General features: G+C 38.7%; 1 protein-coding gene and 1 long non-coding RNA gene across 3 annotated transcripts; one reads left to right on the top strand and one right to left on the bottom strand.

Moving 5' to 3' along the window:
• Positions 1-14,473: 14,473 nt before the first annotated feature.
• pax2b (paired box 2b) lies at positions 14,474-45,291 on the bottom strand. Of its 2 annotated transcripts, none has more exons than XM_026178483.2 (10): positions 43,686-45,291; positions 41,952-42,117; positions 41,276-41,473; positions 38,332-38,411; positions 38,121-38,240; positions 29,532-29,707; positions 26,667-26,781; positions 19,650-19,751; positions 17,644-17,730; positions 14,474-16,357 (listed from the first exon to the last, which is right to left on the bottom strand). In XM_026178483.2, exons 1-10 carry the CDS (start codon positions 43,726-43,728, stop codon positions 16,281-16,283), a joined length of 1,164 nt encoding a protein of 387 aa, XP_026034268.1. In that variant the 5' UTR covers positions 43,729-45,291; the 3' UTR covers positions 14,474-16,280. The 2 variants fall into 2 exon arrangements, with proteins under 2 accessions (XP_026034268.1, XP_026034265.1); XM_026178480.2 differs by having other exon boundaries at positions 14,474-16,338.
• Positions 45,292-46,706: 1,415 nt separating this feature from the next.
• Positions 46,707-49,439, top strand: LOC145430388 (uncharacterized). Its single transcript, XR_013910953.1, has 2 exons — positions 46,707-46,909; positions 48,649-49,439. It is a non-coding gene; the product is annotated as an uncharacterized LOC145430388 (long non-coding RNA).
• Positions 49,440-72,089: the final 22,650 nt, after the last annotated feature.

The following is a 72,089-nucleotide window of genomic DNA, read 5'->3' as shown; positions in this document are numbered from 1 at the left end:
CTGTTCTAACCTCTGTCCACTCTCATTACAGGAAGGCAGTGGTGAATTTCCTAAGCAATCAGGACTAACGCTTCCTGGCAGGTATAGACTACCACACTCTAACAAGTAAAAATGCAAAGCCAAGTAGAATATTAAATAAGAGTGATATCAGTAGTGACATCGCTGTATATGCATACAATAGGGGAGTGAATGCAGCACAATTCTAAATTGTCCATGAACATCTGATCCACATTGCTTGAAATTCAACTAATCAAATCAATATATTTTTCATGACCACTGTATTTCTCTCAGCCCAATCGACTTTAAACTTACAATTTAGTAAAATATCCTTCTTACAGTGTACGTCTGCATATCTATCAAACATATATCTGCCAGTTATTATGTTTTTACATTTATTAGTTGCTACTGTGTATAGTACTTTATATAGTGTGGTGGGGTCTGCTATTTCCATGCTGATTCAAAAGGCTTTCCCATGCACAAATACTTCAATGAATGATACATTCATGTACTGGACAAAATAAGGAAAAACACTAATTAGTGCACGTGTGCTTTACATGTAACTTGAGCATACGCATATGCCCTATAATCATGTCACTCTTAAGTGCAAAATAGCTGGCGCCAAGCATTTTGAGGAGGAAACGTATAAGTACAGTGCAAGTACGGCTACAGCCATTTGTAAAGAAGATATCTCGTTTTCATCATGAAAATGTGTATCCTGCATTTATGTAATAATAAAGCTGAGTACAGCTCTGACACTCGGCCTTTCAATAAAAAAGTCCTTGGGAGCGAACAGCATTTCCCCCTTAGTTACCATAAGAGAGAACTGTTCAACACTTCAACAAGAAACCTCGAAGCATTTCTGCTCAAATCAAGCTCTTTTAGCCTAGATCTGAATTTTCTTTGAACGATTGTTCAAAGCACGTAAACATCTTTACATTCATCTTTAAAACTGATATTTTATTTTTTTTATTTTTCTTTGATCATTGTTTTTTTAATCTCTACTTTGACACAGAGCAGCGTTTGTAATCGGTGTTTCTACAGACTTTAAAGTGATTAAATTAAATTTTATTTATATGATCACAACAGCAGTCACCTTAAAGCTTTATATTGTAAGGTAGAGACAAAGACGCTACAGTAATGCAAGTTTGTGGAGGCTACAATGTTATAAGCCTGACTGCTCATCTTATCTTTGCTGAAAATTTAAGCTCAGGGCCTGTCTGCTCGGCTGGGATCAGCATGCACTCAGATTTAACATCAATTTGAGTTCGTGGCTGGTTTTGTGTTAGCATACTGTTAGTGGATGTTGTGATGTGTACTGGACACAACCTACATTTCACCATGGCACTCTTGTTCTTTCATGCAACAAAACAAAAGTAATGTCCTTATCTCCACTCCCCAAAAGCTGTAGACCACTCCACCGTTTCCCTCCTCCCAGCACATAAACTAAAATCAGGTGATAGCAGCAAATGCACAGAAAGAAAAAAAACATGCTTCTTTCATTTTCTTCTTTTGCTTTTTCCCAGCATGCAGGCAACTGAAGAACCCTTGTTAATGATTGGAGCACTTGAAAAACTGTACTGTAATTAGTGAATTTAGCACAGTAACACATTGCATTAATAGGTTACTAAAAATATAATGTGATTGCAGCAACACATTATTTTGGCACATCTTACACCCAACACTGGTCACAGGTTTTAAAATCAAGCATGCAGCCATGCAGTCTGGCTTTGCAAACATTTATGAAATAGCAGCTCCTCCTCCTCTGGCATTAACACCGTCACAGTAATTGGCATAGGTATGGCACAGGTTTCAGTGGGACCTGCAGTTACAATAGATTTCACGGACTTTTTATCTTATATATCGCCTTTTAATTTTTTTTTTTAAATATATTTTGGGTTTTTAGTTTCAATTTGCTTCAGTTTAAGAACTAAAGCTTCATATGTTTTCAAAAAGTTCATGGTTTGGAAAGGTCATGAAAAATAGTTGCTTCACAATATTAACAGTGTAAGAAAAAAACATAAGGGCTTCTGCACACAGGTAATGTTTTTTGAGGCATTTGGTGCTCCATGTGTCTGGTTCTTATACATTCACTGCTTCTGCCTAACAATGACAAATAAAACTCTTGTTCTGAACTACAGGTGTTGTTTACTTTTCTAAACTCTGATATTTAACATTTTGTATGTATGAAATTAAGAAAATACACTGAAGCAGTGTGTTTATTGTTGTGACTAAAGTGTAATTCTAATAGAAATAAAAAAGAAAATCAGGTGAGGCAAGTTAAAAGTGTCAGGTTTAAAGTTTAAAAGCACGATCATGATCATTCTTGCACAAAAACCAGATGTTTTATATTGATGCCATGACATTGACCACCTAACCTCAACAAAATATTACTCCAGAGTTCTTGTACTTAGTTGACATCAACACTTTTCTTGCATGCACCTTTGTTAAAAAAAAGAAGAAGAAAAAACTAGCAACATGAATCTAGGTTATGTGTGGTATTTCTTGTGTTGGGGTGAGGTGCGAGGTGAGGGTAGATGTAAGGGTTTTGATGCTGAGACGCACCAGCTGTGTTTATAGATTCCCACTGCACCTGCTGGGGTTACAGAGCAAGTGCACTGAGGGATTAAGCACTGGGGCACTGGGAGAAGTAGAACAAGAAACAACATATTCATAGTAAGGGAGCATGTCAACACTTCTCTGGTGGGTGTCCGTACTTAAGCTATTCATTGTTGTTGGTTGCTATGTAGGTTTCAGACTAATCTGTGCTTCTTCTTTTTCTTTTAGCTCTTAATCAAATATGCCCAGCTGAACAGGAAATGTGCCAATTTGCTAAGACAAAAACATATTTAAAAAAAAGATAGATCTAAGAAGAAGAACGCTGTCGGACATTAACATTTAGCATCTGTAGACATTTACATTTTGCTGGAGTGTGCTAGTTCTTGATTACAATGTTGACATTTTACTTTGAATTAACCTGATTAATGTCATTGAGCATAAAAGCCCATAGCTCAGCATTTCTCATGATCACAGGAGATGGATTAAGAAAGAAGGCTTTCAAATTGAATATACCTCTCCCTGCTCAGCCTGCTAATTGTGCCATTTACCACTACTTGAGTCACTGACCGATGCTACTTAGTCAAACTAATGATGATGCACACTCCAAGCCATCCCTTGATAATTTAACGAAAGCTCTGCATCTTTTTTAGCAGCTGTTTTTTTTTTTTGTCTTTTGTGAATTAGCCAGTCTACACAAAAACATATCGAGCTGTGGTTGCTTTGTATTTTTATATAATTTGTGGCATTTTTAGATGGGAAATTACTTTTCTTTTCAAAATCCATTTCATGTCACCGGTTATTGATTACGCAAAGTAAGAACTGTTAACACAAAAATTGAGTCAGGTGAGGCTGTTTATTGACTGCACAGCAATATCTCCCAAATCCTTTACTTTTCAAGAGTTACATTTCTTTTTAAAAGATTGTCTTAATAATTAATTGTTCTTATTTCTTTTCATCGACAAGTTTTACATGTCTAAACCAATCAAACACTTTTCAGATATTAACCAGAAAGGTGATTAATCTGAAAAGACCCATATTTATTCAGACAACGTACACACATTTAAATATATTAAGTGGCCTTTCCCAATTAATTTGACCTGTTACAATTTTAGAGTATATATTGTAGCAAGTCTTCAACATTTCTGCCACATTCCAGTACAGAAGTTTCCCTCCTGGGCAGACATGCTGTCTGCACTTGCAGGTTTTATTTACGCTTTATGGATATGTAAAAATGCGGGCTCCATCCAGATTGGGTGAAGAAAATTCAGCTGTAATGCTTTTCCCTTTCTGGCCTGATTGACTCTGATATCACCAGTGCTTCTAAAATGAAATACCCATGTGTCTCTAAACACACAGCATTTGTTCTGAGGCAGAGTGGCACTACAGAGAGGAGCAGAGCTCCTCTCCTCCAGCAGCACTGAGCCTGACCGAGCCAGGGAATAAGTAAATGAATAAATAGGCTGATGTTGAATTTTCCCCTCACTTGCCTCCACTGACACAAATAGGATCTACAGTAATTTATAATGCTGTTAGAGAGGCGGCTCTCTCTCTAACCGAGGTGTCTGTCACCTCGTGTGTAGAAGGCCTCTCAGTGCCAGAGAGGAGGACCTGCAGCACCCTGACATCCTGCTTTACTATTCCACACACACACGGCCCAAAGGCTAAGTGACATCAAGCCTCATTATTGTCATCACATGCCACATTTGTAACTGGTTAGTGAGCAAATTGTGATAAAATAGGCTGATGCCCCTTCTGAGTGTCTCTGACTGAACAGGCTGGACTTTCCATAATGTTTAGAACCAAATGGTAGAGCAGAAAAAGAGGATGTGGGGTTTTTTGTGCGGCAAAAATACTGTTGTTTCTTCCATCTATTGCACTATTTAAGTAACAGAATGATCCATCAATAATGTGATGTTTTCGTTCTGTCTGAAACTGTGGTTAATATGCAATCATTACTTTTATAATCCAAGAATGACCAAAAATTGCATTTAGCTGTACAGGTACTCTGTTGCTTGAATTCTAAATCACCAGCTGGTGTGCACCGAGTAATACAAACCCATTTTTTTCATGCATAACATTCTAAATGTGTGACATCTCTATGGTATCTCTGGTGAGCCACTGCACACATTCATATGTGAGTGTCTCAGTTGCACCGTCTTTCTTTTTTATATATTATTTTAATCCACATGCAGGAATAATGAGGAGGAAAATCTCTTGCTTGCATCAACCCCAAATTGGTGAAATGAAAATCTGTCTTAAACAAAGGGAGAGACCCCCATGGTGTCTGGGTCTACAATTTCTGTCACATATATTCCTTGGAGGTTTCATGTGACAAAACACAGAAAGTTGCTTTGTCCCTCCTCTTGTCACGTTACACCCCTTACCCATAGGTTTTTTTCCCCCCTTCTTGTTGTCTAGCTGTCTTTGCTGTCAGCCCATAGCCTGGCACCTGCTCTCATGTTCCTAATTAGTCTCATTTAATTAATTATATACTGCAGCACATCTCCTTATTCCTGGCTTCCTCAGAATTTCATCGGCTTTGTTTCAAACTTGCAGAAAAGAGCAGTCCTCAGGTGCCGCTGCTCAGTTAGTTTTGTGACTTTAATGCCATTGTGGATTAAAACCACCTTCTTTGAATGCATAAATTAACTCACTGCAAGGAGTTTGTAGGACTTGCAACTCCCACAACGTACCACTGAATGTTTTACTGGATGTAATTTCTCTGTATTTCCCATTTCATAAAAGTGCTTTGTAATGCTGTTTGGTACATTATTGACATTATTCATGCTTTCAGCTGTTGTTTGATCTCAGTAGGGCATACCTGATAGCAAAAACAGCTTTCCAGCTGCCTCGTCATGCTCCCGTTACACCGAGATGCTTGATGTGCTAAAGAAAAGGTTCCATCAAATATTTACCAGCTGATCAACACAACACAATAGGGAAAGATCAAACCTTTGACTGAAAAGGTCAGCCACAGGCTCATTGAGTTTCCAGCAGGGAAAACAGAATTCTATCTGCTTGGCAAACGACAACATAGGATGTTATTATTTTTTAGTCTTCAAGAAAATTTTTGTTATTGATTGCTTTCCTTTCGGAAACGGTTTCTTCCTTAGAGCAATTTCTTTTATACTAAGTGACAAATTTGATGCAAATATAGAATAAGTTGCAAGGAGATGTAGCTGAAATAAGCTTAATATAATAGTACATTACGCAATAATGATTATGATCTATTTTTCTGCAATATACGTGTGAATTCTTAAATAGCTGCTTGTGTTGCTTTGTATCAAGTGGCTGTAAGACGGACCTGACTCTTTGTCCTTTCGCTACTGACAGACGATCAGCTGTCAAAACTCAGGGCAAGATATAGTTTCCTCCATCATGATTAGAATCACACTTCTGAAAAAGTCCAAGCACCAAAATAGATTTTTTTTTGTAATGTAACAGCTGCTGCAATAAAAATATTTATCTGCTCTGTGAGTAATTACATTTTCTCCTCCTTTGATTCGGGTTTGTTTCTAAAGGACCTGTTTGTGGAAGGGAAATGACAAGAAGTCGAGTTGACAGGCCTGGAGTGAGACAGTTAAATGCCCCTTGCTGCTCTGGATAATTAATAAATAAAGTACCAGGGGAGTCCTGTCATGGCTTCCTCTATGACAGGGGCTGTCTCCAGTGCGCTAAAGCATTAAATGACCAATTCCTGTCAGGCTAACTTCCACTGCACTCCCCTGGCACCCTCTCCTTCATTCTCCCTCTCTCTCTTCCCCTCTCACACACACTGTCTCTCTTTCTTCCAAAGAGAGCTACTTTGCTCTCTTTGCTCTGAGTTTTTCAGCGACTGATGGCTCTAGTTCATTTCTGCTGAATTAATTGGTCCCTGAATGAATTCTGTTGACAGGGCAATTCATCATGTGTTTGGCCTGACAGTGACTGGGGTGTTGGGAGTGTGGTGGTGGTGGTGGTGAAGGAGGAGGAGGAGGAGGGGAGCTGCAAGAGAAGCTGGGGTTATAGGGGAGAAAGGATGGGGGTTGATGATTCTGCCCTCTCTTCCATTATATCCTCTTCTGCTAACTGGAATAGCTTGCATCAAATTCTGCTTTCCCTCCTCGGTTCTCTCTGAATATTTCCCAGTTCCCTGGTTGCAGGCAAACAAACACACCTGGGTGACAGATCCAGCTGATTAGGAGAGCTCTTCTGTCTGCTTTGGAGGACATCCCCTTTACTGGGCAGTCAGGTAGCTAGCCCTGTTAGCTCAGGACCACCGCTGCCTGTTGTGTGGGACCTGACACGTTCGCTAAGTGAGGTGCATTGCATTAGGCTTTAATTGCATCATGTATCACACAATAGCCATTAGGGTAATTATTTACTGGTGAAGGGTAAATGAGGTTTGGCGCTGGGCTGAGACAGCCTGGTTTTGGCAGTGGTGTGGGGCTCACCTATACGCTAACCGATCTAATAACTGGTCAATTGGAAATATGCTTTCATCCAAACCCCACTACTCACCCCCCAGTCTCCTTTCCTCCCCCCCTTTTCTCACTCGCTTTCAGTCAAGCAGGGCACTTATTATGTCCAATCAATCAATGCTCACTCATTAGGAACCTCCCCTCAAGTATCCTCTAGATGGCCTCACACAGCAAGAGTCAAAAATTACCTCATAATTGCTGCTCAGGCATCATAACAAGCTAGGCTGCCCCACTGACACGGCCATACAAACAGGTCTAACACAGGAATTGATGGATACTGGAGAATCATATTATATATTGCCATATCCAATTAGATACAGCACATAAAGCAGCAGATCCATTCCCTCTTTTCATAACGTCCAAACCACTGCTCGGATATGAAGACGTGAAAAGCATTTTCATATTTTCTCTACAGCTCCCCCTCCCCTCATCTTCTTCTTCATGTGTCACTGCAAATGATAACATCCTGAGGATTTATTGTACATTTGACACACCAGTAACCAAATTATAATTCAGTTGCTGCAGCATATTCATGGTACGGCTGTACAAATCACACAGAAAGGGTGTTCAGTCAGCAAGTATTAGCGTGGAGCAGCTCAAAAGGTCAACAGTTAGATTTGACACTGTGGTTTGGAGGTATATGAGCAATACGGTTCACTGTTATGATACCCTGGGAGGGTATCTTGTTACTGTCAAAGCTACATTTTAACACATAGTCTACCACGTGTAAAAGTCCAGCTTGTTTCCTTGAAACAGATCGTACATTTCTGAGATCATTCCAAATAGAAATATTTTTCTCTTGACTTGTACAATTTAGACATGCTGATCAAGGAGCAATCTGTAGAATGAGTTCTATGCATTTAAGTTATTACAGCTTATTGAAGTGAGGAGTAATTGCATTAATGTCGCTGTTAGATAAGGAATAAAAAGTAGATTATAAAAAGCTTTTCTCTCTCTCGCTCAAGTAAATTGAAGTTTCATGTATATAATTAATCAAACTTTCAGCACTTGTGCACTAAATTGATTACTGACCTCGTTTTCTTCTTCTTTTTTGAGTACAAGTAAGAACATTTTTGTTCAAACTTTGCCTTACTGGACTTTTTTCCCCCCAAGATCAAATACTCAATTTTATTTATACCCGCAAACTTGCATTGGCTGAGAATATATGAGGAAATGTCTGCACTTGTGTTTTCAAACCTATTAACTGAATGTTTGATGCGCAAAAAGCGTGACAGGTGCTGATTACAGCCAATCAGATCACCCCAACATTTTTATATATACAGTAAATAATATATATATTTATATTCAAGAGGATGGTGTTGTCATCTGGCATGCTGCAGTCAATTTGAGCTTGATTGACAGATTCGTCCAGGTTCACAGTTTATTGGTTTCAGAAGAGAGAGCCAGATATGCCAATTTAGACAGGAGAGTGACAAAAAAGTTTCCATCTAAATAGAACAATTCTGCTTCTGGGAATTCTCAGCTGGGAAGAGAAAAAGAGTCAAGCTCTCCTTTTTCCCTTCTTCCTCTAACAAGGGCTGTGAATGACAAACATGTACGACAGTTAGGGGCTGACAGAACATCAGCTTCTGATGCTTCACAGGGGAGCTATGAAATAAACAACAGCCAGAGAAATTGAATTACAAAGTAAAAAAAGAGTCTCTGCTCCAGAACCCAGAGGTATCAGGGCGCACCAGAGAACAGCTCAGCTCAGTATGTTTTAGAGAAGTGTGTTTTTCGGAGTCGATAGCTATAGTAAAATTGTCATTATATCACTCCTATCCAGAAGGTTAAACTCACTTTGTGCAATTAAAAGGAGTTTGAAAAAAGCATTTTGACTAAGAAACGGATGTTTGAATTATTGTATTACACTTGCACATTCTGGCTCCTGTGCTTCTGGAGCCCAAATCCTTTGCAAATCGCACAACGTTAATCAGGACAGTGTCCACTTGTTGTAAATCAATAATGATATAAGTAAGTCATACGAAGCGGCAGCGGTGGAGGGATTACGGAGCGAAGAAAGAGTGAAAATAAGCTCTAAGAGGGATTTCATGCATAAATCTCTCGCTGCAACTTAGCACAAATTGAATTCAGGCACACTGCTAGAAAAATTAATTCAGCTTTACAAAGCGAGGAGAGGTTAAACACTTTATGTGCTGCTCAGTGATCCAAATCATGGAGAAAACATTCAGAGGCATTCTCACTGTAGTCTCTTTGTACTATGTGATCTTTATACCTGAAAAGTAAATACATTTATCTGAAAACAGCCTCATTAAGAGCTTGAATTCACTGATGCGTTCAGCTTTCTTTTTACCCATCAGCACCCAGACCTATGTTATTTGTCATCTCCACAAAAAAATAGAAATCAAATATATACTTAACATGGTAATGCTGTATTCTAACCTTCTATCTAGGATTTAAATTCACTGTACAAACGTACTAAACATTTTACTCACACAAAGTAGTTATAGGCATAAAAAAGAGGACATTCTGAATTAAATGTATTGTCAACTGTCAAATGAACTGGAATTCTACACATTTTATATTTTGCATTAGCATTAGAGAAACCATTCTTGGGCTGGGCTGTTTGAGGTATTGTTTGTCAAGCAATCTCTCTGACTGCTTTTATTAATGTAAAGGAGAGATCCAAAACACAAAATAAATATAAATTGGTATTTTGAGTTGGAGGCAAAAACAACTAATAATTTAAGCTTGAGATCTAAAACATTGAAATATATGCCACGTTCAAAACTCTCTCAAATTGTTAGATTCAGAAGAAATACAGAAGATAACCCTTTATAGACTGTTGACAGACAGACAGTATAATATTTTAATTCTTACCTAAATTAATGTGACTTATCAGCACAGTATGGCAGCTAAGCTATTAGCTGTAGTGTTTTGTTTGTCTAGTCTTTATAAGGTCAAAGGATTCATTCAATTTCCAAACATTCCCTAAGAAGCTAACAGGTTTTTTTTATATAGCAATGTAAAGCTTTCTTGTATAGATATGTGTAATGTCAGATATTTATATAAGTCTTTTTATTTCTGTCCTCACAAACCACTCTTTAATTGTTTATCTGCCAGGTCATTAGGCTAGAATTTCTTGAAAAATATGTAATAAATACATAAAATGTCCTTACACATTAGATCTCATGTAAGTAAAGATCGGGACATCTAATAAAAAAGAATCAGTCACAAGAAAATATGCTATCCAGGCAAATTATCCAATATATAACAATGGTATTCTGAATTTCATGCCATCAGCCTGTTTAGAAAATTTGGGAAAGTGTTACCAAAGTGTTACATCCTCAATAATTAAAGATTGTTGATGTTGATTGAATCTTTATGTTGAACATGTTGAAAAAGTACAACAAAATAGAATTAAAAGAGACAAATGAACAAAGCAAAAATATCTTTATTATCCCCAAGGGACACCATTAAGAAAAATGAAATAAATCAATCAATCAGTCAATCAATCTTTATTTATAAAGCACTTTTCATACAGAGAAAATGTAGCACAAAGTGCTTTACATAGTTAAAAGCAGCCCACCCCACCCTCCAACTCACTCCCCACACTCTCAATACACATATATCCCCCCACCCACACACACATACACACACGCGCACACTTAAAGAGTAAAAATTGGGCTGGGCTCGCATGAGCCAAGTGAGGAAACACTATAACAGGGAGCCGTCTGCACCGGGAGCCGGTCACAGACCGCAGCCTCCAGGCTGGGCACACAGCAGGATATATAGACAATAGATATGCACAAGTAAACACAAAATGTAGTTTGTAAATTAATGTATTTGTTGCTAAGTGGAAAAGGGGGAAAAGGGTCCTATATAAAAACGAGATTGCCCCCTAAACTGAAAAACTTGTTGGGCCACCCTTAGCAACAAAAACTGCTAAGGGTGGCATTTGCAGTTACTGGCAATGAGTCTTTTGCAGTGTTGTGGAAGAATTTCAACCTACTCATCTTTGCAGAATTGTTGTAATTCAGTCACATTTGAGGGTTTCGAGCATGAACTGCCTTTTTAAAGTCATGTCACAGCATCTCAATCGGATTCAGGTTAGGACATTGATTAGGCCACTCTGAAGTCTTCATTTTGTTTTTCTTAAGCCATTCAGAAGTGGACTTGCTGGTGTGTTTTGGATCATTGTCCTGTTGCAGAACCTAAGTGCAATTCAGTTTTATGGCCAGACTTTCTCCTTTAGGATGTTTTAGTAGACACCAGAATTCATGGTTTCACAAGTCTTCCAGGTCCCAAGGCAGCAAAATAGCCCCAGACCATTACACTACTGCCACCATATTTTATTATTTGTATGATGTTTCTTTTCTGAAATGCTGTGTTAGTTTTATTCCTGATTCCTCAAACCTTCTAAAAAGTTCAAGTTTTTGTCTTGTGAGTCTATAGAATATTTTTCCAGATGTCTTGGGGATCATCAGGCAAATGTGAGATGAACCTTTATGTTCATTTTGGTGGTTTTCTCCTTGTGCCCTCCCACGGATGCCATTTTTGCCCAGCCTCTTTCTTATTGTTGAATCGTGAACTCTGACCTTAAATGAGACATGTGATGCCTGCAGTTCTTTACTGTTTTCTGGGTTCTTCTGTGACCTCCTGGATGTGTCATTAATGTGCTCTTAAAGCACCTTTTGTAGGCTGGTCACTCCTGGAAAGGTTCACCACTGTTCCATGTTTTCTCCCTTTGTGTATGATGGCTCTGACTGTGGTTAACTGGAGTCCCAAGCCTTAAAATGTTTTTTTTAACCCTTTCCAGACAGATAGATGTAAGTGACTTTATTTCTCAGGTGTTTCTTTAAATCATGGCATGATGTGTTGCTTTTTGAGATCTTTTAGCCCGCTTCTTTTGTCAGGCAGCTTCTATGTAAGTGATTTCTTGATTCAACAGGTCTGCCAGTAATCAGGCTCGAGTGTGTTTAGTGAAACTGAACTCAGCTTTCCAAAAAATGTGGTTAATCACAGTCAATTCATGATTTAACAAGAGGGACAATTACTTTTCACATAGGACCAGGTAAGTTTAGATAACTCCCCGAATCAATAAAATCATCATTTAAAAATGTCATTTTGTGTTTACTCGGGTTATCTTTGTCTAATATTGCATTTTTATGACGATCTGAAACATGTATGTGGGACAAATATGCAAAACAGGAAGGGGCAAAAACTTTTTCACAACACCGTTTAAAGCATATATGTGGCATAGAGTATTTGCAGGCAAATGGATGTAATTTAAACTCCTTTAATGAGTGTGGCTAGGATCAGCCAGAAAGGGCGGCACCTTCTTCAAAGTTCTCACTTGATACAGGTGAGTACAATCATTCAGGGTCACACAGATGGCCGCTCCTCCCTGACTTAAGAATATGGTGGTTTGTGTAATGGCTTTGGCATTATACAGCAAAATAATGCACCCCTGTGACCTTCCAGATAAAAACAATCCATCAGACTACATCAGAAGACATCAAGCCAGGATCAGTGTTGTGAAATTCTCAAACCTTCCTGCTAAAATGTGAAGTTGAATACAAAAATGAATAAAAACAAGCTGCGCAAAAGTTTTTGCATCCTCTAAATGTGGGAAAAACATATTTGGTAATGTGCCTACTGTATTATCATAACTCCTCTGTTTAGCCACTGAGGGGACCAGTTGCTGCAGTTTTGAAAGCCAAATGTTTCCTCATTTTGCATCTCAAGGTTCTAGATGTCCGTGCTCTATATTTTGTCTCATAATGTGACAAATGTTTTTAATGGATGACTCGTTCGGATAGCAGGAAGACCAGTCATCCACCTTTCTGCCGAGCAGTCGTGCTGTTGCACATGCAACATGCTTGGAATTGTTATCCTGAATTGAGAAAGGCTTTCTCTGACGAAAGTCCTTGTGTGTATAGAGCAGCACATGTTGGTCCTAAACCTGTATATATCATTCAGTATTATTGTGGATTTCTCATATATTCTGCACATTGTTTGTGTTCCTTTCCTTTCCTGTAAGACTTTGTGTTACACTATCTCATACCGTACATTACCAAATCTCCATTTGCACTATTTGCCTATTTGCACTACTCTGCCTGGTTTGCACTCAATGTCATTTACCCTTATATTGTATGTTGTATAGCTTTCTTGTTATATGTAAAATTGTATTATATTATTTAATTTTTTTTACTTTAAAATATTTTACTTGCATTTTTAATCACTCTTATATTTAAATGTTCATTTTCTATTTTATCTAGGGATTGAGAGTAACGAAGTTTCTATTCTCTGTATGTCCTGTACATGTGGCAGAATTGACAATAAAGTTGACTTTGACTTTGACTTTGACTTAATCAAACATTCATGATTTAGATTTTTAAATATTTATTTGCCATATCATTCTGCCTGCATCCTAAATGATCTCATGCTCCTATATGTTTACTTCTTTGTGTGGTCAACTACAGACTTAAAATGAATTATTTTTTCGTAAGTAATAAAATTTCTCAATTTCAACTTTTGATATATTGTGATTTTGAATTTAATAAAGGGGTAAAATTAGCTGCAAATAAACACACTTTGACAGTGAGTCTGACAATACATAATGTTTAAACACTCATAAATATATTCAGTTTTCTTTTTCTTATTTCATGGCTTTTTTCAGTATTTCTATAAAAAACGTTGGAGTTTACCAACTTTGAATTCAACTTTACTTACTTAATATGTTTTGGGACACCTGTATATAATGGTAGATTAAATTTATCTATACATTCAGTCTCATAGACCTTTTTAATAATTCATCATATACATATATATTTACATATATATGTTATAATTTTAACAAAGAACTGCAATAGTATATAGAGCTTTAAGGATTCTTGTACAACTTATATTTTTGTAGATAGATAGTAATTAGGTATAGTCTATTTGATACTTCATATTTATTTTCACATCTGTATGCCTTATTCTTATAGCTTTCTATTTTATTTTATTTGTTATACTTTATTGTAGTTGCACACCAGGGGTCAGGGGTAATTTTGATTGTCATTTTGATCCTGTTTATGTACATGCAGAATTGACAATAAAGCTGACTTTGACTTTGACTTAGACGTTGACCATAATTTCACAAAATTTATATGAATGGACTGAAATGCAGCCCTAAAATAATTAAGTAAAGAGAAGCTATACTTAATTGCTTACTTTTGAAATGTATCAAATAAATTTAAAATGATCTTGTCATTTTTCATTAAATTTAGCTTGTACAAATGAGGATTTTAATCACTTTGTTTTGTTCTAGTAAATGCACAAATATAAAAACAAACAGTGAAAAACTTTCAAACATGATTTTCTTTTTTGCGTGAAGTGATAAAAAATAGAAAAATATGAAATCCTCCCATTTAAGAAGATCTAACCAGTCAATTTTTTGTCTTTTGTCTTTATGTGTAAATGCAATGATTATACGAGACAACCCGCAGGTATTTTTGCGTAAAAGATTTCAGACACTTTTATTATTGTACAAGTGATATCAGCATAATGAAAGTGATAATACCCATGAACATGAAAGACATTTTTTCTTACTGTATTTACAGAGAAGTGTCTTCACATCACACACAAAGAATGCTTCTACAAAATGAACAATTTGTAAATAACATAACATTAAATAAACTCCACCTACCTTTAGGTTTACAGCTGAATATGCATATGATGACCATCTCTGCACTGCATAGAATTTATACATATACTTTTCCTCATGAACAATGCGGGTTTTTTTCTAATAATAATAACAATAATAACAATAATACTGCTCTCGTGATGCATATAGGCGGCCTGTAAATAAACATTAATGAGAACTAAGTCTTTGGCAAATGCAAATACATTCACTTGACAGATGAAGAAACCATCATTCCAGCTTGATTCAAACAAATGACTTGGCCTGAAACATGTTGGAGGGGGAGGAGGGGGCTAAAGTTAGGAAGGAGCATGTTTAAGGCATTTAGCTGAAAACGTCGCCCTGCTTTTTGATTTTATTGGAGTCATCAGAATCATCTTATCAGCGTGAATCTGAACGCTTCAGTTATCAGACTAGACAAATGATGATAGTGTTTTTACTTGGGATGGCTGTTATATCCTTTTTTTGTGGTTGAATGCCAAAGACTTAATCAACTTAAATAGAAATGTAAGCTGTGAGAACATAGTATAGTGCACGCCAAGGCAGTGACATGATGGGCCTTGAAATACAAGATTAACTGTAAGTGCCTTTTGGACTTACAGCCGGTTTTGTGAAATAAAGCAAAGATGCATGTCAGTTTTCTGCATAATAACGCTCCAGTGTTGCAAACCTCCAAAATAGTGCAAAATTAACAACAAAAAAAAAACCACAACAAAAGTTTTGCCTGATGACCTCTTGAATCCTGACAAATAAGACATAGTGAAACACTAGCCAAGCAGTCTGCAGTTGAGTCATTACGAATTATAAAAATGAAATAAAAAAATCATTTTAAGAATATATTTACTAGTTTCTCGAAGTCTTGCAAATAGCGGGCCATGGTGCTATATAGTCATGGCTCCATCTATTTTCAAACGGATGTTTCTTTATTTATTTCATTTTCATTTTTACATCTTGATTGTGTATCACAGAGAACATGTCCTAATCTTCTCATGGCATCAAAAGCGATCGATTTACTCATGCTGGATGTTCAGTCGGTGACTGTTCAAATGGATAAAATCAACATTAGGCTGCCACAGCCTGCACGTGTTGCTGCTAATCTCCTCTGATCTCTCTGCACTGCCGTTTGAATCGAGAGGGAGACAAATTGGAAAAGTGGGGAAAAAAGGCTGCTGCTACATTTTAAGCTCTGGACAGTGTCCCTGCTGAGAGCCATCAAGAAAAAGGAATGTACAGTATTGATCCATGATGGGATGAAACTGTGGTACTGCTAAAGGGGGAAAGAATTCTTGACTTTTCTTTTCTTTTTTAGAGTCTTTTTCCTTTTATTTTATTTGTTAAATCACTGCATTTAGCCACAAGTTTTATCATGTGTGTAGCAACTTTCCCTGTCCGTGATGATGTCTTGGAGATTAAGTTTGGCTTTGATGGTCCAACAAAGCTGTGATGAGAGAGGACTGAAGTTGTCACAAATCCCAAAAACCGTTTAGTTTCTTTTTGTGTGAGCCAGGAATATTTTATGCGCAGTTGCTCAGTGTCCAGTGGACCATGCCGCTCACACCGGGGCAATATGGAGGCTGAGGCCATGGTCCTGCAGGTTGATTTGGTTTCCATGGTAACTAGTGACGGTCATAGGCAGTGGCAGCAGTGGGAGGGGCGGAGCCTCTCGATGCGGCACTATAATAATAAGGGGAACCTGAAAGTTAACAGAAGAACGAACCATTTGAAACAACAAATACAGTTTTCACTGCCATTTACCAAATATGTTAATATTCATATTATAATGTGTAATAATAGGTTTCATCATTCAAGTCACATCACACTAACCATTTACTAAGACCTGTCCCCCACATTTATTGTTTTTACCACCTGCCAATGTTTCCATACTGAAACTTTTGCATCAATCCTTGATGTTAGACCAGCAAAATTAGGATTTTCCTTTAAAGTTTACTTAAATGTTGTTTACTTAACTAGCTATAAACAACTAAGAAAGGTTGCATCTTATGCATTTCACATTTTTTATGCTTTCTAAATTTTTAATTTGATTTAAATTTGAATCTGCAAATGCTGTAATCAAAAAAGAGACCCACTAAAGCTACATGTCACAGACAAAAGGTCACCTATTGGATGTAGAAGACATGACAGGAAGAATTTTTTTTGTTTTTAGTATAGCAATATCAGCAAAATGATTACTCAACTGTTGTCCTAACATAATTTTTCAAATATAACACTTTAACATTTAGGATCGTAGAAGGATGTTCAAGGGGACCTATTGTGCTCATTTCTAGCTCTTTAATTTCTATTATTGCACTCTACTAGAGTAGTTTTGCATGATTCTCTGTTCAAATTAGTCTTTATTTCTCTGCTACTGGGCCTTAATTCATCTACAGTCTGAAACAAGATTTTTAACTCCTGTCCCTTTAAGACCACCATCCCGATAAGACAGCTGTCTCCTGATTGGCTGCAACTTGCAAACAGAAGGTTTGAAGAGCAGGTGGGTGGGGCTCGTGTGTTGACAACCAGGGACAGGATCATCATATTAGGAATATCCTGGTTGTACATATCCAAAACTGCCTTAAACTCAGGATTTAGAGCAGTGTAGTCTGAGCTATTAAACATACTCTAACCTTGTTATTGGAAACATATAAGAATCCGTCATTGGAATAATGTAGAAATGACAGAAAATAGTAGGTCAGTTTTAAGGATTAGCTCAAGCTTTACTTGGGCAAGATAATACAAAATAACACTTGCAATACATATCTATTTTATTACAGGTGGTGCTTAAATATAACACAAATCACCACCTCAAATGCACTAAAGCACTAAAAAGAAAGTATTGCTCTTGTTAGCGCTCCAGCTGTAATGCTTTGGGATGTATAAATATCCTAAGACTTCCATGTCTGCAAGGCTACAACTGGACTATCGCTGATCTAGTAAATGGTCAATTAATCATTCTCATCAAGTTTCTCACTCTCTGCTCACTTAGTAATGCTGGGTTGCTGAATCGCCAGGCTTCATTGTAGGTTGTGTACTGTGGATGACTGTAGGGGTTCCCCGAAAACTCACTCCCTGCAAAACAAAAACAACAAATCAATTAGCATTTCAATGCATCAAACCATTACCCCCTTCACATGCAGTCATTTCTCGTCATTCAAAACAGGATGCAATTTGTGGGTGGAAATGATAGTCATCGATGTGAGACCAGTCAAGCAAGTAATTTATTTCTTTTTCATTTCACTTAAGTTATGCAACACTGAACAATACAGGATGTGACACTGAAGGCGGCTTTTCCCTGTCCCATTTATGGATATCAACCCATTCTTCTTCCTCCAGTATATTCCAAAGCAGTCTAATAAATACAGAGTGGTAATAAACAGTTTCATGCATACGTTTTTGATATGCTGCAATAAATCCTGCAGCCTTTCTTGGAGGAGTTTTAACATCTCCAGTCTCAAAGCCCTCTGGTCTAAACTCTGATGTTTCTTGCAACAGAAGTACCTTGGAGCATGTCAGTGAGCACTGCTGCTGGTTCAACACGTTTCTTTCTTTTACGAGATAATAAAGGCCAGATTTTATATGGAGCTGGTGAGAAATGGCTTTGCTTTAACAGTGTTTTGTGCCTGTCACTAAATCTTAGTGGTTGTGTATAGGATGAATCAGTTGTAACACAAAACCACAAGCCATGGGATTAAGGTCCTCATCTTTTGCTTGGTGCCACATAGGAACAAATGGAAAGTAAAAGTATGTTTGACTTGTCTCTTTTCCACCCACATGATTTAACAGTTTTATTAGCTGAAATCAAAAAAGTAAATCTGGGCTGCGCTATCGCCCAGGGCTCCCACATCACCCTTTGTTTTTACTGCTGCTTTGGCTATTATGACATCAAGCTTTTGAAGAAGAATATGGAAAAATGTATACAATATATGTATTTTTATTGTCTCTATATTTTCAATATTTTCAAAAATAAACTACTATTTTAAAAATAATGTGCTAAATAATATAATAAATAATTTATAAATAAATAATAAATAATCTAGCAACATAGCATTACATGTAAGCCATTCAGTTCTAAGAATACCACAAACATTAAAGCAGGGCTAGATATGGATGATGCGATGTAATTTGGGTGTACCTACCCTTTAAGAAATACCCTTACCCTTTACAAAAGCATTTGTTTAGTGCTTTGAGGACTAAGTTACCACTAGGTTTTATGAAATGCTCCTTTTTAGTCTACCTTCAAATCACAAAACAACAACAAATGGAAAATAAATGCAACCTCCTTGGCTGAGAATATACTAAAAAATGTCATTTTATAATGGAAGAAAAAGGAACAGCCAGAGTCTGTGATGGGGTGCCTGATTGGTAAATGATATGCTAACACAATGCACACTTGACTGATTTCCTTGTCCATGTGGTTTAATCACGTCAAAGCAAAATGCTGGCTGTGCTTTGCTGAAAACGTGTGCCTCGATGCTGGAGCTGGAGAAGCGTATAAAGCCCTGCACCAAAACTGCATCTTTGCCCTGTTCCTGGCAGTGAAACACAAACCTGACCTCCTCAGAGAGACAATGATTTGAATATTTACCGGGCTCTCATGCCTCTGCCTTTTGACCCTTAACTGTTTGCTGTGAACCTGAACTGCAGGTTAAGTAGAGGAGAGTAAAGGATATGCTCTGGAGCTCAGAGGCTGGGGAGGGCTGCTGGTGCTGTTTATCGAGGCCGCTGAGAACGGCCACCAGAGGAGATGATGAGCCAACAGAACCGGGAAGATGAGAAGAAAGAGAGTTTGACCATGCTCTACCCTTTCTTTGATCACCTACTCAGCTTGTCTGACCCAATCATATGCACACATAATATAAGAATATGTGAATCCCTTATTCTACAGGTCAATATTCATTTAAATATTATACAGCTTCTACAAATGTTTTGAGGGCAACGCCAACTGTTAAATAACCCCTAATGAAAATATAAAACACTTCATCTCTTACCAGGAACCATTCCAGCGAGTGTGGAGGTTGGGTAGCTGCCCTGGCCTGTAGGGGGAACGTGAGGGGGATACCCAGGTAAGGTTGTGTTGGCCATATCCCGACCTGCAGAGAGAAAACAAAACAAACAGAAAGAAAACTCAGGTGTGATTTAGAAAATCTTCTGTTTAAGATTGGTGACGCTGTAACTTACAAATGAATCCTTAACACTTGAGTGAAAAGAAACATTTCTATCTTTAAAGCAAGAAGCAAAGTATTCTTTTTTTAGGCTTGGAGAATTTAAAATCTGAACTTTTTTATATTCTGCTTGAGTTTCTGCTTTCAGAGTCTGATATTATCAAACAAAATATGTAGAATCTGAATCTGCTGAGCAAATAAGTAGCTGTTCCTGCAAAATAAAGGTTGGTAAAAGCAAACTCAAGTGCGGTTAGCCACTTTCACCTCTGCTTTCAGCCTCCCATCCTCAAAAATGCAAATGTGCAATTACACAAAACAACCATTACCCCCTGTTTCTGTGGACGTCATGACTCACCACCATCACCACAAGTCAGTCAGTACAAAACTCCAAATTTCAGTTACCAGAAAGCATCAGCCTGCCTCTAATAGGTGAACTAAAAACAAACTAACAGCTGCTGCTTCCAATCAACCGAATCCTAGTCACGTATATATGTCTCCTCATTAAACAATTCAAACTTGTCTAAATATGGCAGCCTTTAGTAAACCCCAGAAGTCTCCTCTCTTTTCTGTAGTGGCTGTAAAGGCAGAGCACGCAGGCCCCTCCGCAGAGCGTCACCCGTCTGGCTGCAGATATTCAGCTCTGTAATTGAGAGTGACGGTTGGGCTGTCCTCGTTGGCCACAGGGACATTCGGACTACGGCACGTAACTCCATTTACCACAGTGGCTGGGGTAAGAGAGGCCCCTGCTATATTGTCAACTGTGAGGGTCACTTAGACTCAAAGGGAAAAATCATTTCCCACTGGAGCTTTAATGAGGAAGTACAGGATAAAATGCACCGTAACACCAGAGGACAACAGTTGTTCGTGTTGTTGGTGTTACAAAAAAAAAAGAAAAGAAAATTATAGTCTGGCACCAGATTCAAATCCAAGTTTACTTTTTCATCTTATGAGGCAAAAAGTGTTTACTGGTAAATGCTGTTTTCCCTCAAACAATGTTTTTGACTCTGCAGCGCCGCTATGCATGATTTGTCTCACTTTTAATGTCTGTGACTCTGTACCTCTAACAAAATAAGAGGATATGCAAAGCAATAACTATATAATAGAATAAAACAACAACAACAACAACAACAAAGTACTGCCAGTAAGCATAAGACACAGAAAACATATATATACTGGATTAAAAGAATAATGGAACAAACACATTATTTGTTTATTTTGAGGATGTGGGAATGATACTTTTGGCTAATGATGTACCACTACTACAAGCTGGCAGCAATACTGGCTATGCCGAGGGATGTGGGGGCCAGGGACTGAAAAGGTTGGTGGTAAAACTGGCAGAAACATGGTGGCAGGCCCACAAGGCCAAGATCTGCCAGAGAGGACCAGGAGGACGAGGGTTAGGAGTAAAAGAAGCCATGGAAGCTTTGAATGGCTTCTATTTAACGCAAAGAGTGCATGGAGAGTTGAGGCTCTCTTTGTTTGTTTTTTGGTAAAATAGGAACCAATACAAAGGATTAACAGCAGCTGACACTGCTTTCATTGTTTTCTCACTCAACTACAGTGCTGCACTTGAATATGATGTATACAACAGTATTTATTCAGTGATTAAAATCATCTCCAGGCTGACCTGCTGGCCTGCTTTACTTAAAATATACTGTAACTCATATAATCCATGCTAACTCCCGAAAAAGACTCTTATGTATAATATTAATGTTATGATACATTTTTGTGTTGTTATTGTGAACACCAGTGGAAATTCTAACTGCAAAAAACAAACAAACAACAAAACCCCCAAAACAAAACAAAAATACCAATCTTAATCAAGGTTTTCAGCTCCATCATCAATTGAACCCTTAAAATGCGAATATTAATTTAAAAAAACCATTTTTTTTTGTCTGAAATTGTCACTCGATGACACAAATTTGCCACTCTGTTGTTCAGCAGAAAAAAGATTTATTCACAGGTTTGTTCAAAGGTACAATGTAAACCACAACGCTGTAAAATAGTACATGAAAGGCAAATATCAACTTACTTGTGAAGCGAATTTGCTCTAAAAACACTTTCCCCCCCAAAAAAGAACTTTTTCATTTGTGATCACAAATTGTCTGATAAAGAAACGATTAAATCTTATGTCCAACAACTGTTCCCTATTGTTTGCAAATCTCCACACTGATCGTTGTATTGTACGAGGGTCTGCTGAGATTTATCTTCTGCTTAAAGCGCTGAAACTCAAGGGCTGCAGAGTTAAAGAGCTTTATAGAAAAGAGTGAGGTCATGCTGGACCTTTCATTTATAATAAGAATTAGTTAGCCACAAGCCAGTGCACATAAGTCAAAGGGAGCCGTGGGAGTACTGTAGGTGGGGGGTCCAGCAGGGTTGAGGCCATTGTGTATGTGTGTGTGTGCGTGTGTGTGTGTAGACACTGGTAACTATTGTCTAGCTGTCTCCCTAAACAATGACACTATCTTTTCTTCATTATTATTGCAGCAGCTACAGCTTCCTCATATGTTTAATAAAAGTAAATACTCTAATCTCTCCATTAGCTTCTGAAAAATATAATCACCACAAGATCTGTTTTTGCTTGCAGTTTTAATTTATTTTCTTCAGAAATAATAGCATACTGCAGTTCAATTCGGCTTCTTTTATGCTGGATGAAGTCACGGCTGTACTGTAGTCATCGACGGGCACTTTATATTTTAAATAACCAAGCAAGACTAGATAACTCAGTTTTATGAAAGCTGATTTTACTAAAAGTTTGGATGAAGGAGTCATTATATTTTTCCTCGTGTGACGCTGCTTCCAATCTGGGATGTTATTGGTATATTTCTGAATTTAAAAAAATGTGTCCAACTGAAACTGGAAATGAACATTATTGGGGTAGTAAATTTGCATGAAGTAAGTGTAACTACATCAAAAAAAAAATAAACAAAACAAAATCACTAAACAAATTAAAAAAAAAGGATTTGATTTTGTTTAGTCAATTCACCAATATTGGACCTAAAACTGATCAGGTCAATCAGATCAGTGAAACAATACTTTCAGCATAACCCTCATGGAAACTTCAGCCTTCATTTCCTCTCCAAAAAGTGTCAATTTTGCAAAGCGATTAGAATAAATGAATAAAAGAAGGACTTTAACATGCAAAACAGGAAAGGTTTACCCATTAAAAAACAGTTAATAAAGGTGTTTTAAAGGTATGTTTGCCAAGCTTCTGCGCTGATAACCGCCTGTGCCGAATCCTGCTTTTGTATATTCCAGGATGCAGTTGGCAGTGACTGCCAGAAGCTCTGTTACTGTTGCTTTATGTCCCCTTTAAAACCCTCTTTCAGTGAGGCACCGATTTGGAGAACTCTCTGTACAGCAATGATAGCCTCATTAGCTGCTTCCTAGCCTTTGTTGTTTTTGCAACAGAGATGTGTGTCCAGATTCTCATTAAAAAATGGCTTTCTTTATATTGTCTGTTTCCTCTGACAGTCCCCTTAGATTGAACGCCAGCAAATCGAGCTATTTATTTTCCCCTGTCCTCTTTTTTTCCCTTTCTTTCGCTGCAAAAATCAATTCAAAGATTTTTTGGTTCGCTGTTACAAAAGCCTGTTGATTTCTGTCTTCATTTGAGAAGCAGCTCGAGCTGGGAATACTGTGTTATATTTCATAAACATAGCGGATTTCTTGTGAACATATTTGAACCCCCCAAAAAAGCAAACTTTGAAGTACACAGAGTGACTGAAAACATATATTATTATAGCAATAAAACCCGTGGGTTTTATCTGAACCCACAACCAGACACATTATGCACTAACAGCTACTCAATTTCTTAAAACACAAAGGGAAAACCGGGGTGACCTTCTTGTTATTTGGCACAAGAACAAAGTCATTTGTGAATTACTCTTTTGCTTGCAAGAGTATTAAATTTACCATGACAGGGACACCTTCATGTTTGCTACAACAACAACCAAAAATCTTTGACCTCCATTTTCTAGGCTATATGCAGAATGGGGCAATTTATCACGAGCCAAAAAATCTCAGCACCCTAATTAATTACAACTAAGTAAAGAATGTTTGGAGAGCCAAATTGCTTTAATTCCCCGAACACCGGCTGAAAGTCATTCATTATCAAATGTGTGCTCAAAGGTTAGTTTGCTTTTCTGAAGATGAAATAAGCATTAATTTCGGAGCCCGCATTTTCCCCTGTGGGAAGACACGGGAGCGATTTGTCACGAGGCCACACATCACTGATGGCAGGTTCACTGTCTGATCATTGCTCGCTGCTCACTGGACAACGGCAGGTCTTGACGCTTTCTGTGTAGTTCACCCTGAGAGCACTCGCTCAGCTAAAGTGTGGCTAGTTGTGTTTGCTGGATGAGGTTTTGTTTAATAGCAGGAAGGTATAAAAGGGGTGTACAGAAGCAGCTGCTTGAGTAGGAGAGGTGTCATTGACACAGGGGCTTTAAGCCATTGGAGGCCTCCATTAACAGGCCCAGCAGGGAATATGTTTAAAGAGTCTTCAGTATGCGGCCAATGAGCGGAGATGTGTAAAACTCCCACTGAACGCTCATGGGAATTTTAAGAGGGCTCTTAAGTCTGAAGCAGCATCAAGAAAACAGGTGGGCTCTGGCTAATTTCAGGAAATACAGAAACGCTCTATAGAAATAGTGGACAATTGGCCGTATCAAGACCATCTCTCCATTTATTTCTCAAAATACACACAAAAAAAGTTCCGAACTCCTCCCTCCGCTATTCACAAATTCACCCACGGCTCACACTATTTGAATTTTAAGCAGTTCGACTGAAAAAGAATAAGAAGCACTTGAGATGAAATCCATCTCTCGAAGGGAATTCATCAAAGAAATTACTTCCCATATCAACAATAGAAATTACCTCACAATATGCAATTGTCCTATCCACATATTCATGGAACCCTTTGGTGTTTTTATGGGGTAAGAGGGACTATTTAGCAGGTAATACAGCATTAATGTGGAGGAAAGGGAGAGAAAAAAAGTGTTTTAATGGAAGTGGCTTCTTGCCTCTGAATTTCGATGATGTGCACAATGCCCTTAAATCCCTTTCTTATTTGAGCCTGCTTTGCAGGTACTTTTGAGCCTTAATAGGATAAGCAGAGGACACAAAAGATTTCTATCTCTGAAGTCTTTCAGTTCACTGAGAATCCTGATCTCTGGCAATGAGCACTTCATGAATCATTCATTTTTAATAGATTATGCAAATTCCAGGACATAAAATCAACAAGATCAATAACTGCAGGCATTTTAATTGGTGTTCAAAAACACATTTTTAAGCACGAACATAATCTGCAGTTCTTTCCCGCGTAAAGACACAATTAATTTGAAATTGGATCTCAGCCTAAATACTGCAGATAATTTGCCACTTTTTGCAAGGCTTAAAATTCCTCTGGTGAGCTTATCGCTGGCAAGTAAACTGTAATACTCAGCCATTAGAGAGACCACACACCTGAATATCACCTATTATCCACACAGGCAGGCACTGGGGGGAAAACCAAGCAGAAGAGCCACTAACCAAATAGTAATTACCAAGTGGAAGTCAGAGCCATGTTTGTTCCATTAGTTTGACCTCTGTACGCTTTATTCCTGAGATCTTCCAACATGGAAGGGCGCAGAAAAAACTTATTTACTAATACAAAATCAAGTCGAGTCAGGTGCTTTCCACACACACACACACACACACACACACACACTGGAACACACAGCCATCCATACAATCCCATCTTTCTTCCTCTTAATGTCTCTTTGCACCTGTAAAGCAGTAAGGAGACCCTCTCTGCAGAGACCATCTAAAATATCCCAGGTGCCGCCTGTAGAGACAAGCCTGTTTCTATGGGGCCATCAGTGCACAAAGGACAAACACACACCTTTCTTCTCAGGAGGCCTGCCTTACAGGGGGAAATCTACCTCCCACATATTAATGAGAGAAGGGCCCTTTCTTTTCTCATAAGACTGCTTGGCTATCATTTGAGAAGGAGGGCTGCAGCAATTTTCAATCACCCTGTCCCCCCCCCCCGCGCAGAACTCGTTGCCTTTGATGGCTGCTGCATAATTATATGAATTTTAATAAAAGCTCTGTATATTAATCTCAGGCCCCCGACAGTCATCGTAAACTTTCAGTAAACTTAACCTTCTTCTTGGTAATAACACTGCAACAACAAAACAATATTTCAATTAACCAGACAGTCATTAACTGTGACAAGGAGAGGAGACAACTAGGAGGGAGAAGCAGAGAGAGAGAAAGAGAGAGAGGAGGGTGAAATAAATGATCGTAGTGTTAGAGTTAGGCGGCAGAAATGCCAGAGCGTATTTACCGAGGCACATTACTCGTGCTTTGAGACACACAAACTATCTCCTGGAGAACAAATTGCAGGAGCAACACAGCAGCAGCCAACAAGCAGTCAGTCCTGCATGGTGGCCTTTTTTTTTCCTCCCAGAGACCTTGCTCTGATACACAGTCATAGTTCTGATGTGCTGGCACCCAGAGGTCCTTGTCCAGTAGTGACTGAACAGCTCCCCTCCCCTCCCAGTCTCTCTTATCGCCCTGCTTGCTCAGCAAAAAAAAAAAAAAAAGGAAAAAAAAAACCAAGACGGAAGACTGCTGCTAAGGTTTTTATCGCATTTTCAGCTCAGAGTGAAACGGTAAAAAAGTCTTCACACTTAACTTTTTGCTTTGCCTTTATTGTCACATATTTCATTTTGCTCTTTGTCAGTTGCACAGGCATGTTTAGCTCTGACTTTCTTGTCCTTTTACATTGTTCAAAACCCCTCAGCTGAAGCTGTGGCTCAGCAGCATAAAGGCGTACTGTATGGCACTTGATCTTACCTACAGGGTAGCTTTGCGACACGCTGGGGCCCAGGTCTGGGTTGGCGCTAGAGGATAAACTGGGTTTGCCTTCGTCCAGGCTGGAATTCAGGGCAGGAAGCGAGTACTCATTAGCCTGGGAAAAGGACAGTTGAATCATTACACAACCAAACAATACCTAGATGGAAATCCTCCTTTCTCCTCCTCCATTAAGCGTTCCACACAGGCCTGTGTGAGTATAAATTTGTATGAGAGCATTGTGTGTGTGTGTGTGTGTGTTCATGCTGCAGGGTGGCAGTTCAAGCATATCATGAATGTATTTTGGTATTGTCTGAGAGGAAGTGGGATTTTGAGATGAGTGAAAAGCCAAGGTGTCAGCTGGCCCTTTGTGCTTGACTGCAGTGCTACTCCTGATCAGCCAAGGGAGAAAGCAGTTCTGCTTTGTTACAGACACACCATGTGGCCTCGTTTAAGGAACACTATTCAGGTTTTTTTTTTTTGTTGAGTTTTTGTTGTTTTAATTTGGAGTCTAAACCACCTTTAAATTTCATTACCTCTTATCTCTGAATACAATCACTTGTACAGCTTGTGTGTTTTGCTATCGTAAAACTGTTGAGGCTTTTCTTTTTGTTTGGGCTCAGATGTTGGCTTAAAGGGCCAGTTCACCCAAATCACGCACCATACAAACCCTTAATCCTTCTGATATTTTGAAATGTAAACACATCTGGAGCCACCCTTTTAATAGAGACTGATGGAGATGTAACTTTTTTTTAAAGGAAAAATTTTGTTAAAACACTGCGGTTTGCCATTAAAGATTTTCATTATTATTGCTAATCTATCAAATATTTAAAAAAAAAAAAAATAGATTTCCTCATTTCTTTTTTCTTTTAAAAAATAATATTTTTTCAAAATAAACTTTACTTTTAATTTTGAAAAAATTAAAATTAAAAAGACAAACAAAAAAACCCCACATGAAATAAAGTTTAAAATTGATAAAAAATAGATTATTTAAATAAAAAAGTAAAGTAAAAGTAAAATATCATTATAAATAAGTGAGGATTTTTGATGTAGAAAATATTTATTAATCATGACGTTTGATCAAAAACTCATGGCAACACGTCTTTTCTTTACTGTGTATTATTATAGCACTGAATTATCTGCAGAACTCACATATTTTATAGAAGCATTTTTATTGTCAGCGACTGACACCAAAGCCTGTACAGGCACTGTGCTACACAAAAGCCTCCCATTCACCTTCATTGCACTGGGATGGAATCAAAAAACAAACGAACAAAAAAAATGAACTCTAACTTGTAATTTGGGTGACCTGACTTTTTAATTAAATAAAAAACTTTCTCAATGTAAAAAAATACTCTTCCAGGTTCCCCATGGCAGATGTTAGCAGATTTTTTTTAATGAGATGAGACTTCCGGAGTCTGAGTGTTGACAATGTTTGTCCAAAGCGCAGTGTGCGAGGCTCAGTGGGCCGCGCTCCCACAGGAGGACGCCTGTGACCCCGCTCTTGTCTGCCACTATCACAGATAAACTCTAATTGTCTGCTACAACTGTTCACTGGCACAATGTCGGATGTTTTCCTCTATTCTCGCAGGCTTCAGACGCCAAACAGACGTTTTATCATGCAGATAAAGGGCAGGAGGGGGAAAACTGAAAAGATAGGTCTGAAAAGGATGACCAAATGGCTAGCAGAAGTGTGGGAGGGGTGAATCCATTGAGTTTTGCATCTCCAGAATGGCTTTTTAATGCCTCGCTACAGAACCCAGACACTGGCTAATAGGGACACATTTTCCTGAGGAAAAAAGAAAAAAAACCATGAGGCACCCATGAAAGGGAAAATACTCTGATTAATATTGCATTAAATTAAAGCTGATTTTTCTGGACTGTTCCTGGCCTCCTTTCTTTTTTCTTACTTACTCACCCCCTTTTCCTAGTCTAACCCTTTTCCCTCTGCCTTTTAATACTCTCCCTGACGCTCTTTGTGATTGCAAGTCATTTCCAATTCGTTTTGGTATTGATCTTCCAGTAGAAATCAGTTTTGTAATTAGCTGCAAATTAGGCCCTCTTCTGGAGGTGAGGCCTGTCCCACTGATTTATCACCTGCGTAATTCGCCCCGATTGGAGAGAAATTAAAATGAACTCAATTAGGTGACTGCTTTTGCTTTATGGGTCCGACTTGTAGTTCGGTGGGAGAAATTAATAGTCTCTTGTTGTTTAATAGTATAATGAAAGTAAATAAAGGTTATCCATTGTAATAAGCCCAGAGCTTTTAATAAGCGGTGGGTTCTGGCTGTCATTTTGGCGTGGGGGGTGGCTGTTTCCCAAATGCCTCTTAATTTTTCGAAATGAGGATGGATGGCCAGAGTGGCTTTAATATCAGGACCAGGAAAAAGGTGGAGGCTTCATACAACTATTTCATGGGCATGTGTTACAATAAAGGCAGCTTTTTGAGGCCGCGTCAGTCGTTGCACATTAAGATATGTCATAGAATTGGAAAATAAACAACAAAGGCAAGAAACAACAGTTGAATAGTGTGGCAAAAATGAAGAAAAAAAATCTAGGTATTGATTAATTTCTGTTGCTTTACTGTTATTCTCAATTACAGGGAGTACACAGAATGTGTTTTTCATCACCAAATCAATAGTATGTGGGAGTTTTCCTACTGATACCTCCAGCATTATACATGCTGGGGCTGTAATCCCAGGCTTTGCCATCTCAGACATTTATTTAATTAGCTTTTATTTCCAGGAAAGGGTTTGGGAATATATGTGACAGAGGTGCTTTTTCTGTGTTTGACTCAGTACTAGCATGCTCGGTTTTCAGTGCTGCAAGAAAGGAAAAGCAAAGATGGAGAGTTTCGGTGCCACTAACCTGTTCTAGTTTGACATGTTCCGTCGTAGAGAAGACGTCAGGGTACGAGGGGCGTTCAAAGACCCGGTCCAACGCTTCCAGCTGCTGCTGTGTGAAGGCATCTGCCCTCAGGTGTTTCCGTAAACTCTCCACACTACCCTGAGAATCACTGTTTGGGCCAGAACCATCTGAACCATCTACAAGAAGAAAGAGCAACATTCGAGACACTGACCCCGGGAAGCTGGCCTTTACTTCAAGCTATGCACTTTATATTCTTCTCATGTTTTTTTCCTGTACCTTCTCTGTGGGGGATCTGAGAAATGGAGTGCAGGTTTTTCTGTACCTTAATGGCTGTGGTGAGCCACTGGCTACATTACACAGGCTTTTCCCTGCACCCCTCCACAGTATTAACACCATCATGATCTGAAAGCCCTCTGGTAATTGATGGATTACCGTCACTTGCAAATATATACATGTTGTGGCAAGCATGTGTACTAATGAAAGCAGCAGCAAGCCCATTATAGTGCCTTTTCATTTCAGCCAGTGCATTTTTCTTCCTTCTTTCCTACCCCCCCCACCCAAAACCCTACCGATGTTACTGAAATCAAGAGCAGCCTTTTTTTTTAAAGCACAATTTCCCTTTCACAATTCAATACTGCTTCCATTCTCAGTGAGCGGGTGGTTCCATTTGAAAGCAGCAGCAGAGGACAAGGGGCTGAATAAAATTGTACATTCTTGTTCAATCATCCTGCTCTCCAAACACGGGAATTTTCTCCCGACTCCTGACCTGATTACTCGTCTGTTGGGAGAAGGATGCCTCTCCCGTTGTTACTTGTGTGCAACGCTTTCAAACCTTCACAGACCATCCTTCCATAGCGCCCTCTCTTTTTCTCTTCTCCAGCCCTTCTTAACCACCCCCCGCACACCCCCTCAGCCACCTCTCCAGGCTGCAGTGACAGTGTCTGTAGGTCTTCTTCCCCGGATCCCAGAAAGCTTCAGCTCCCTTACAAATCTGTCATTCTAAATTTGCGGCAGATTATGTTCTCCCCTCAGTGGGAGAGTGGTGATATATGATATGCAAGGCCGCTATTGATTGCCTGTTCTGGTGGCAAGAGGGAGCTGAAATGAACTTGAAATGAACATCATGCCTCAACTCATTGTGCGTATAATACTCTACTTAATCCCACATTTTTCTCTGCCATGGAATTCAATTGATCAATCATGTCTGTGTGATAGTACCATTTGGGAGGGTTATTGCCGTTCTATTCTGCTGCTTGACCTTTTTTCACCGGCTGAGGCCAGAGGATGAACCCGACTCTCCAAAGAGGAGCTGATGGAGCTATAAACAAGACCATAGGTAGGTGTGCATAAGCCAAAATTGTGCTGGCTGCAAAAATGTAAAGAAATAAAGCGTTTTGCTAACAATATCTTATTAGCAAAACTTTCAGTCTCCAAAATAAATGCATTAAGGTTTATTTAAAAGTGCTGCAGAGATCTGACAGGCTGTATTGTTTTGTGACGGAAATATTGCCATGAGTTTCTTAGTCAGTGTCACGTTTGCATAAAAAGGCTTTTATAGAGCTGCATTGTGAGGAACTCTTATATTTTTGCTATGCAGAAGATCTGATTTGGGAGATAAACGGTTTCACTGATGCATCATTTACCTTTCAAAGAGGTAATATGAGGTAATGTGTAGAGGGTGTCTGCAAAGGAAGGACAGCAGCATCATTCATTTCAGCAACTGCCCTAAAATGAATTTATTTGTGTAATTAATTAAGTGACAAAGCAGCCCAGTAATTATAATGGTGCTGTGACAAAGGAGGAAACTGGGTAATGTATTACATAGTGTGCAAAGGAAGAAGTTTGAGGTGATTGAATTTGCTCTTTGTTTCCAGGTTTGAAACTGTGAATGTTGACATGACCACTCGATTTACATCAAGTTAGATGAGATAATCCATTTCAGCCCTAATTTGAGGTTTTATCTTACAGGACATAGGTTAGCAGTAGAAAGGCTGTATATAAAAGATGGATGCAGCTCTGAAAAGTGAAGTCTAATACAGCTGAAAAAAGATTAAGTGCATTTAAAAAAATGACCCTTTGGCTCCCTTGAGCAATGACCTCATTAAATACTTTCCTAATGAGTTTGTACTTTCAATTATTAGTGCAAAGTCCTATTTAATACAACGTGACATTCATTTTGTAAAGTATGGTCCCATAAAACAGGATGTATGAGCTTACAGTGTCCTTTGTTTCTTAGTCAGATCCACTCCTTGGTACCCATGTTTCATTTTAAAAATAAAAGATGCGATGGCCAAACCAGGAGTCAACAAACAAATATGTGATGTCATGCTCAGCACAATAGCATATGAAAATCCCCCCTTATTGCCCCTCATAGTGTCACTCTATACCAGCGGTCCCCAACCCCTGGGCCACGGACTGGTACCGGTCCGTGAGTCGTTTGGTACCGGGCTGCGAGAGTTGAGGCTTGGGTGTGAAATGTATGGTTTTCAGGGTTTTTATCGGTTTTTAGTGTTATTTTGTTCTTGTTTTTATCGTTAACTCGGTTTTCCTGGGTCTTTTCACGTGTGTTATGAATATATCTTCATTTTTTTCGGTACCAGTACAAGTTTTATTTTGTTGTATTTATCCGCGACACCTTAAAGGCCGGACCGTGAAAATATTGTGGGGCATAAACCGGTCCGTGGTGCAAAAAAGGTTGGGGACCGCTACTCTATACCCCCCTAGAGGGGCCTATCCCCACTGGTTTAACATGTGCAATACCCAGCAAATACAACGATACAGCTCTACTACTTGGTAAAAAGTTAAATTTATTACTTTAAGAGCATAACGCAATTCATACACAACAAAAACAAGGAAACACCTCCCCCCAAAAAACTGCTTTCTTGCCCCTGTAGTGGCACTTTGGTACATTCAGGTGGATAATCTCACCTGCTACAGCTGCACCAAGTCACTTTATCAAACCCAGTTGTCCTCTTTGCTACCAAAGCAAATAGAGTCATTAATTACTTTCCATCAGCGAGCCTGATCCACAACACCCTGATCAATACCCCCAACCATATTTGTCATTCACCAGTGTGGAATACACTTCCCACACACAAGACAAACCATCCTGGGTCAAGCTACACACTTTTCCTCCCACTCAGTCCAATCTGCCCTCCCTGCTACTGATTCTCTTCTGACAAATCAGCAGAGGTGGTGTTTTGGTGAAGAAGACGACTCTCTTAAGACCATTCAGGAAGCTATGTAATTATGATTCTTCAAGCATAGGTTTAAGTAGTTTGGAGAATGTTTCCCCCAAAAAAACACCAAAGTCCCAAAAGAACATATTGTTCTTAAGTGAATTATGACTCCTGTGCATTAGGATAAAAAAAAGAGTACAATTATGTCATTATAAGTGCCAACAAAACATCTTTAACACCAGACATTCCCGTTGCTGGTGAAAACTGGTTTTTTAAACCAGACTATGATTGTTCTCTCACCTTATTACCCCTGTTGCTATCATTAAAACCCATGACAAAGTTGCTTAACCACAGCAAGGTAGTTATTTTAAGTCAAACCTAGAAAGGCCTAACTGGAAAAGCTCTGGAGTGTGAGGTTTTTTATTTAGATTTACTTTTTTTCCATACTCAAGATTGAAAAAAAAATAGTATCTAAATTAGTAATTTGATAATAATTTACATTTGACTGATTTCTGCCTCATTAGTTTAACCTCTTAATGCCCAGTTTATCACATTTAATATGTGATTTTTTGTGTTTTTGAGACTTCCACATGATCAGTGTGATCCCACCCTCAACATAAAAAATTTAATAAATTGCACAATACAGTTTTAAGCAATAAAGAAATAATAAACTGTCACAAACTAAACTCACAAATGCATATATATATATTTTTTTTTAAAAAAGAAGAATTTTCTGCTACTTATTTCATGGTTCGGGGTTTAAAGAGTTAATGTGTTAGCGAGCTGAAGCCGCTGTCAATTAAATTTGACCAAGCCTGATCTACACTATATATCTACTATATTTAAATTTAGAAATGTTAACTTTAACATTTTGCTTATATAGCCATACATATTGTTAAATAAAAATGCATCAGCTTGCATAAGTGCTTCAAAATCTCTTCCGAAAGTCCGAACCATCATCTGGATATTTCTAAATCTGCCCATTACGCTGCAGTGATAATAATCTCTGACCACAGTGGCTTTGTTGTTGCTTGTCTCGCTCTGTGGTCACTTATTGATCACCGCTGGCACTGAAGATATTCATCTTGACATCGGTCTGTATTAACACTCTGGTAACAAGGGAGTAGCCTCCATCAGATCAGATAACCAGCTTTATGAAGCAGCCTCCTCTCTGCAGGATTGGCACCCAGAGGTCATGACCCCTAGCAGGAGACTTAAGCCAATGCAACTCCGAGTCTGAAGTCGGTCTGAGTGACTGGCTTCTCCGTCACAGTTGTTATTTTTGATAACAATTATCGCAAATGAAGTGTAGACTGAGTATGAATAGCAGCTTTTCTTAGAAGAAGAGAGGGGCTTCAGAATAGAAGTTTAAGGTCTTTCGTTTAATGAAAATTGAGTTTTGAAGTTTGTGTTTGAGGCACCTTGAGGTCAGGAAAGACTCCCTTAGACGAATGAGCTTTGCCCCCTCCCAACTGTACTCCCACCCGGTCTGCTTCGTGTTTAAATAACATGTCAACATGCATACGAGTTTGTTCCCTCAACACATTCACGTATTTCACAATAATATACCTGTATAATTTCCCGCCTGATTCAATTCTTGGCTAAATGAAATCAAATTAAAACTCGTTTGCATCAAATTGGATGAACTCAGCTTCATTTTGGCTTGCTAATTGATTATTCTGATTATGTAAACATAGATGAAATACTGTCTTCTGGATGTAATATGTTTTTTCTGTGTTACTGTAGGAACAACAAATTGTGTAGATCAGCAGAAATTAAATTTTGGTAATAAGAATTTGAGAACTTTAAACCCATTTTTCTTTTGCATTATTTCACATTTTATTAGCCAAACATAGCCTGATTGATTACTTGCAAAAAAATGTGATTACTCCTGAGAATTTGGGTACGTCGAATATCACCTAGTGGTGGCCATTAATTTGTTGTGATGTTGCCAAGCTTTTAAAGGCTTTATTAATCTAATTCGGAGGTTACACTTCGGTGCTGACATTTTGCTGCACTCCCAGTTCCTGTGTTGATTCTTCCTCTCTCCCAAAACAGATGCTGATACACAGAGCAGGGTGTGACGGCGGCCCGCTCCATCACTCATCTCCATCCACACGCCTCAGTTCAGTCCTCATGACGCTCAGAGATGAGAAATAATTAATTCAACAGCTACTGAAGCACAGAATCACATCCATTCTGACTGCCACTGGCTATTGTTGTTGGGTTTTGAAATATATGATGATCATCTTATCATGAAATTTCTCTCTTGGTATTTCTTTCATAAATCAAAAAAGAAAGCCAGACAAAAAGCAAGAAAAGCACACACAATGGCTGAAATTAAGAATCATCTACCGGTCTGATTGTGCAATTGGCGAATTGCTTTGAAAGGACATATGATATCACTTTAAAGGACCGGACACACTTCATGGACACGGCCTGTTATCAACACACCTCCGAGTTGTCTGCTTAAGTCGATTCAGCTCTTACACACATTCACTAATAACATGAAAAAAAAAACGAACAAACTCAAAAACAACACCGAAAGCAAATTTGTGCTCAAATATTTCGACTGTTTTTACTTCACTCGGGGAGAAGCAGCTTCTCCTTTGTCTTTTCTGAAGCCCACAGTGTCAGAAGCAGTGGGGGGTTTTCGAGCAGGGATGCAGGGGTGAGGCGGGTGGTGGGGTACTTGGATGTTAATCTGTGAGGTAATAGCTTTTCTCTGCAGAATTGCGAATTCTAATATATGTCAATTTGTAAAACGTGCAGACAGCCGTGGTCACCAAAGACACCATCTCCTGGGGTCTCGCTCGTGCTCCCTCCCTCTCTCTCCCACACCCTGTCCGTCTGCAACAATGGCTGCCAAGTGTAACATGCTACTTTTAATTTGTAATAACACGTGACAATAGCAGATTAATGGCTCTTATGACACCTGTGTCCCTGAAGCTCCTCTTGCCGAGACCCAGTGTACATAACGTGTGTCACACTACATTATCTCTACATCCCGCCTGTAATGGGGGAACCTTTTTTAAGGGCACTGCTGACTTGGAAACTTAGGAGCTGTCTGCCGGCTTGGCAGAGAGCCACGGCTACTGCCTAAAACAAATACTCTGGGCTACACGGCCAATCCATTTCACCGGGGCTTGTGTTGCACACCGCCTCCCCTCCCTAACCCTTCCCCTCCTTTCCTTCTCTCTCATTTTTGTTCATGTTTTCAACCCTTGATAATGACTGCTTGTGCCATAATAATCATGAGGCTTACCAAGTTAAATAGGGCTCAGGCAAGCTACTGTGCTGTGAGGAAATTTAATCCCAGCATTAACCCAGTATACACTACTGCCTACTGAGTGAAGGAAGATATGTCTGAACAGCAAACAAGGCATTGCTGAAACACAGAGAGAAAATCTGCTTTGAACCCAAAACAACAATGAAGCGCTCCGATAACAGCAATATCTTTCTAACATCTCCGAACATCTTTGCTTTCATTGGTATATAATATGAATATGCAAATGCTACAACCACCGCTTAAATGTGATGTCAGCGGAGTCCACATCATGCATAAATGCTTTACTTTCAAAAATACACCCCTAAAATATTGCTACATGGCAATATCGGTCTCCTAAACCACAAGAGAGGACGGATTGGAGTTGCAGCTCAAATGTCAGAACATTATTCACACAGTGAATCACATTTACTCAGCGGCTCAAATTTATTACTAAAGCAAAAATCTTTGCATTCCTCATCATGCAGAGAACATGGCATAACTGTAGCGAGAGCCCTCGTGCAATGGACAGTTTAACCTACCTGCAGCAAAATCTTTTTGTTTGGTAAAGTGCACTTTAAGGGAAGACAGCAACAGGACAATTGTGTCTACAGGGTAGCATCGTATGTAATATACTATTCTTACAAACTGTGGCTTGAGGCAAGACATTGCTTTTGCAGCTGTGTTTGGCCAAAGGCCCAAGGTTTTATGTTTTGGAGAGATGAAGTATCCATGACCCTGTAGTTTCAGGTAGGCACCAGCTGGCTTTTGCGAGAGTATATAAGAACCAAAGCTCCACCATCTCTGTCAGTACGAGCCCTACTCTGACTTAAACACGCACGCACACAGGCACACGCATCCACGCACACACATGCAGCTTTCGTCTCTTTCTATGTAATGCTGGACGAGCACCTAAATCACAGAAATGGCAGCACATCAGGGGAATCATTTGAGACTGAATAGCCATAGAAACATGGTGCTGTCACCTGGAAGACCTCCACAAAACAGGCCAGTTCTCCTTCTCTCTCTCTCTCTCTCTCTCTCTCTCTCTCAGACACACACATATACACACACACACACACACACCTTATTCCTCTCCATGCCCTTTAATACCTCTTTGCCCTTCAGTAGCAATCTGCATAGAAATGTGTGCATTCTATCATTCAGTGACTAGACATTACACCCTGGCTAATATGAGAGGTCCTCGAACGACTGAAAATGAACCCTTGAAAATACCAGACGTTTGCATTATGCCACTGCGATTGCATCTCTTACAGGGAAAGACTTGATTATGTCATTTGCCATGTCCACGTCATGCTGGTTTTTATATCTTTGCCAGGAAATCTACCTCTGACAGGTCATTAGTCATCCCTCCCTCCCTGCACGCACATAAAACATCAATTCCACTCAATATCCCGCAAACCCCTGTGCTTCTCAACAAACGCCAGAACAAAGAAGACGCTATGTAAACTGCTGCCGCGCTCTGATTAGCTCTCATTCCAGAGCACTGCAGAAATAAGGCACTCATTCCCCACCCTGTTTGAGATAACTGCCCCTTTTCAGCAGCGACATCATCCCTCCATACCCATACACGCCTTGTAACACGAGTGCATCTGTTTAGCTATTCTCATCAGCTTCTTATGTAGTGACATTAAGGAAGCCTATTGCTTACAGAACCAATAATCTGTATCGCCTCAGGCCCCCTTACATCCACTAACCTACGACTTCAGCTGCAAAACTAGAGCCACTTTTGCTCTAAAAAAACAAAACAAAAACCACAAGCCCTCCACAGAGCTATAGCCGCTTTCTTGACTGACCTGGGTGGTTGGCTACATCATCTTGACATGTAATTATCTAAAGCCCTTTAATCACTTCCATAAAGATTAATTGCAGGAGACAACAGCGGAGGTCGTGTCTTCAAATCAAAAGACTCCTTGGCAGGTTGACACAGCAGTGTAACAGAGTTCAGACTTAGGTGTTTTATAAGGGTCATCTACTGGAACTGAAGCAGGTTTGAATGCTGTAATTGCATGTTCAGCACAGAGGGTTTTATAGTACAAAGCTGTAACCTCGTTTTTAAAAAGACTTTTTTTCCCTCCTGATCTTATGTGTTCATTTTTTCTTAAAAGTAAAAATCTCACTTACCTTCATCTCTTTTCCTCTTTTCACCATTGGATCGTGGAATACCCAGAATTCCATTGATGGAATAGGATCCCGCAGGGTCGTTGGAGGCGCTAGTTACAGGTGGAGAGGCTGTGCTTGGTACTGAGAAAAAGACAGGAAAAAAAATCAGCAACTCCTATTTGATATACATGTATATATATATTTATAGCACACATGGGAGCTGTAATATTACCAATTGTGTGGCCTGGTGTCGACAGAGATGTCCCATCAGGAGATGGATGGAAAGGCTGCTGGACTTTTGTTCGGATGATCCTGAGCAACACCAGAAAAGCACATGTCACCTCACATATATGACACTTATCTATGCATAGAAATCAGTCATAGCAGTTACTGTGAATAAGCTATCAAATGTAACTCATACACAAGAGGGGATCTGGTCAGTGGTTCTACCTTAAAGGTGAGACTGAAGAAAAGTCTTCATTGCACTTTTGGTCTGAGTGATCTTGCAAACAAAGCATGAAATCACATCAATTCACCTCAATGATCAGCTTCACTGACTCTACCTGGCCCACACTAATCAGCACGCTCTCTCTCTCTGTCTGTCTCTCTCTCTCCCCCACTGTGAAGGGGGTTTCACTGGGCCGATCACAGCCCTATAGCAGCCCGCTTTGCCTCCCAGATCAAACATCTCCGCAGAACCACCAGCCCCCATGTGCCAGTGCGGATGAGGTTGTATTGATCGGGGCTTGGGGAGAAAAAGTTGGGGATTAGTCACACGGGCAAACAGATGCAAATAGAAAGCTATAAATTATATGTGACAGGAAAGCAATAGTTCCTTATTGCCTTGCACAAGCTTACGCCAGCATTAGATTCCTTTAATCTGAATGGCAACTGGGGAGAGAGGGAGCTGTCACAATAATTTGTAAACTTTAAAACTATTCATCACGTATGCCACGAGAGCCATTTAAAAGTACTAAAAAAAAGAAGGCGGTGTGAGGACCGTAGAGCCTTTTGGATGGTGTTCTTATCACTCATTTGTGACTATGTAGATTGGAACTCTGAATCAAAAATAGTATGGTTTTTATTTTGGTCATCCGATATCAATGTTATGTAGGTGCCAGAAGCCTTCAGAAAAATTAATCCCACACTGTCACGAATTAAAAACAAAAACAAAAACCAAGAAAACTCCCCTCGAAGGCAAAGCTACCTAACAACAAGCCTTTGCAGAAAGCGCATATTGATGTTTTAATTTTTTTCACTTCTCCCCATAACAGTTATTCGACCCCTTGACTTGTGTGTGCTACATAAATTCAAAGACTTTATTTGGTATCCATGTTCTTGATATTGAATAAGCAATTTGGGAGAATGAATTAATGACCTGGCTGTTGCTGAAAATCCCCTGAAGAGATATTAAAATTGCTTTACTCCTGAATCAATAATATTGAACGCCATTGAAGACCCTTTTTTTTATGTCTAGCACCCAAGGTAGCGTTACTTGTTGGTTGTGGTGGCCCTGACGAACAGTACAACACTATCTCTGTAGCATTTAATAATGCATGCACAGGGGAGAGGTGTTTAAATCAAGCATCCCCTTTGTCACAAGTCCTGAGGTCAAACTGTCTGCCACAGAAACCCACAACTGGCCCCACTCACTCACAACCATCCAGCTGGAAAAGACTCTGGCTATGGCCTTGTTTTTTCTTTTTTCTACATAACTACTTAACTGGGAAAACCCCTTTTTCAAGTACAAACATTTCTTGAAATGGATTAAGCTATTATTATAGTGACTTTTAAGAACTGCTGCATCTAAGTTTGCAACTGACCGAATCACTGAGAATGTTTTCATTGTTAAAATTTCATTGTTATGTTAAAATATTTAGCCGTAGCTAAATCAAAGCAAATGCTCATAGAGTTTCATTTATATGTGTTTTTGGAGCAAGACACTGAACTCTTACATGAGTTCTATTGAAAAATATATTCAGCATTAAGCCATAATAGAAATTCAAAGTAGCTCTCATATTTGGCTGATAGAATTACACCGCTTTGTGTTCGCATTTTAATTTCCCACATAAACAAAGACACATAAGTCTCCCCCCTCTCACACACACAGCTTCCTTCCAAAATAGAAAGCTTTAATTGGAATTGAAAAACTTTATAGGGCTCTTTTAATGATATTAATGTACATTTTGAATTTATCACATACATGTGTCTGAGCCTCCTTAAATGGGGCTTTTTAAGCAGCCACGAAGCATGAAATGAATTTTCTTCAGCCTTTTCTCTATTTAAAAGATGTCTTGTGTGGAGCTGTCCATGCTCTCCCATCAGCTCATTAAAATGTAATGCTGATGCTGGCTCTATGGAACAGTGCCTCTTAACCAAAGTTCATCACCAGGGATCTCTGGTGGTGGTGGTGGTGGTGGGAGGGGGACAGGGTAAAGAAGGGTGAGGTGATAGTGGGGATGTCCTGGGTCTTGCTGTGACTGCCGTTTTCAAAATACAGGCTATAACTATATGCTGTTAAAAAATACTTTGAAGAGATGAAAGCAATTATAGGGACAATTGTGAATGAACTGAAAATGTGATAAGAAATGTGAAAAAAAAAAAGATGTATGTATGTATATATATATATATATATATATATATATATATATATATATATATATATGTATATATATATATATATATATATATATATATATATATATATATATATTTCCGAAATATTATCTTGCTGAAAAACCCGCGTTGCTTTCTCTGTGCAGTAGCTCCAGCACATTAGATGTGCTAAAGAAAATTGGCCTTCTTTATAGCGCCACGGGATCTGGTCACCGAATATTGATCGGTTTTCATCTCGACAGATTCACTCAGTCCTGGATGTACTGCTGATTGTTGAGGGAGTTTGGCCTGAAAGATTGAATTGCACCTCTGAGACCGCAGGCAGCCTCGGCGTGCCGGGCAGCAAGAAGTTGGTCAAACAATATTCTGCAGTGGGTGGCGCGTTTAGCCCAGACATACAGTGATAAATGATTTTCAATTTGCGCCCTGCCGGCCCTCTTCATTAAAGTGTTTACATCCGGCAGCCCGTCGTTTACCTAAACTACATTCACAAAGGAAAAAAAAAAATCCAAATTGTGTATTTATTTTGAAGTCACTCTATAATTTCCATTTCCCCCTACCTGTTAATGGATGAGACGCTGGGAACAGTGTCATTGTCGCAGACGCCCTCTGCCAGAAGTCTGTCTCTGATCTCCCAGGCAAACATGGTTGGGTTTTGTCTCTTGTAGTCTGCTATTTTTTCCACAACCTTTGGCGTGGCTACTTTGGGTTTAGACCCACCAATTACCCCTGGTTTGATGCTGCCAGTCTCGTAGTATCTGCAAAACAAAAACCTGCAATAATTAAATCAATACGAGCAATAAACGGACTGTTAACCTTAAGAGTGGGCAAATCCAGTTATGTTTTGTTTAACACGAAAGTGTGAAACATTTAACTTCTTTAAAAAAGAAAAAAGAAAAAACCCCAATCAGTTTTAATCGTTACCTTTAAATAAAAATAAAATAATAATTACTAGCAGGAAACCGCACGCTGTGCAAACATATAGTTCTGTTGTCAAATCCTTTTAGTGGACACTAAACTAACAAGTCATCTGACCCCTCCCAAACTAACAGACTGCTAATTATAACGGTTACTCAAAGGCAGTTTTCATTTATATTTCAAGATTATTAAAAGCAGAGCTGAGTTTAGTAGGCTATGTTCAATTCTCTCTTCCCACATTATTTTACATCTGCGTTACTTACTCTCCTGCTAGGAAAACCTGCCTGGCTGAATGCAGGGCTGAGAGTTTTCACCTACCTGCCCAGGATCTTGCTGACGCAGCCGTGGCTGACCCGCAGCTGCCTGGAGATGTCGCAGGGCCGGACGCCCTGGTGGGCCAGCTCCACTATCCGCTGTCTCACCACGTCCGGGAGGGGTCTGCCGTTCACAAACACCCCGCCGAGCTGGTTCACACCTCCGTGCCCTACGTGGGATACAACAGCAACACCACAAACAGACGTAACATTACATAAGGTCGTAATAGACAGGAAGGTCCAGGCAGGTAAGTATTTAAAAAAAATTATATCAGGCAGAAAAAAATCACGGAGCAAAGGCGTGTGTAATATAAGTGAGTAGGCTGACCTACATGCATTTATTATTATCGAGAACCCTCTAATGGTGTAATTTAAAATATATATTTTTTTCATTAAAAAAGTATGTAGCTTCTATTTTAATTTTATGAAATTACAATACCATATTTCTCTTTGTTTCTCAAACAGCTTCACCAAAGCGACTAAATAATAATATGTTTTCAGAATAATCGCAAAAATTGTATGATTGTTTCAGCTGCTGGAGATTTAAAAGTGGACATAGTGACAGCAGCGCAAAGCAATATGTAAGATATTAAATATTTATTTAATTTGGTCACATATTTTCACAAAATAAAAACTGACTAAAATAATTTTTATTATTATTTTGATGAATGTTGCTTGATGTATTTTTTTATATGTATACATATTTTATTCAAATTAAGTTACAAAAATCAATCTCAAACATCGTGAATTAAAATACTTTCAATAAATAAATAAATATCGATGTGACACTCACCTACTCAACCACAAAATTATTTAGAATATGCATGTGTTTATTTCTAATATTTGAAATATTATTGTAAATAATCTCTCTTATTGTGACATCTTCCTCCTTAAATTGGACCTGTAAGCCTCCTCCACAACGGAAATGCATGTCCCGAAATGAATTTAAAAAATAATATAAATATATTTTTGACACTCCATGAAAGTTTCACACAGTCGAAACAAAGACTTGATATTTTCTTAGCACCTCACGGCTCCTGTTGGCTATTAAGTTACGAGCTCCTTCATTCCCTTCATGCAAATTTAAATAATTGAACAAGCCTTGATTACTCACATTACATATTATTTTAGTAAACGGAGAGATTATCAATAATTCACACACATTCGCCAAATTACGAGTAAAGCACACTGTGCGTTGACTACAAAGTGCTGCACACAGAGCTTGTTGTTAGCTGGATAATTTGAGTAATAGATGTGTAATGTGTGCTGACTTATTAGGCCTACACACACGCGCGCGCTGCGCGGGAAGCTACGTGGGGATGCACGTGTAAATTACAAAGTACCTGCCAACGCATGTTCTTTGTTTACTAGTGGTTAAAAAGTTGAATTTGTGCACATTGCTGCTGTGAGCAGAGCAGCTTGGCTGTGACAATTTCAGAACATTTCGCGAGGTTCAAATTCGCGCACACGAAAGATATAAGGTCTGAAATTCGTATTAAATATAATATTTATTCCACTGCCAGTCTTATGATTCCTTTTGAGGCTCTGTTCGTCCGTTTATCAGATGGTAATTTTGTCTTTTTAAATGCACGAAGATGCCGGTTACGTCCCAAATTGCTATACAGGCTGCTGCGAGCCGCCTTTGTGCTGTGCAGAAATATTATATATTCCCGTTATTATTTTATCCGCATGCATGCAAAAGCTGCAGTGGCAAAGAAACTCGGGTTGTGCTACTTACGGTGCATCGCTGTAAAGGGGTCTGCTTTGCAGTGAATATCCATTGGATAGCAAAGGAAAGACAGATAATCAACTGAAGTCGCCGTTTCGCCTTCCTATCAAGAATGAAAATGTGAAGAAGAAAAAAAGGTGATTCTACTCGATGGAGGGACTAAGTTTGCCCCTCCACCCCCGCTTCAGCAACCGATCTAATGGCAACTTCTTCCCCCTCAAAGTTGCCCTTCTTTTCTTTAACAGTCCCGTCCTGCAGCGGAGGTCTGGCAGGTGCAAAGCATGACCGAAGGATTGTTTCAGAAACACGACCTGTGCTCAGTTTATCGGTATTTTTTCAAAGCCTGGAGTGACCAGAGGTAATTCTCACAGCATGCCAGCGAGCAAACTGGGTCTCTTTTACAGAAACGAAACGTTCAGGTTCCAGTGTGCAGGGCCCGGTATCTCCTTTAGTCCTGGTGGCTTTGATTCACACGTCAAAACGGCGAAGGGAACCTGCGCGTACGCACACACACACAAGCACACACACGTCGGGGTTTCTCTTTCGCGCTGGATGCGTTAGGCTGGATCTTTGGGTTGGAAATGAAGCCTCTCTCTGTGTCTGTGGTTCTAAAAGCTGCAACCCTCCCCTCCCTCCCTCCCCCTCTCCTCTGCAGACCCCCCTTTTGCTTATATGGATGACTTGTCAGACAAAGGCAATAGATGCCAACACTTTGTGATTCGCCAACGCAAAAAACCGGGGGTCCAAATGAGGAGGTCTCTGGGTCTGTCACACCGGCAGGAAGGGGAGGGAGATAAATAAGGAGTTCCGAGTTACAAATATCAGACTTTATTAGACATTATAACGGCAGTGAAGTATATGATCGCATATTGGAAGTTTTAAATCAATGAATTAGAGCTATACATATATATATATATTTTAAATGTGTGTTTTCGTCTGATTTTTTTCCTCCCTAAAATAAACGGACTAACAAGCGTATTTCTGGGAATATACCGGACATCCATCCATTCTTCAAAGCTATGAAGTAGCTCTCCTATTTATTAAGCTTTTTTTTTCTTTTCTTTAAAAAAATATTAATATTATAATATTATTGATCTTGCCGCCAGCCCTGGGCCCACTTTAGGCCCATTTTGTTTTTGCTTTTATCCTATTTCTCCCTTTAATCCGATGTAGGAAATGTTGAAACTGGCTATGTAAATGCACATGTATTCACTTTACTACATTCTGCTGATTGTGATGATGATTGCGGTGGTTCAAACTGAACCGGGGTGATGGTTGGAGGTGAAAGTTGCTACGCACGCAGCAGTGCCGCCTAGCTTCTGTAGATGGCGCTGTATAGTTTCTCAAATTTAAAGGTGGCTGTCAAAGTGGTCCAAAAAAAAAAAAAAAAGTTAAACTTGGGGTGCACTTGAGTGCTTGCAACCTGAGGAGTGAAAAACAGTATTCGAGTAAAATATCTGTCAGTTGTAGACCTGTAGACTCCTGCAAAGGGTTGCAAAGTTATTAATTATTAACTGATAACTTCGCCATCCGAAACTGGAGAATCTTGGACTTCAACAATGATGATGAAGACAAGTGAAGAAGGTGCGTTTTATTTAATTTTGCTAGCATCCTGTTTTACACAGTTAGAATATGTCAATATATATATATATATATATATATATATATATATATATATATATATATATATATATATATATATATATATATATATACACACACATTATTTTATAAGGCTCTAAATACAATACGAACATTAATTATTAACAAAGACCAAAAAAATAACACTTAGATTTTTTTCACGTATAAAAGAGAATATAATTACCAAAATAAAAGTCTAGTATTTCTATGCACCTAAAGCAATAATAATAATAATAATAATAATAATAATAATAATAATAATAATAATAATAATAATAATAATAACGCATTTTTGAGCACAATTCATATATATATTATACATATACATATGTATCTCCAGGGTCGCTGGTCGCTGATGGGCGGGGTCGTACTGGGGGGGCAGACGGCCACATCTCGCGCTCTGCCTCCTGGTCAGGTTAGAGGATGATTTCTCTTTTTGTTACTGTTTTTGGAGAGAGCTTCTGGTACAATATGTAGCACTATAGGCTGTAATTTCACACCCGGCTGCACATTTCCCTTAAAGCTACATTCTTTTTTTCTCTCTCTCCCCCCTCCTATAAGACCCCCACCATCACTAACACCACCGCCACCATCACCATCGTCATCCCCCTCCCTCAGTTTTCTACTCACCTTCTCTCACTCTCTCTCGTGGCCTTTTGCACCCCACAGTTGATCCTCCCCATACAAGAATTAGGCAGGAGGTGAAATTATTATTAATAATTTAGAGCAAATGATATCAGTGTGTTTGTCTGTTTACTTTGTTTGGCTCCTATTTGGACCGCAGGTGTGCTACTTTTTGGAGGAGGGGACCGCTCCATTCAGCAGTTACAGCCTGGGATCAGAGAGCTCATAAAAAGTCATTCAGGGTAAAAAATTTATATATATATATATATATATATATATATATATATATATATATATATATATATATATATATATATATATATCAAAAAGGAGAACTGACATATATAAATACACATATTTACACATATCTCCCCCCCCCCCCCCAAAGTTTTACTTGTTATAATTAATCCCTGGTACTTTTCATCAAGTGAGCACCAAAACCAGAAACCTGAAACGAGTTGTTTAAAAAATAAAATAAATTAAAGTTTCAAGAAATTAAATCACTGTCTCGTCTCCGCTCTGACATGCAGCAGCGGCATTTAAGACGATGCGACTGCTTGTCAAGAGTTTGGAAAATGTTTTTGGAGCCTGTGTGCACCCATTAGGAGAGGTGTAATGTATTGACAGAGAGCAATTTATCTTTTGCCCCGCTTCCTAATGGCCTGTGCAGAGGAGAGAGGAAAGGTGGCATGGAGGAGGAGGAGGAGAAGGAGGTGGAGAGGGAAGAAGGAGCACCGACGGTCCAGCAGCTCCACCCGCCGAACATCAACTCACACTTTCAGGCAACTGTGGGGAGGATGATCGAGGCGTCTGAGTGGTGGTTAAGAAGTTTTATTTCTGTAGAGGTGTCATATCAGTTTTCCCCCCTTTTTTCTTCCTGTGCAGGCTGCTGGCTGGCTCCCTCGCGTTATTCCAACGTCACCAATCGATCTGAGTTTCCCTGCAGAGGGGAGCTGACACCACTCGTTGTAAGTTGAATATTAATCCTTTTAGATTTAAGGGAGGGGTTCGTCATCAGATTTAAGTTGATTTAGATGAATTTGCTGCAGAATGGAGGCTCATTTAGGCTCTTTTTGCACATCGTGTAAACCTAATATTAATGTCCACATTTTTATTTGGAAAAGATGCTCTGTACGATTGAATAAAAATAGTAATAGTAATAACAGCCTTGTTATTTTGATATAGGTTTCACAAAACCCCCCCCCAAAAAAAACACAAAAAAAAAACAAAAAACAACCCACTCTTAAATATGTACAAAGACGTAATTTCGTTGTTTTATAAGCAGGGGATCTGAGAAGTTCAGGTCAGCCTCTCCACGGTCTCCCACTTACATATAATACAGTAAAACTTACAAAATAGCTCTCCACACCGTACTGTATATTAGATTTCGTCACTCTGCCCTGTGCTCCTGCAACCAGGCTACCATACTCTGGGCTACAAATCCTGTGAACAGATGGCGCATCAATTTGATTCCATCTTCTACACCGTGAAAGATTGATTTTGCACTTGCTTTTAATTTTGCCGATAATTAATTGGATCATTACAACTGTTTTCCATTGATCCCCTAGTTCAAACGTAAAATTAAAACGCGATCTCTGTTTCGTTTCTCTGATTTTATTTCAATATATTTATGCATTTGCTCTGCTGAAGAGCATCCTACATTGTTTCTGGCGCTGTCAGCTGAGAGTCTGTTCCCTCAAAGATGCAGCAGATTAATATTTCAGAGTTATAAAGTCATTATAAGCTCAGAGTGTGGCCTCATTGAATAACAACACAGACATGGAAACACACGTCCGGTCCTCTCTGTCTCTTAACGAAAAAAAAAAAGTTTTATTTTTTTTAATGTTTTATTTTATGACAGTGGCATTATAATAGCTCCCATGGTGCTCACGTGATGTTATAGTATATCAATAATTAAATAATTCTAATCTAAACAATCAGTTCTTAAGCTCTTGTTAATGCAACCGATCAGTTTTAAAAATATATTTAACATGTTAATATAGTAAGTGCAAGTTAAAAAACGAACCTTTTGCAATATGTAACTTTGCAGATATTAAATCCACACTGCACATAACAATAAGAATAAACAGTAATAATTAAGCAATCTAAAGAGGCTTTTACCTCGATTTTTACGGATGTCAGCAATTTAGTCCATTCACACTTAACTGGAATCAATTACTCTTTAATAATATCGTTTATCCACTTAGGAATAAGGTTGAACTTGATATCTGAGCGTCTTCTGAATAGATTTACAGGTAAGTAAATTAAGCCATTGCACATTTTTGTCATTAACATTTGTTAAAGAATAATCTGTCAGCCTTTGATCGACATTTTGACGCCACTCTGTAGGCCCCACACATCAGATTTTAGTTGTTGCTTTGTGTGCGCACTTAGAGTGAGTGCGTCAGTTCACTTCAGCCAATTTAACCGCTTACTGTCTTTGATGGCAAATCATGAAAAATTAAGAATAGGCGTAAAAGTCAATGCCATAGTTTACAGCTGCCAGGGTCATATTTCAGAAGATAAAACCCACACAGGAAGAACTTTATCTGCTCTGAGGATCCGTACTGTAACTGTAAATGTCCTTACAGCGACCTTAAAAAACAAAACAAAGAAAACAAAACAGCGTAAAAACAAAAAACTGTTACCTTCATCCGTTTTGTTGTTAACTGCAATTAAAGCCTTTCCATGTCTGCTGTGTTTTCAGGTTGGCTGTTCATCTGATGATCTGTCCCGTCATTAGTCCTCAACAGCAGCCCTCCACCCCCTCAACGCACACACACACACACATAATGAGTGGTTCCAGTCATTTTGTATTGTATTAAAGATCCAAATGCAAGTGAGATCAGGTTACATTACTTTGATTAGAAAACACTTTGTTAAATTACTTTTCATAGCCTGAGCAAAAAGGCAGTCAGACAGTCGAGTTTCTGAGCTTTTCCATGCCTCAGGTAGAGCAAATCATTAAGAAAAATTAACATCTCATTTGCATTTAAACATGAAAGAAAAAAATTGCATTATTATTATTATTATTATTATTATTATTATTATTATTATTATTATTATTATTATTATTACTATTATTATTATTGTTTAGCAGGGTTATATGTTATAGCTATCATTCTTTGAGACCCTAAATTGGGGAATAAAGATAAAGAACTGGCTCTTCATTCATTATGCAGATTTGGAAGTTACTGTTAAATATGCCCTGCAGTGTCGGATTAAAAATAGGACTGTATCTTGTCATTTTCAAAAGTATTCTCCATGTTGCATTTATTGCACTGGGAACAAGGGCTAAATCCTTCCTCTTCCCCATCAAACTTTCCACATGAATAGTTAAATGTGTGCCCCTCTGGTTTTAACTTCACAAAGACTGGCGAGGCTTTGCAGCAAAGCTGGTAAGGGCATCAGGAATGAAAGTCAGGAGTGTTCTGGATAACTGTAAAGGAAATCATATGTATCTTTACTGTTTGTTCAATAAAAGTTAATTGCCACTAATGTCCAGCTATGATCATTTCCCAAGCATTCTCTTTTATCATTTTACATGAATGAAAATAAAAGTATCCTCATCATCATCAACCACCACTAACAGTGACTATCAGAGCTGCACACAAGCATGTCTTTCAGTGGATAAAGGCAGCACACATTAGCCAGCCTCCCATAAGGCCCAGGGTTCATCACTATGGGAGAAGCAGGAGCTTGTCTCTCTCTATCTTTTCCTCTCTCTTTTCCTCTATGTGTGTGTGTGTGTGTGTGTGTGTGTGTGTGTGTGTGTGTGTGTGTGTGTGTGTGTGTGTGTGTGTGCGTGTGTGTGTGTGTGTGTGTGTGTGTACAACAGAGATCAGCCCGAGGCGGCTCGGAGGTGTCCCGCCAGCTGCCTCTGTCCCATCCAGACAGCCAACAGCTTCCAATCACATGTCAGCAATATGGGAAACAGAGCTTCTGTCCAGTGGGCCGCTGACATGTGTTAGCCTATGGCATGTGAATGCATAATATAGCAGTCACCTCCTGGTGGCAGACTTAAAACTCAAAAGGTTGTATTTTTTGTCCAGCTCAGACAATTTGATTTTCTTAATTTTTCACACATTGTCTTGTTGTTTCTGTTCCTTCTCTGTCTTTGTCCTCGCTAGTTATCTTCAGCGTAATAATCATGATTATATGAGCAATGATAGCTGCGCCCGTGTGACTTGCTGATTAGTTTGTGTGTCTGTGGGTGCAGGAGAAGCTGTGTATACACATATATTCCTCTCCCCAGAAATCTACGGATGAGCAGCTCCCACATAAGCTCCTGATCACTTCTGTAAATGCTTCCTGTCACCTTCAGTGGTGTAATGATCATGAAAATTGTGACCTTGATCTATGGAAAGCCATAATGTGACTGAATGGCCTCCTCCCACATACTTTCTCACCGGCTCTGAGCTCAGAGGTACGCTAAAGGACGGCTCTGAGGAAGATTGTTTAGCGGTAATAAAAAGCCAGTAGTTTGGCTTGTAATGGTTCGGGCATTCCTCCTCTTCACAGCCATTTGGCTAAATCTTCAGTGATGGAGGCCTGTGTGAATTTAGATGAGAATCTGGGAGATGTTGACGCTTGTCCTCAGGCACCGAAGAGATTTTATTGTCTGCTGGTCCAACATGATCAAGCACACAACTGTGTTTAGGGGACAAAAGAGTGCAGCAATGATGTTGTGTCCTGTAGTTATCATTTAGGGGTCTGATTTTAAAATCTTTTTGTAATGTAATCATGCACAAAATGTTGTTGGCTGCTGTCGTCTTTTGGCTTATTATTATTGTTTACTTGTAGACTGAAAGATGAGAGCTGCAATCTGTGACTATGACTATAAAAACATTTCTAAAATGTATTTTCTGTGGTTTAAATAAAGTAGGAGTTTACATGAATTTTAATGGGCGACAGTCGGATGTGTTAGGCACGAGGACAACTTTTCCTGCGTTTGTTTTTCATTATTGTTTTGCTCCAAGTGAAGACAGAAAAAGAAAAAGAAAAACCTCTGGCGTGATGCTGCTCGAATTCTCATTTAGTCTGGAAAATCTGGTTTGCGCAACATTGTTTATGATCACACCCTTGCCAGCTTTTCATATTTAAACGAGCAAAGGTTTAATTACCAAATGATGACAGTGTCATATGGTGCCATGATGGCACAGGGTGTCTAATGAATGCAGAGGAGCCAGGGATGCGTATGCGACACTGAGTGACAGTGGGATGCACAGATCAAAACAGGAAAAAAAGAAGGGGGAGAGACAGTAAAACATCTGTAATTTGCAATTCACTAATGTTCAATGGTTGCTCATGGATTAAGAATTTTAAACTATTGTCTGCCAGATGGAAGAGAAGAGGGAGGGAGGGATAGGGGAGGAGGGTGCTTCTAAGCAGCATATTTACATCTGTATATCAACCCTAGATTTAGTAATCAGACAGAGGAAAAACCAACTGCCTCCAAAAACACTCTCGGGGCATCACATCTATTACCTATTTTCCAGCAGCGTAAACATTAGAGAATGATTCTACCATTTTTTCAGAGGTGTATTTAAATTTGCCAGGACAGCTTGCAGACTGTGGGGAGTTTTGTGCACAACTTGCTCTATCTATCTCGATATAATCACGAGACAGTTTGTAGTGCTGGACTCGGGTCTGCTCACACATCAGAGTTAATTTCACTGGGATGTTGATGTGCTCTGAAATATTGCACTGAAGTAATATCAGTTAGTGGGCCGCCAAAAGATGTACATGCTTAACCAGGCATGAAACCTTGCTGAATTACATCGTATTTATACTTATCTCAGATCAACGCTTTTGTCATTAAAATTTGGTCTGGTTGCCCGTGTGGTTTATGGATCTGTTTAATGATGCACTGTGTAATAGTGTTACAATGTATAGCCGCATGATGTACTGGCACATTTCACTCAGAGGCTTCAATAAATAACCACAGCAACCTTCAAGTTTCATCTCGCTTCAGAGGCTTCCTCTTTTTCCACAATCCTCGTTGTTGCTGTGGAGTCTGTTTACATCACTGTGCTCTTATACGTCATCTGGGGTATAGAGGAAGTACTCAGATTCTTTACTTAAAGTTATCAATTTTGCAAGTTAAGGTCATTATATTTAATTCATTACAGAAAATTGGTTAAAATGCAGTAAATCATACCATATCTCTGCAATCATGCAGAATTATTCCATACTTTTATGTATACATTACTGTGCAAAAGTCTTGAATCACCCTGCATTTCTTTATATTTTCCTTCCAAGCAACCTGACTCTTTTTCAACTTTTTAAAGTGGTTTTGAGCAGTAGTTCTCAGGGCTTTCTGAAGGTCTTTCAACGTTTTTTGGGGGCACTGCCTGCTTTTCCACCAATCTTCAGTCCAGTTCTTACAAAAGAAATTTTTTTTTTTAATTTTTTAAGGCCTGTCAGTAAACACATTCATTTGTCTTGCCAAAGATAACACGCAATTCTACAGGATCTCAGAGAACTGGTCTTTCAGCTGATCCATCGGTTGTTCCCTGAAGCCTCCTCAGAAATTGTCTCAGTGGAAGGATAGACGTTAGGAAGCCATTCTTAAGGAGGGAGAGAGAACAAGCTGAGGGGTGTCATATTACACAAGAAGTAGATAACGAATCAGTGACAACAGATCTAATGGAGTGATGAATCCGAGCTAGAAGTTTTTGGTTCAAATCCATGTCAATAAACATGGTAGAGATACAACAGTGATCCATCTGTAAAACACGGTGGAGGCATTGTCATGGTTTGGGGCTGCATTTCAGCCAGTGGTGGTGGTGGTCTTGTCAAAATTGATAGGATATTGTCAGATTTGGATCCACCATATAATAAAAGCACATGACTGACAAGGGCTTAGTTTTTCAGCACGACAATGATCCCAAATACACTGCCAATGCAGGAAAAGCATACACAGTGAAAAACTATCAGTTATGGATTGGCTTCCTCAAAGACTGGCTGAAGGATCACCTTGAGAGAGAATTGACAAAGAGAAGGCAGGTAGTGAAGAATAAAGGTGGTCGGAGTGACTCAAAACTTGTGTACAGTGCTGTATTTTAAAATTGTTGAAACATGTGAACATTTACATTATGTTGCTGGTTTGTAAGTAAGTAAGTAAGTAAGTAAGTAAAATTTATTTATATAGCACATTTCACAGATAAAAATCACAAAGTGCTTTACAGTAAGATCAGACATACAAGTTAAAATTAATTAAATTAGTTAAAAGCCCGTTTGTATAAAAAAGTCTTCAGCTGCTTTTTAAAGGAGTCAGTAGAGTCTAGACAGCGTAAAGACAACGGCAGAGAGTTCCACAGCCTAGGTGCCAGTGCCTGAAAAGCACTGGCACCTAGTGCTTTTGAAAGTGTAAAACTTTATATGCAAGCTTTGCAACCCACTTCTGTGTTTTGTACATTTATTAAAGTAAAAAGCAGACTACTTACATGGTAAATGTAGAGGTTAATAGTAAAAATGACACAATACAATAGAATACCTCAAAATGAAACCTATGAACAGTGCTTAATCAACTTGCTGCCACTGCACTTCACAGTACTGCTGATCCAGATGGAGATTTCCAAACCATGCAGAATGGATGCCTTTTAAGTCCAATATAGTTTGCGATTGATTTCAAATCATTTCCAAATCTCTTGTGATCAATCAGCCTGCTTTTTAATCCCTCACTGTATTATATTTGATTTGACAGAGTTCAGAGTGATGAATTACAATACTCATGCAAGCGTCAGTAGTCTGCCAATTGATTTTTATGCCATACAGAAATTAATGGAAACCAATCGCTGCCTTCAGCAATGGGTCCCAGTATAGAGCCAGGCTCTTCAAAGTGGCCACAATCACGGCCTGTATATAAAAGGAGGCTGTAGTCTCTAATCTCATCAGTCACAAATATGCATCCTTTCTTATGGAAAACGACCTGGTTCCTAATTTGACCAAATTTGACCAATTTCCTAATGAACTTGCTTGTTTTAAGCCTTTAAACCAGTTGATAAAGAAGGATTTGCTTGTCATGTCACAATGGGCATGCAGGGTCATTGGTTTCTCAGTCAGATCCAGCTTCCTCTTTTTTAGGATTCAGTTGTACTCAAAGACACACTAAAGTGTCAGCTGTTTAGTTTTCAGTAAACCTTTCAAATCTGTAGCATGTTTATCTTGTTTCATGTAAAAGCACATTGTCAACCAAATTGCAGCTTAGTCATACTAAAGTGATAATAAGAAGGTAACCCACTTGGGACTAGGAAAGATTGGTCTTAATTGGTTGAATTTTTTGCATTCAGTGACTGCTAGTTTTTGCAGTGACCAACTAATTGCCCTGAGACTCAGGATGCAACTCCAGCAATTTCTAAGAAACCACTTTCAATCACAAGACAATTGCTCATGTTGCCTAATGGGAACCAACCTGTTCGCAAACAGTAACCATTTCATCTTGATGCATCAAAGCCACACTGAAGATAGCAACTGACTACAAGTGGTCACAAACCTGGCTTCTGTCGTGGAAGGAACAAATTCAAAGGATCTAGCCTGCAAGGTCATTGTGCTCGTGTGACTGCAGCAATAACTAGCTAGTTTTAGGTGATTAGCTTGATAATCTTCTCAAATATGGCCATGTCCAATTCCAAAGGACCAAGGTGGTACCTAACTTTTCCGACAAACCAGTGTGTGACATCATGGTGGCTACATCCCACTTTATGCACAGTCTGTGTTCTCAACATTAGTCTGAGTGGTCACAGCATGGCTAACATGGTGGAAAAACAGAAAAAAACAGCTATACTAAATTAGCAAGTGTTTCAAATAAAAAATGGCTTTAATCAATCTGACTCCTTGTTTTCAGTGCATGCTGAATGTACACTGATGCAGACACATGTTGTAGCAGTTGTTGCCAGCGATATATCCTGGCCCTCTGACTGTACAGGTCTCCCATGGCTCTCTCCCCAGGACTGTGAGAACATCTGTCACAGCGCCTGCCATTTTCCTCTGTGGTCAGAGCGTCAGGTGAAGGTGCTGCCTGCTAGCCTCATGACATGGTACACATGGGTACCTCCAACAACAGTGCTCATTAACAGGCAAATGGAGCAGGAGCCCCAGCAAATTGAGCAGCGTTTCGCCAGGATTGGCCCTGCCAGATTGTTCAGATAGCCAAAGTGACATCACCAAGTGCCAGCCCCGTTTGCCCCCACCCCCTCCAAAAAAATTAACATCCCTAATCATCTGCCAGGCTAAACATTATTCTTCATGATTCAGATCAGCCATGCTTGCCCTCCACTCACAGAGTATCTCTCCTCTCTCTGGGCCAAAAGCAGCCAGCCTTGGACTGATTGCTCAGCCTTTTGTGCCTTTCGTTTGTGAGAATGGCAAATCGATTCAAAAATCATCATCCATGAGCAGCTCTCATGCAGAGCTGGGAGTGTGTCACAGATATGAAATGGAAATAAGGAAAACAGAAAGTTGGGCCCTTGGTTTTGAAATGGGTGTCACTGAGAAATAAGCTCGCAAATAAGGTATATTGCTTAAAAATTAGACGATTCTTCAGTGTTAAAGAGGTAATCAGTGATGCAACCAAAGTTTCAGCAAACTTCAGCAAAAAAAAAAAAAGTTAAAATATTTGCCATTACCATTAAAATGATTAAACAGGGTCTTAATGGATGAATTACTTAATATAAAAACATGTGTTTACGCTTTCTGGTGTTATTAAAGGTTAGGATCAGGTCAGTTATGTTGAAATAATAATTTTAATTCAATTATGATGTTGGTTTGAACTTAAACGTCTGGCACTTTCCAAATTTTGAATTTGTAAATCCATTGTTTAATCACTTTCAAGTAAAATTTGTGTGATATCAATATACTGGAGATGTTTTAGAGCCCCTTGTGTTATCGCAGTATGTTTTGACTGTATTAGCAAAGCTCCCAATCACAATAAGAAGACTAAACAGTCTTTTGTGAGGACTGACATGTCCACCTACTTCAACTCCTAACCAGAGTTAATGCCTAAAAACTGAACAACAGAAAGAAAGATAATCACGAACAGAGAGGAAGCTTGGCATATTTAATTAATTACCCCACATTAGAACGTTTGTTTACAGAAATGAAGTGCTACAAGAGGTCTGATGCTAATTAATTCTAAGTGTACTTCCCCCCTCACTCAACATAATGTGTTGATGACTGCTGCTGAGGTACTTTCATGGCAGGTAAACCTATGTCTCATTGCATTTCCATCAATGGCTCTGAGGTGTGTACGGAACAAAAGCTTGCCACAAAGATTAGGGAGAATGTTAACATGATTGCTGATTAATAAAGCCAATTAGAATTCACAGCAAGGCAACAAGAGAGCGGATCAGCACGATCATGATGAAGAGAATGAAGACCGTCTCAGTCTTGTGTAAACCAGTGTGGCAGTAGCAGTTATCACATTTCAGCTTTGAAAGCAGACAAACTTAAACAATGTCTTAACTGCTTTGCTATTCTCTGACCTCCAGCTATATTTATAGTTTTTGCACAGCGGGGAAAAGTAGTAAAAAAAAAGTGCTTATCCATCTGTCCTGTTGACTTTTTTTGCTGCCACTTCATCAGTGTGTCTGGGAGTAAAGCTCAGGGCTGCACACACAGTATAACCAGAGTCTCAGGAGGCCCCTCTCTGGACAATGATGTATTTAAGCCCCTACAGAGGTCAGATGGACTCTGTCCAGAGCATCACCTGCAATCAATAGTGTTGGTAAACCAGGCACAACTGAGCAGACATGGAGGGTCCTCTTCTAAACACACTGTGAGGAAACCGCATGGGCCATTGAACTGCTAAAACTGGGAGAAGAATGGCTTGACGCGCTGCTAGTTAAGCTCAGGCGACTGAGGGAGTATTTATTTATGTTTGGACCCACTACTTACACTTTTGTAACACCTCCCTGGGCTCCTGGAGTTTTACTTATCCCAGTAAAAGAAAAACAGACAGTCCTTTTGTCCTTTCTACTCAGTTACTCTCAGAGTTGTTATTATAGACAGGTGCCCCAATGTAAATACAAATGAAAAAGGTAGGACTGTTTTAAAGCCAAAGACTTAACAATTATCTGTAAAAATCTGACTTCTCTGCATGCAGCTTTGAATCTTAAAGACATAATTATTTAATAAAAAAGTCTTTGCAAAATAAAGAAGAAGAAGAAGAAAAAGAAAGCAAGGGGAAAAATGCAATTAAGAAAACAAATTATCCACTTTTCCATGTAAGAGCATAGAAACATTTAAATTAGCTATAAATAAAAACACAACCTCATGAACAAATATAATGGTTTTCAGTGTTGTAACAATGTCTTTTTCATAGTCCACTATTTTTAAAAGTTTATATAGTTTAGCAAGATTATTTTAGTATCTGTTTTTGTATTATTACCAGTAATTCTGATATTTTCATTTCATTTCATTTCAAAATATATCCTACAAGCTGTAAATTAGATTCTGTCATATTGTCTTATTGAATTAAAAAAATCCTCCCTAATCTCACAGCAGTAATGGTGTCTGAACTTGTTCATTGCTCGTATATTTCTTGCACTTTTCCAAATTTCTTTTTAGTCCCCATTCATTGTTTTTATGGTTCCTTTTTCTGATCTTTTGCAATGTCAGAGTTCAGTTAAGTAACAAATGTGACTGCCAAGTGTCAAAGTCTTTACTGTGAGCAAGTCTTTCCAAAGTGGGCTGGATTCAGTCATGTGTCTCTGAACTTGAGCCCCCCAAAAACAATGAATGCATAGGCACCTGGTGTCAACTGCAAGTGGGTTTTGAAGAATTGGCATAGTCATTTAGGCAGCACCTCACATCCTTCACAAACAAATGAAGCCCCCAGTGCTTCAAAGTGAGATTGATCTCCTTTTGAGACTCGGCACTGAGCACTGAGATTCTGAATATTGAGAAAGGTGTCTCACTCCATGGAAACCCAGTGAAACCTGCCCTTCCCCCCATCCCATCCTCCACTGGAGTGATGTAGGAACAGAGACCCGGTGGAGTTTTTCAACTTCATCAATATTCACTCATTCATCGTGAATCCTGGCAGCAAATTCTCGACTGTATTACTGGATGGATGTTCTCCTTTGTCACTGTGAGGAGTGTCTGAAATGGAATTTTAAATTAGAATAGAACAATTCCCAATTTTTATGGACTTCGGTCACAGCTATATATATCACCTAATGATGGAAAACTTTTCAATTTTCTTGTGTAGGTCTTTGGCACTATTCAGCCATTAAATAGGTCAGGGATGAATGTGCATAGTTTACTTTCAATTCTATAGAAGAGACTGAGAGAAATCCTGCGTTATGTTGATAAAAAAAGAAAAAAGCTTATTTGAAGAAAAACATAATCAATAAGAAAAAAAGGATTACCTCATTGAATTTCCTGTTTAGTAGTTTATTTTTTTTGGAAACTCCTCTCCAAATCAAATACCCTTTTATAGATCTAGTAAAATATAAATCAGCGGTTGATAAAGAGGTTTAAAAATCAGTGAACCCAGTAAGTGAAAAGATCATAGCTGGCCACCCTCACTCTCAGTGACCCATGTGAACATGGGTCACAACATCTGCAAAAGCCTGTGACAGAGAACCAGCAAAACTCTTTTACAGTTGTCAATACATGTTGAAATTTGTTAATTGCATGATTAGCACAGCACACACTGTAATTGGATTAATGTTCACATGATTGTTTCCGTATCTGTAGGGTTGTAACTATTCAAAAATATTTTATTTTAAGAAAATATGAAAGAAAACCTTTTTTTTTTGGAAAACACTATATCATTCATGTTTAACCCTTAAAAATGGCCACGAAAGTGACCATCAAAAGGCTAACATGGGGGGCTTTCTTGGTAAGTATTCCTTGGTGTAATCAGCCCCTTTAAATCCAGATTAAATGTCCTTTTAATCACTCAGCTTGAAACCTGAATTAATTACAAATCTGCTACAAAAAAAAAAAGAAAAGAGAAAGGAATTTTGTCATAAAAATGTTAATTAGCAGAGGGTACTGACCTCCCTTTTGGCATTGTGTATCCCCAGCTGAGGACGGAACGTTTGTCCACTGTCGTCACTTAATGATGGTAATATTAAACACTCACAGAATGTTGTCACGCTTTTGTCTTCATTCATATCAAAATGAAGTTCTTGGAGGCCCGCATTTATCAATCACGGCAGGGCTCCAGCTGTTCACAAGTCTTTGGCCTGGCTTCAACAGCCGGGCTTACAAATTGTCTCTGAATAGCGTTGAGCAAGGCCCCTTCAACCCCCTTTTGTCACTGTCTCCTGACAAATGCTCCTCGGCTGCCTCTCCCAGACACATGCCTCCTTCGTACCTTCTGCTCTGTGCTATCAGATGGCCTGCTTTGCATTCTCGTTTGCCTCACTATTAGCAGCTTTATCTGCACGGCAGCCAAAAGCCCGGCATCAGACAGGGTTATATCAAACACTGTTATAATGTGCGCCTAAAATGCGGAATGCTTTTTCTATCTTTTGCAATATCATTCCAACACTTCCGACTTTTTTTTCTCAGTTGAATATCTATTACAGTATGTATGGGTGGCATGCACATCATTTTTTGTTTTTACATCAACATGCTGTTGAGCAAATATAGTTTTATCTGAGCCTTCTGTGCACAGGCAAAGCCCACCCGATTCATCCACCCTTTCATGGTCTTTATGGTATCTTCTATTTGTTTTGTACTTAGAATTGCAATTTCTGATTTTCAGAATTTAGATGAATTTATATTCTAAAAATATCAATGTAAAAGAGCTGAAAACTTCAGATTGGTTTAGTGTTTGATCTGCTTCCAAAAGAAACCTGAAAAAAATCTGATCTAATAACAATAACTTAGTCATTTAATTTAATTTTCATAATTTGAAGGCCTATCCAGGAAGCATGTCATCAGTTCAGAAGACTTGTTTGTACTTTAGTGTCCCTATTAGGACTGTCACAACACAAGTTTTATTATTTAAATGTTTTTTTGTTGATTTATTTTATTTATTATTTACTGTTATTGTAAAGTCTAAAAATGGGATTAACTTTAAATTAAATAAATTACTAATTCTGGATTCCTTTTGATATTATGGCACACAGTTAATACCATTTTATTAGTCCTGATATTATTATGCAGTCCTGATAAAGATGACCTAGTGACATTCAAACCAAGAATGGAGAAGAAAGGTGATTTAGCGACATGGTATATGGGGTGGCTGGTTTGGTATTTCAAAAGAAGTTTAAAAAAATTAAAAATCACCTGGTCTGATGAGTGTTAATTTCTGCTGCAACATTCAGATGCGAGGATCATGAAAGCATGGATCCATCTAGGCATGTATCAACAGTCCAAGAGGTGGTGTAAAGATGTGAGGGAAATCTGGTAGTATATTTTTGGATCTTTAGCACCAGTTGAGGGTCATTTAAATGTGCTTACCTGAGTATTGTTGCTGACCGATTTCACAAAGCTCAAATCATCTCAAGAATCATCCTGACTATCACAATAAGTTCACTGTACTCATATGGCCTCCACAGTCACCAGATCTTAATTGAAAGAGCGTCTTTGAGATACACTGGTAGCAAGTTTGTACATTAGATTTAGGCATATAGATATGTTCATGATGTCCTGTAGAAGTTCAAACCAAAAATTAGGAGGAAAAAAAGGCGATTTAAATAATTCTGAATGTGGTGGATCTGGAGATTTGCTCCAACCTAGTACTACCAAGGCCTAGGAAGAAAAAATGCAAAGGACAAGAAGCCCAAACAAGAAAATTAGCTGAGTACTAATGAAGTCTAACTCATACAAGATTCCCCTGAAAAAAATGCATCTAATCCAACTCATGAAATACTCCTGTTTGCTTATAGTTTTACTCTGCTAAAGCGCACTTAAATTAATGTGTGATGAATATAAATAAGCAAACTGTTGAGCAAAATAGATGGGTCCTACTGAAATAATGATAACAAACAAATATTTTTCTATCCGCTGAGCGCAAATTGGCAGCTTCCAGAAAATCTAATTGAAAGTGTCAAAAACATTGTTACAAACACAGTTCTTGGGGAGAAAATCAGAGTATCAAGAGCAGCTTGATCACATGGACCTAAATAATAGGATTACAACTGTGAGGAAAACAAACAAGCTGACAGATCAAATGTCAAACCAAGAGGTACAATATGTTGTTACTGGTATCCCAAAAACTAACAGATAATCACCTGCTGTATGTCCAATAAGATGGACAAATGAGGGAACATATTGCACAAATCATTTATACTTGCCAAAGAAAAGCTTTGTTCCCTTTATTTTAACAGCAACATTTCATGCTGCCCTCGACTGATTGACAGCTATCGCTGAACCTACATGTTGAATCATCTGTCAGATGCTTAAAAACTTCCACTGATGAAAAATCAAATGAGACTGACAAGCTACAAGTGCTTCCAAATGCTGCTCACCAGCACTGTGTAGCTGACAGCAGACAGTTTCACTCCTGAGTGGTTTAGCGTTGAAGGACAGTTGGTATTGCCCCAGTAAAGTTAAACGCAGGACATCACATTCATCCATCGTAAAAGTCTAAAAATAAAGTAAAAATGATCAGTCTAGCAAGGTGTTGATAGAGACGATGGAACAATAAAGTAACAATAAAGTAGACTGAGAAAATATATCCAGATTTCTTGTACTGAGTTAGTAACAACAAAAACTTTAAAATTACTTGGAAAATATTCAGCCTGATTGTTAAATTAAGGGGATGTTGAAAAGGCAGCATGCTCATGCTCAGACCAATCAAAACATGGACATGGGACCTCTTGGGGTAGCTTGTGTTTTGGGTCATGTGAGATGTGGCCTCAGTGAATGGAAAGTTTTCTCATGGATGCTCAACAATTAGAATCAGGGCAGTTGGGAGACTAGGCTGCTGTGAGGCCGCTGTCATCAGTAACTGCTGTTGCTATTGATATGTTTCAAAGTAGCGTCCACATGACCCAAGTTTTTTCCCAGGAGAACCTTGAGTCATAACAAGCTGGTCAGTGTTTTTCCTTCTGTTATCAGAAGTTTTAATAATGTGGCTCAGTGTTATGTTTCTGCAGGAATGAAAAAGTAAATCTCTGTTGATTTGCCAGCGTTATAACCGGTTAGACTAATTGCCTAAAGTCTAATACTGCCTTTGAAAACATGATAGACATGACAGAAAGACGTCTGTAGATTTTTCCAAGCAAAGAAATTTACTTAAGGGTAAATGTACCAACGTTCATTGTGCTTCTTGGTTCTAGCATGAAGTTTCAATAAACCATTTAATCTCCACTGGTGTAGCCTTTATCGGCCACTCCTTTGAATTCATGACAAAGAAATGCTACATCATATAAGAAAAATGGAGGCATTACGAACACATAAAAAATGAAATTGTCATGTGAGAACTGATGAAATGTTCAGGTTGCCTTTTGTATCCATTTCAGAGGAAATAATTAAGATGGATGGGCAGATGAATTAGCTGTCTTCCAAGGTCAAATGCTGGTTGCCTTATTACTCTATTATTTCACTCTGGTGGTGGAACTGCCATTGATACTTTCATGATAGTGTGTACAGCCACACCAAACGACAATGAGATACAAATTTATTGTTTGGCGACCAGATCAGTCATAGTCGTGTTCGGTGGATGGATTAATGGGTTTGATGGCTGCTGCAGGTTAGAGCAGAGAAACTGGCTGAAGACAAGAGAGACTGTTCAGAACCCCAGGGAGCTGAAAAGATGTGTGACTCGCATGTGAGGATACTTGGTTTTGTTTTAGAGGGAGGGGCTGGTGAAAAATGCGTGTAGTGGAGTTTGATGCAACCTCAGAATGCGCTTCTGTTCCTTTGCTGTTACAAGTGAATGAATACCACACTTCCCTATTGTGTGATAAGCAGCTTCCCTGCTCTTATACTAAAGATGTCAGCTTTAATAATATTTTTGCAGTGCCTTTATGAAGTCTGGGGTCATTTATGATGTTAGAACTCTATAAACGCTAAAAAGTTTTCACATGAATATGGCTGACTTGCCGGGGATAGATATGAGCTTGTACCTCACAAGAACAAAATACGTCTCTCAATCTATTTTTTTTTTTTTAAATATTAAGGGTTTTAATAAACCAATTAAAGACTGATTTAAGGCCTGAGCACCCCAATCTTACAAATTAAGGCATTAAATTGAGGCATTAAATTTTGACAGTTCAGAAAACCCAGGTTAAAAATAAGAAACTTGTGTATAATTTTGTATAATTTCTTTTTAAAAAGGTCATTGTCTGCTTGTAATCACTGTTTTTATTCCCTATTATTAAGTATCTGTCTTAATCTGCACTGAAAACATGTAAGATTTTGCTTCATAATTTAAACATTAGATATTTAAAATATCTCTGTATGTCTCTGTTGCTAGAAAATCTATAATTTTCAAAAGGTAAGAGTCCAAATCAGATCACAAACCAGTGACTTCATGCCTTGTTTGACTTTACAGAAATTGTGGAAACCTGCCCAGGATGACAGTCCCCAGAATCCAAAACACATAAACAAAACTAATGAAGCACAATTTTAAATGAATATTTTTTTTACTCAAATATTTAATTATATTCTTTAGAGAAATTCCAGAAAATTCAAAGAAAATGTATATCAAAGCATCAGGGAATCAAATTGCATGGCTTTACCACTTATCCACTATCTTTTTTCCACTTTCTGTTCTCATAGGCATTTATAGTTAATCTTCTTAAAGAATCCCTGAATCTTGTGAAATTAATCAACTCCAGCCTGTAATTCCAAATATTTGTTGCAAGCACTTGATTGGGGTCAATGCCTCAATACTGTATCAAGGGAACAAGAAGTCCCATAATGATTTATTACCAGCCCAGCTGCACATTTTATTATGAAATGAGTTTATTAGTTTTAAAGCTACCGGTAATGTGCTTTTGCTTTAGGGGAGCAGGCATGGGTGACGAGAGCCTGCATTAACCACTTGATGTGAGGACTTCATTGTACAACATGTATCCCTAATTTGCTTCAGTACCGTGAGATCATGCACATCGCAACACAATTCAGCTGTGGTATAAGTTTCATGTATTTAATTATTATGAATCTCACGTTGTTTCCTGCGATGATTTCAACTGTTTTCATGTATTTTTGAAAAAATATATTTTTTAATGTCTTTTAAAGGTTTACAAGATTTGTGCGGGTCTATCATAAGAAGGGAAAGTTTTTCAATAGAGAAGTGCAGCATGTGGCCCCTCACTTCTTGTTTTCATAGTCACAGGAGAATAATAACTAAACAAGAATGCTGTTGCTCTGTAATGGGAGTGAGACAAAATGGTTTCTCTCACCATTATCAACTCCATTTCTTTCTTCCATTCCTTCTGATGATCAATTAGATCTTAATGGATAGCCTGCTGTGCTGTGAGATGATGACCAACATGTTTTTGTGTTGAACTAAGTAAATGACAGAACTGCACACAGAAGCACAGAACAGAACCTCCAATTCAAATCAGTCTGTGCACGTTTCAGTCATTGATTACATCATTTTAAATGCATTGTCACTGGATTTGCTTTGGTATTTTCAAATAATTTATATCTGTTGCTGGTGTTTAAAATGAACATTAACTTTTAGAGCCTTAATGAACATTTCTATACTAGTTAATCCTCTATGGCTTTAAGGGTTTTTGTATTTGTTCAAAGGAGAAAAGTGAATTATTCTCTTTGTCCAAACCACATGATATTTTTAGTTTTCCAAAATAATTTTTTTCTGAATCTCGGTATACTGTACGCTGACTAATGTCTTATTCACACTAGAGTAAAAATCTGATGGCAACCTCATTGCAACTATAGGAAAAATTGATGGTTGCCCAATAATTGCATTGAGGTTGTGTTGAGCAATTGCTTGCAAAGTAACTGGACAGATTGCTTGGATGGGAGGCAACCTGCCTCCAAAAAATCATGGTTGGACTGACTCCAATCGCTTTGACTGGTGAAGGATTGCAAATAATTGCTGTCTAATTTATAAAAGCAGACTCTTTGTGACGTAGACTTGCCGCAATCTGATTGCCGTTTGGTTGTATTCTAGTTATATTGCAATTTAAAAGTAAGATTGTTAAGTGTGTTTCATTTTGCAGTTGAATCACCATCGTAAAGCAACTACGTCACTATTTATGAAGGAATTTCTGAATGTCTGTTTCAGACCTTTGAGGATCTCGCCTTTTGGGGGCATAGCTTTTGGAGCTAACAGTAGTAGCACACTTTGTCTTTGGTAAATATCAAATGTCAAAAACAGTTATGTGATACACAAATCTTCACTACGCAAAGGATTGTTATCTTTGATTTCTGTGGATTCAAAATGTTAACAGAAAAGACACCAGCAGTCAATCTCAGAGTGACCAGAATAGAGCTATGTGCTTTGGTGAAACAGATAATATTAGCTAAGTAAACACTGCTTGGCTAGCTAAGGCTAGTGGGCTAGAACAATATCCAGGGGCTGCAATGGTTAGAATAAATGATTTCAATTGACATTGGAACTGCTGTCACATATACCGTACATTGTACTTTTAAAAAGAAGGAAGGCATCCTTTTTTGTATACATTTTATATTTATTTTTTTTCTGTATTTTTTTTTCTTTTTTAATTTTACCATTTATGGAAACATCTGTAAAAGAAAAATATTTTTTTGGCAGTGTTTTGACTCCCTTCTGTGGTTAGGCTTATGTATAACAAATGCTAACAGGCTCGTCTTAAGTCACTATGACTGATATTTATAATATTAACTAGATCATGCTTGTCCTTAAGAGAGTTGAGCCTTGATTATACTTTGTTGGACACAGTTGGAGACATGATGGCAGAGTAGTCATTCTGGTTCTTTGAAGTCCGGTGCTTGCGGTGGATGTGCAGCTGGAAAGGCAAAGTCTCCACAGACGAGTTTATATGGACACCAAAAAGTAGACTTGCAAACAAGAAAGTATCAAGACCTTGGATACACATTTGAACATTTTCCAGTTGTGTTCAACAATTCCTCATATTTTTCTTTTAAAATTGCTTTTACTGTCATGTTAGCTGTAAGCTTACATAAATGTGTTTTCTAGGAGAACTCCTCTGCAAACATTACTCATGCAAGTAGCAGATTCTTACCAATAACTGTTTCTCTTTTATGGGGCTAATTGAAATAACAGCAACAGAGTCACAGAGGCTTAGTGTTAGCTAACTTCTCCTCAGATATGTATGCTGAACCAAGCAAAGTCCAGTAATGACATTATCAGACACAATATAGTTGTTTTTAATAACGATGTCCAGCTTAATGAAGGCTTTCTTTTTTACAATTAAATTCTTCAGGTAAAAAATTACGTTGTACATTTAAGTTGTTCTTATTTTATAAACATGGTAGCATCAAGCTCTAGGATCTAATTTCTTTTATTTTATTGTAGAGTACTTTGATTTTAAATGTGCTTCATAAATAAAAATGTACTTACTTCCTTATATAAATCTAAATATGAACATCTGAAAACAAATGAGCAAAAAGAAACAACTTGCCTTTTGAGACTGAAGTGGACACATTACTGGATGTTAACATCTGTCTTCATAATAGAGTGAAACAGTATAACACCGTGTTTCAGTCCTATTCTCATTTTAGCACAAATGGCAACTCCCAATTTCAAATGACAGCACCATTAGTAGGATAAATATTCTGAGTGAAAGCAGCTGAAATCACCAATATTCACCTGCTAACTGAGCACGCATTAACAGCTCTGCGTCTCTTACAGTGCTAAGTCCTCTGACACAAAAGCCTGATCAACATCCAAGGCTGCTGCCTGTCAGTGGAGGAATATATAAAGATAAATGGTATTATGTTAAATTCCACTTAATGGCAAATTTTTAATTTTCTGAACATGGTCATTTTCTGGCTAGTGAATCAAGTGTAAGAAGCTAATTACGTGAGGATCTGAGCAAAAATAACTCCTCATTTTCAGGGATAATGGAAGAGAAATGTTGTAGATTAATGGCACTATTTATCTTTTTTAAATTTCGATCTTTCTCTGGTGATGGCTGTGCTCCCCAAGGAAAATATTCATAAAATGAAATTGAAGTCGTAACTTAATAGGTTATTAAAATTTTTGAGTGCATATCACTTCTCTTTTTGCAGCGCTGTAAATTTAAATTGAAGTTTGTGGCATTCAGAGTCACCAGTGGAGTTTTTTCCCTCTTTTTTTATGATGGCACAATAGAGGAGGAGCATGCATCTTTGTCAGGAGGTATTTGCTATTCTAATTTTATGGCAGGCCAGATTATCAAAAAGGAATATCACTGTGTTGGCTGCTGACAACACCTCAGCCTTCAGCCATGTGTTTCTATTAAGAGCCTTGGGCTATCCGGGGGTTTGTTCCCCACATTATTTTCTATTTCAGTCTTTTATCTTGATTTAAAGTGAGCCATGCTGAATATTCTCCCCCCCTGCCATTCTATTCCCCTTTCAGGAAGTGAGAAATGCTGTAGCGCGTAAGGTTTCACAAGAGGGACTTGTATTCTCAGGGGAGGTGATGTAGAGCGGTTCAAGGTGGAATAACTATCTTTAGCCATGCAGTATGTTTGGAAATGCAGAGAGGAGGGACAGAGTACCTAGAAGGAACAGAAAGTGTGTTTCAGTCAAGGTCATGGGGCAGATCGTTTGATCTCAGCCAAGTTCATGATAAGTTACTGACTGCACTGTGCTTACTTTGTTTTCAATGGCAGAGTACTGTATCTTTGCCTGATAATAGTCTACCTTGTGTCTATACCAAAAACCAGAAGACTAGTATCCAATGTGATACTGGCTTCACTTCTTCTGCTTTTTAATCATATTCAGATTTCAGTATAATTTATATAATTCAGTATAATTTCAAAGTAAATTCCCCCATATATATATATATATATATATATATATATATATATATATATATATATATATATATATACCAGTATTGCCCGCAGGGAGAAAAACAGTGGCCTGCGGTATATTTCATAATTTGCACATTTTATGAGCTGTTAAACAGGGCTCATAGTCTCCAGATCTTAAAACAAATCATTTTGGTTAAATAATATACCAACTGTCTACAATCATTGATACAATGCAGGAAAAAATGATTAATGACCCAGTAGAAATTAAAGGTCTATTCTCTAAGATTGTTTCCAATTATCTGGTCAATTCATTTAACACCAACTGAATAAAATAACTATAATGAACACAGAAACTACTGAAATCTAGAGCCTCTTCTGAAAGTGTCAGAATAAAATGTTTCCACTTTGTCTAATTATCCTAATCCCTATTTCTTAAAGTGTGAATGCAGGTCAGTTTTCAAACACTATTAGTTTTGTGAAGTCAGAGCCCATTTAGAGGGCAAGAACTAAGGCTTATTATATCACTTGACAGCTCCAAGACAAACTGGATCGTAGGGATGCTCCAAAACACTCAGCCCGTACAAAAAGCCGGACTGGAGCGCCTGTCAGTCAATCATCCGCCCCAGGAGAGTCATATTACTTACAGCCTGAGAAATTGTGATACGGAGGTCTCCACTTGGTTTGAAATTAATAACATTTTGTTCCCTGGTTTCAGAAACGGACACAGTGCAAATTTATCTTTCTCAGGCAAGAAGGTCTGTAGCATCCCCTTAAGGATCGTGCCTTTTTTTTTCTTTTCCTTTTTTCAATTTCTATTTAGAAATTCTGTGAGCTCAAAACCTTAAACTATAACATATAGAAATGCTCATACAATCCTGACCTGTTTATGCGGTATAAAGTTGATAGGTTGTCAGGCCCCAAGCGAAAAGGCCCGAATGAAGCGAGCTATCCTTTAAATTGCCGGGGTGATATTTGCAGATAATAAAAGAGATAAATCAGACAATGTGGCTGAATATTTCATTTGTTATCCATATTCCTTATGGGCAAAAAATGGTACAGAAATGTAAAAACAGCAATTCCACTTTACCCCCTCTGGAATTGTAACACTTGAGATGCTGTTTTCATGTCTGAAGACAAAGTGCATGCTTTTCCTCAGCCTGCAACAGATAAATCTAATAGGCAGCCAGAATTACTGGCTGTAATGTTGTGTAGTCTTAACCTAGTCTGCACTTTCACTATTTTTATTTCTGTCAATCTCTCAAAGTAATAGATACTCTGGAGAAATACCCGTGGACTGCTTTCTATTTATAGATTTATAGAATGTAGTACAAGGCCAAAAAGAGGTTATAGAAATAAAACTAATAATGTTCCTGCAAGGCACATGATGAAGATGGGCATATGTTTCTTTCCAATTAAAGTGTTAAATAGGTGCTTTTTTTAAAATCCATCTATTCTACTACATTTATTGAATTTGGAGATCCATCGTTCGGTTATCCTCATTATTTTATTAATGTGATGCTTCTCACCTATATAGCCCCACAGTGAGAAACACAATGTCCTGCTGCTACCGCTGCTGCTGTATGATGGGTCTTTTGCAACACAAGGCCCAGAGCATATCGCTCATCACCAAAGCCGTTGGACATTATGTTTCCGAGATGACACCTCAGACCTCCCACAACCCCTGGGTGAGATTTCCTTCCCTCTGCAGAGGCGTTTTAATCTTTATTTCATCATGTCCGTCCTCCCTGGACTTCTAATATACTGTCTCATTTCTTTTTTCGCCCATTTTCTGCTAATTCACCGCCATCTGCCTTAGCATCTGTTTGAGGGGAGAAACAGGGAAAAAAAACCTTCACATTGAGGGAAAAGTCTGTTCTTTCTTCTTCCTCCTCCTCCTCTTCTTCTTCTCTTTCTTCCAAGTTTCTCTCTTGCTCACTGTGTCTCCCGCTGTCTTCCTAAGGGCCAAAGCCTCCGCCCATCTCTGTATTCCTCTTTCACATAAGCTGCCTCAAACCCCTTTAAAGTCTAATGCTACATGTAAACCTCAAACCTGCTTCCTCTCTTGTTCATGGAGGCCCCCCAAAGTCGAAAAACAGAGGGAGGCAGGGAGGGTACGGGTGGGGGTCATATCCTTTCCATGTCCAACCGTTTAGTCAATAACCACTGTCAACAGGACTGGACAAAAGATCAGAAAAGTGCAATTGTAACTTTTGGACAATAGCAGGGAGCTTTCATAAGGCCAGGCTGAGAAAGGACACCACCTCCCCAGTGCCTCACTGCCTCCCCCTCCTCTCTGGCTTCCTCCCTCTCCTCTTTGAGCGTTACTGACAATAGGGAAGCCTGCTGCATTGCCAGAGAGAGCCACGGGATCACCTCAGTCAGTCTGAGGATTACAGACATTCTTTGGCAGGACCAGTGTTGCTGGGGAGAGCCTGGGTCCTCGTAGGCCTTCAGAGGCTACTGGACTGCCTCGGGCCCCCTCCTCTTCCCACCTCCTTTCCTTTTTTGTATTGTGTTCACATGTTTGACAGACACAGACCCCATAATAATCTCTTTCCCGCAGGGACCTGCGCCATTTGTTTTGCAGACCCTACAAACAGTTTCAATCCCCTTTCTCCCTGCCTTGTCTTCACCGCTGTAGCCCATCGCTGTCATCTAATTAATGCAGCCTCCCTTTTCATCTGCACTTCCTGTTCATTGTTTGTTCCTTCCCCCCTCCTCTCTTAAGTCCCAGATTTAAAAGTCACCGCCTGTGCTGGTTATCATACCATATTTGAGTGGCTGGGGATTAAAAAGGTGTCTCTTCTGTGGATTAAGACTTTCTTAAATATTCATTGTTTTACCATTACTTCAGCTAATATCCCCAGAAATGCAGTTAAACAGGTCAAGAAGGTTTCATTTTGACAGAGTAAAAGGATTAACCAGTTCATGCTCGCCTGTTATTTGAATCTGCTTCGTGTGATTTAATTTGCAGCTAATTGTGTGCTTTCACATTGTTCATAAAATTAGCATTTTAATTAGGATGTCCCACGAGGCATAGTTATATTCTGGGAATATATGCTTGAAATAGAGTAGATAGCTGTTACATAAGATAAATTCAGAGTGATTACAAAGACAACAAGCGACTTAAATGGGAATGTTAAAGGAAAACTGCACACAAAAGGTCAGAGCCAAAGGGAGAATTGAAATTTGGACCTTATGACTTTGAATTAACTTTTAACTTAATGTTCTCAAGGAAGTTTCTACTAGAATTAGGATCAGCTTTATTGGCCAAGTATGAACACAAAAACAAGGAATCGTATTGTTTTTTCTTTGTTTGCTCTCAGTGTAAACGAAATAGACAGACTGATGGGCTAGGTTTTAGATTTGTTTAATTTTCCAGGAATGCCAAACACACACCTATAGAGCTTCATAATAACCAGCTGCAACCATAAGAACAAGTTCTGAAAAACCAGACAAAGACCTGAGCAAGTACTGATCATTTACACTGAGACGAAATTCCAGGACTATGGCGCAATCTCAAAGATGCATGAACCAGCCTCCTTAACAGTGTACATCAAAGAGCTCTGTGAAAGTGTACTGAGGATAAATTATGCTATTTGTGGTCACTCTTTGTAAGTTTTATGTATGACAATAACTGATCATGTTATATATTTCTGTAGCATTTAAGGTATTTAAGACAATTACCTTTGCACTGTAAAGTTTATTCTGAATCGGGCTAATATGCTCAATAACATTTGGTAACTTGGACTATATTTTGATACTAATAAAAATTTAAATGGCAGTGCAGTAACACCATAATTCGACAGTGTTGCTTGTTTTACTTAAATCAAATGTTCCAGTACTTCAATTCTCTTTAGCAAACAAGTACACTGAGCAAAATTTGTATTTTATTCTTTTATACTTGCAGTGACAAAACGTTTCCTTCGCGCATAAGTGTTTGCTCTTCTATTTAGAACTTTGTTAGCAATTTGTTCACCCTTTTAGCTTTTTACTGTACTCACCAAAAGTATAGCACATGTTCTCAGTTTAAGGGTGGCTGTTACCTTTAATGATACAGATAGGCTACAGTCTCCATATGGAGAGATATACAGCAAGTGTACACAGCTATATCAATCTATTTATGACCTCTCCCTCTGAGAAAGAGAGATTTGAGGAGCTATAATTGGTTCTCCTCACATGTATTCTCCTCAGTGTGTGCCCTGCTCTCTCCACAGGGAGCACTTTGATGATAACTTGCTGCATTACACGCTAACTTTTCGACAATGGCTACACGCTCTGTCTTTATTGCCCTGACTCCTAA

The sequence above is a fragment of the Astatotilapia calliptera genome, chromosome 8 (assembly GCF_964374335.1).
Source record: "Astatotilapia calliptera chromosome 8, fAstCal68.1, whole genome shotgun sequence".
NCBI classification, from domain to species: domain Eukaryota; kingdom Metazoa; phylum Chordata; class Actinopteri; order Cichliformes; family Cichlidae; genus Astatotilapia; species Astatotilapia calliptera.
Note: the sequence above shows the minus strand (reverse complement) of the source record. Positions and strands in the feature narration are given on the sequence as shown.

Excerpts from the sequence above, each read along its gene's own strand:
- pax2b (XM_026178480.2), bottom strand. The coding sequence starts at position 43,728 with ATGGATATTCACTGCAAAGCAGACCCCTTTACAGCGATGCACC. Across the intron at positions 38,241-38,331 it reads GACACCAGGCCACACAATTG|TACCAAGCACAGCCTCTCCA; the intron begins GTAATATTACAG and ends TCTTTTTCTCAG. Across the intron at positions 29,708-38,120 it reads AAAGAGGAAAAGAGATGAAG|ATGGTTCAGATGGTTCTGGC; the intron begins GTAAGTGAGATT and ends TTCTTCTTGTAG.